The 72,089-nt window shown below is 37.0% G+C and overlaps 2 protein-coding genes and 1 non-coding gene across 3 annotated transcripts; all 3 read left to right on the top strand.

Moving 5' to 3' along the window:
• Nucleotides 1–25,407: 25,407 nt before the first annotated feature.
• On the top strand, nt 25,408–25,513 carry LOC140820786 (small nucleolar RNA R71). The gene has a single exon (XR_012115584.1). It is a non-coding gene; the product is annotated as a small nucleolar RNA R71 (small nucleolar RNA).
• A 28,884-nt stretch (nt 25,514–54,397) lies between these two features.
• On the top strand, nt 54,398–56,153 carry LOC140820785 (transcription factor MYB1-like). Its single transcript, XM_073181121.1, has 3 exons — nt 54,398–54,707; nt 54,796–54,925; nt 55,732–56,153. The coding sequence occupies exons 1-3, from the start codon at nt 54,557–54,559 to the stop codon at nt 56,093–56,095; spliced, it is 645 nt and encodes a 214-aa protein (XP_073037222.1). The 5' UTR covers nt 54,398–54,556; the 3' UTR covers nt 56,096–56,153.
• Nucleotides 56,154–66,665: 10,512 nt separating this feature from the next.
• LOC140820782 (aspartic proteinase oryzasin-1-like) lies at nt 66,666–68,470 on the top strand. The gene is made up of 8 exons (XM_073181119.1): nt 66,666–66,944; nt 67,033–67,093; nt 67,183–67,277; nt 67,372–67,484; nt 67,557–67,725; nt 68,035–68,074; nt 68,157–68,221; nt 68,313–68,470. Exons 1-8 carry the CDS (start codon nt 66,681–66,683, stop codon nt 68,436–68,438), a joined length of 933 nt encoding a protein of 310 aa, XP_073037220.1. The 5' UTR covers nt 66,666–66,680; the 3' UTR covers nt 68,439–68,470.
• The last annotated feature ends 3,619 nt before the right edge of the window (nt 68,471–72,089 follow it).

Consider the following 72,089-nt stretch of genomic DNA (forward strand, 5'->3'; position numbering starts at 1 on the left):
AATTAATTGAAAACAATGAATTAATTAGATCACCGAATTGAGAAATATCAATGAGAGAAAATATCTAGAGAAATGATTTCACAAATTTTCCACGATAATTATTCATAGTTGAGTTTATATTCCTGAATTCCAATTATTTAATGACCAAGAACACTTAGATTGTTTTATTCCCCCTTTCCCAAGTGAAGAATAAAGTGTATCTATCAACTTCGATTCAATTATTCCTAATTAGAATCTAAATTTCATAGATAAATGCAAATAATGTTCTTACTAAGCCTCGCTAAAGTTATACGCCTTCCGAACGCTATAAACATTTAACGATGTGTTCTAATGATCTATAATCCTAGTCCCTCTCCCGAGTTGTAGAATTAATCAAACAACAACAATTTATGGCCAGTAAATTGCAGTGCAATAAACACATAGAAACACAAGTAAACATGAAATGGAATTCAATCTTATAAAATAACCACGTCAAATCATCGTGTCCACAAAGCTACGTCATTCTCTAGACTGGAAAGTTAGTTCATCACGAAATCCAAGAGAAAACAAGACATATTTGTAGTTCTAGGCATCGACACGCAATAAAATAAAGAGACAAAAGAAAAGATAACAAATCCAAAACGTCGTCTCTGTCCCCAGATCCGTCGTTCTTCGTAGTTGTAATCGATCTTCGTGTGTCGTGCCTTCGTCTCGCCTTCGGTCCGAGTCTTCCTCTGTATTTTCGTCCGAAACGGCGTGTTTTCTCTCCACTGCTGCCGATCCTCTCGTGTTTGACCTAGTTCGCGCAATTTATAATATTCTGGACACGGCGCGTGCGCGGTGGCGCATGAAATGGCGTGGTGGCGCGCGAGTTGCTGTTCATCTGCCCGTGCATGTATGCGCGCGGTCGCGCATGAAGTCGAGCTGGCGCGCGTTGCTCTCGGGTCTGTACGCGCGGGTGCGCATGAACTGGCGCGATGGCGCGCATGCCACTGTCGATCATCTGCACATCATTGCGCGCGGCTGGGCGTGATCTCGCGCAGGCGCGCTAGGCTCTGTCCGAGGGTTTGAGTGAACGTGTGCGCGACTGCGCGTGAAGTGGCGCGATGGCGCGCGCACTTCTGTCCCATGGCATATCTTTGCGCGCGCGGTAGCGCGAGAACTCGCGCGGCAGCGCGCATACTTCTGGTCTTGGCAATAGCTGAGCTCTCGCTTCGGTTCTGTTTTCTCGATTCACTTGGTTGCATATCCACTATCTTCTCCATTCCTGAAATGACAACAAAAACAACCAAAAACGCATAATTCTGTTCGAAACAAGCATAATTCAAAATGGATTCTAATATAAATTAAATGCAAATCTTGCACTTATCATAGAGCGAAGAGAGCGGAGGCGAGTTTGATTAGACAATTAACAAGGTTGTGTGTGAAGCAACCCCAGACACCACAATCCCCTCTTCGAGTTGATCGTGGCAACACGAGTGCAAAGCAAGATCTGCTGAAAGCTCAAAAGAAGCCATTCAAGAAGTTAGGGACTGGTTCCTCTAGTTCTAGTGATTCTAGTTCGAGTTACACTGGAGTGTACTGCAGAACTTGCGTAGGAAGACATCCCACAGGACATTGCCAAGGAGTGCTTGGTCGTTGCAATATCTGTAAACAATTAGGACATTTTTCTAAGGTTTGTCCACAGAGAGGTCCCCGAAGATCTTAGAGGGCTGGACCATTTGGATATGTGATTGAGGAACAGACCCAGGGCACACTTGATGACACAGTGACAGGTACTGATCTTTTATGATTATGTTGCATATATATACTAATGCATTTCTTAAGATTATCCTGGAATGAGTTGCATGGAGATATGCATTATCTGTTGGGTCTGTATTGCTGTAGTATTAATCTTTGTACCTTCTGGGGAAAGAAAGATTGATCTCAGAGATTTCTGTGATATATTGTATACTACAGTAAGATGAGAATGAGAATCGAGACAGAGTATGGTGTACTTGTATTATCTGATTTGACTGCATTACTGATATTGGTGATATAATGATCAAGTACAGAAAGACAGAAATATTGTAGAATCTGTTCCAGACATGGTAAGATTCAGATTAGAGATAGCTAATGAGTAGAGATTTTGCAATAAGGATTCTAGATTTAGAATTCCTTTGAGATTGTCGTATATGACTCGATTGTTACAGAAAGGAACAGATGGTATCCTTATGTACTCAATAGATGTACTGAAATAGAGCTTAACATTGGCAGATTTTCCAGTGATATACGAGTTGGTAGATGTTTGCCTAGATAAGATTTTAGATTTGCTTTATATCAGAAAGATAGATTTCAGAATTGAATTCAGATCAGATATTGATTGTTGTTTTAGAATTCAGTACAGAATAATATTGTATGTACAGAATGATACAGAATAAATTGAAAGATCAGTAGAAGAGTACTGACCAGGAGTTACATCTGATTTAGTGTTTCTCTTTGGCATGTGTCAGTATCTTCAGAGATGTGCTGATAATTCTATGCTCGTTATATCTATGAGATTTTGATATAATTGCAGCATTTGATTGATCGAATCGACTATCGGAAGACTGTAGTGATTATTCTGAGAATAAGGATTATTGTATACAGAAATTATTCAGATATGAATCCTGCGTGAAACAGATTGTATTTAGAATATGCGATACCTGCAGTTAGTATACCGATTGATTCTGATACAGTTGAGATTGTGATCAGTGACTGATAAGATACTGATATCAGAAATTTCAGAATTGGCAGAAATGTATTTTGTCTGATTTGGCAGATTATTTTATTCGACTGTTGCTTTATATCTGCTGAATATTGTTATTGTTCTAAATCAGTATTTGAGACATCTTATATTGTTTTGGGAGCATATTTTATTTGTAGATGGGATATAACAGTTGATTAGAATGACATTAAGATGTTTACCAGAAATCATGGTATTATGAGTTCACTGAACTCACTAGATCTGTATAGGATATTGATATTTCATCTCTGATGTAATATTACTGTGTTTTGAATCCGTATATGCTGTAGATTATTGTGAACCAGTGAGAGTATATAAAGTTCCAACCGAATCAGAGTTAAATTCGAGAGTTACAGCAGTTCAAAATGTAACAGATATGTGATTGTGTATTTTGTATGAGACTGATTATCTTGTGATGTCAGATGTGTCAGAATTGTACATCAAAGCTTGATATAGATAGTCAGAGCCGAATACCAGGTAGGTATATTTTCTTTCATTTATGTTATTAACTGATTTGTTTGTATCAAATAGTTCGAATCTGAAATCACAGATAGGGTTAGAAATGTACCGTAGTGGATTCAGTTTTCAATTTGATGATTGAGAATGTATGGTATTCGAACAGATAGAGTTGATATAGACAGATTAGATCAGCTATGACAGAATTTGTATTGAAATGTTGACATAAATTGTATTGATATGTCTGAATCGCTAACAGAAAAGACAGAAAGATAGAAATCAGAAGATTTATTACAGAAATTGTATAGTTCTGACGAGAAATGGGGAGTATAATTCGATGAATTTCATAATGAGATTACTTCAATACTTTCCATATATGATATGATATGATTATGATTGACAGATTGTCAATCTATATCTATTAGTTTGTACCAGATAACCTACAAACATGACCAACTGACACAGATCGATGTCAGAAAAGTGGTCAGAAAGATCAAAATGCCACAGTAGATTATATCAGATTGTGACTTTTGATGGATTTGGTACTTGTAATAGAGTATATCATGAGATTTCTCTTAGATTGTTTTACAGATTGACAGACAGTCAAAATGTACTATCCAGATATTGGAAGATGATTTTGGTACAGCTTTGTGCTGGATATTAGCACTATACAGCTTTAGTGCTGGATGTTAGCACTAGTTGTTATGAATTATTGTCACTGTATGAATTCCTGTATGACAATAATTATTAAGACAGTTCAGAATGGACAGATTTAAGAAACCAACGTCGGATGATGACGATTGGTATTTGAAGCTGAAGACAGTATATGTCCTTGATTGAGATAAACAGATTTGATAATAGCTGATCGTCCTGATATGTGATGAGCTGTAGATTGGTTTATACGGACGTTGTATAGCCAGTAATACGAGATTGATTATGTCAGAAGGATTGGAGAAGTATTATGACATTGTACTTAGTGAATTCTTATTCCAGATTGGAATCAGAATCAGTAGAAGTAAGAGAATTCAGAATTAAGATTATCCTGTTGTTGAAAACAAAGTAAGATTGTCAGTAGGTCAATGAGAATATCTGAAAAACAGAATCTGATATGAGATTGAAATTTCAGAATTGATTCATTGAGATAAGTTTTCTGATTTACCTCTTGTATACGTTTCGTGTTGATATCTGACTTGATTACCTGTGATTTCGAGGACGAAATCGTATCTTAGAGGGGGAGAATTGTAAGGTCCGAGATTATAGAAATGATATTATTTTAAACCGAGATTATATCACTTTAATCCGAGATTTTTTAATTTACGAATTTTGGAATGATGAATTAGATTCCACAGTTTTTGTAATTAATTAGGATTGAAATTGAATTAAAAGATTGAGTGAGGACCAAATTGCAAATAAAGAAGACTTCAGGGGCTAAAGTGCAATTATGGGATTTTAGTTGGACACTTGTCTTTGCCATGTGTTTTGGACATATATAAATTGTAATTCCCTTCATTCCACCAGAAACAAGACCGATACTTCAAAGTAAATTCCTCAAGTTTCCAATTGGTTTAGAAATTTGATTGTGCGTGATCCATTTATCAGAATTTAAATCCGGACACAGTACCGTACTCCTCTCGACGAGAGCTACAACTGGACGTAAGTTTTATTGATTTCTGGTATCATTTGAAAATACGATGTTGTAGAAATTTGATATAATTCATATATGATGTTCTGGACATGTTAGACATCCTAGAATCGAAGTCAGATTGAGAAACAGACTGATTATGGAATTGTTATGAATTTTTAGGGTATATTGATTTATACCAGACAGATTTGAATTGTGAATGAATTACAGATTGTAATGGATATGTGTTATGATTTGTAATTAATATCTGATGATATGGTATTGACGGGAATACTGAGATTGTGCCGTTATGCCGATGATTTGAATTAAATTCAAAAAGTAATCAGATTGGTATTGATTTAGGCAGTATATTGATATGATATTATTAATATTGCCAGTGCCATATTGAGGGATTGGCAGAGTTTAAATTCCAGACCGACACTACGAAAGAAAGGTATAAGTCAATGTGGTATTGGGAGATCGACTTAAGTCAGTCTAGACTTGAGTTTCCCTAAATCACATACTTTACTTTATTGCATTGATATTGCATTGATTTGATTGATATACTTGTTCTCTTGATTTATAGATAGCAGGTATCAGACGGGAAATCTTGTGACAGAAGTGCCTGATAGTGGTGGGATCGCCACGGGCACATTGCACGATGTCACAGGATAGTGTAGACATCTTGGGACGGAAGTGCCTGACAGTGGCGGGATCGCCACGGGTACGTTGCACGATGTCTCAAGATGGGTTATTAGCGATAGAGCTACAGTCCGTGACGGATAGGTCAGGACACCGGATGTTTGGTTATATCGAGTAATAGGATTGGAATTCTTCTATTACGGAATTCGATATAGGAACACCATATTTGGTTATATCGAGTAATAGGAACAGAGTTCCTTCTATTACGGAATTCGATATAGGAATACCACATTTGGAAACCGGGATCCCTAGACTAGGATTGAGTCTAGTCTGAATGATAGAGTTATGATCATTGTCGACAGTCTATGATTGTTTATGTTCAGATTTTGATACATATATCTGTTACCTGATTACATGTTTTATATTTGTTTATATGATTGCATGTTTCGTTGATTTATACTGGGATTTATTCTCACCGGAGTTATCCGGCTGTTGTCTTGTCTGTATGTGTACATGACAACAGGTGGGACAGGATCAGGGTCCAGAAGATGAGGAGAGATCGTGATAGAGTGGAGACTTCGGACTTGGATGTATATAGGGTTTTGACACTTGATATTTAGATGTTGAACCTTAGTTTTACTGATTTGTAGACGATACAGGACTTGTACTTTATTTTATACTGAGTTGTATATTAATTGATTTCACTACGTTCCGCATTTTAAAAAAAAAAAATTTAGACCCTGTTTTATAATTGATTAATTAGTCCCAACGATGATTAAGAACTTGATTAGCGTCCGGGTCCCCACAGTCGCTGTCTTTCATCTACGGATTTTATATAGAATCTAATTTTAACCTTCCATAGGTAGTAGTTAGAACCATCTAACACTGGTGGTCGCAGTGCAGCGTTTACAAGCGATGTGTCCATTAGATATTTCTGTCAAACAAGAACAAACACAGAATCAGCACTTAGTATGTCAAGAGTAGGCTCTGATACCACTTGTAAGGATATTGCTTGACATATATGAGTTTATGTAATACCAATAGTGTAAGATTGTAAATTTATGTTTTATCAGAATTAATTGTTGTGTTAAATGTTACAATATTTAAAACAACATGCAGTGGAATAGCAAGGTTTGTAACACAAATTGAATTTAAATAAATAGATTGGTCAAGATTAAATTTGCACAAGTATGGTGCCTCAGGGCAAAAATTAATCACTAGAAAACCAAAACATTTACAAAAACTAATCACTAGTGATGATGACTAAAATCAATTTTCTCAACACGTTGAAAAAATAAACATCTTTCTAAAAATGATTAAGAATACTAAAACATAAATAAGAAAGCAAAAGCGTAATGCCAAAAGCTTGAAGCAACGAAACAAACTTCAACCAACACTTGCACGCGTGTTGTCTGAAATGTCTCCAACAATCACGACAGCACATGCTCCGACACTCTTCAAAACATCACGTCCCTTGAAGAAATATTTCTCTGAAATCCACAACGTACACAAGTGCATGTATTATTTATCGAGAGGGAGAGCCGTAACAATGTCCTTGTTTTCTTATTTATAGACTTTCTTTCTCCTAGAGTTTATCTCCACAAGGAAACCGATTGAACAAGGAAAGTAAGAGTTTTATTAGGAACAAAACTCTTTTTGAATATTAATATCATATCATGATACTATTTGCATAATTATCTCATTATCTAGAAAGACAATATCATCATATATTATACTCAATCAAATCAACAAGGAAAACATAATATTAGGGAAATCATTTAAATTAAGTAAATATATTAAGAGATTATATTTTCCTTCATAATCCATATTCGATTTGAACTCCTCTCATATAGAAACCATCTTCCACAAATTCGGACAATCCACGACAAAGCGGATATTTGTTTCAACAAAAAATCGCAAGGCCTCAATGTAGAACCCAAAATCAGTATATGTATAACCCACACACTTATTTAATTGTTAAATTATTTATTTAAAGTTTAAAATGAGTTTTTAGCCATGCATGATTTATTTAAATTCATTATTTTAAATTACTCATGTTTAGGTGATGCACGTTAAAATGTTTTTTTCGAGTTTCTTGTTCAGGCGATTATTCGAGGTGAGATCGAGGAAAAGACCGGTGACGATTCTTGGCAATTTAAAATACGGTATTTATTTTAAAAGCAAGGAAGGGGCATTTTAAATAATTTATTTAAGTTTTTAGTATTTTAAATGCCTTATTTATTTATTTAGTGATTTTAGAATTTTAAAGTTAGCATTATGTATTTTATTTTGGTAAAGAGGAAAGTTTTATAAAAATTAGTGTGTAATTATTTTAATTGAGGAGTTTGATTAAATTAGTGCGTGTTAACCTTTAATTAGTTAATTTAGCTATAATTTCTCGTAATTAAAAACACACACACGTTTTAATCACCCACACACACTATTTGACACACTAGAAACCGTATAAAACACACAGAAGTTTCAATTCAGAATTTTATTATTTTGAGAGAGTAATATTAGGGTTCTTAGTCTTGAGAGTAGCTGCCCCTTCCCTCTATAATTTCCAATGAGTTTTCGTCATTTTTGTGCAAGAAAAATCGAGCCACCATCGTCCCGGATCAGGCCTCACTCCGTCTCCGCTTTGGTATCGCCGTATCGTGAGTTTTTCACATCAAAGACACGTATATTATGTTATTTTTGCATCGATCTCGTTATAGTATGCGTTGGTTGTTATTTATGCGTAAAAATATATGTGTGATATGTAGAAGTTTGAGCAATTATGTTTAGATCACTTTTGAAACCATTTTGGATCTAAAATCACGTTTTCTGCTGTCTTTTTAAATACTGCGATTTTTCAGTCATGATTCTGAGAAAACTTTCAACATGAAAATTGTAGAACGTTTTGATACCTTCGACTTGGCAGTAAGTTCGAAATATTTGGATAAAAATTGAGTGAGTTGTGGCGTTTTTCGTGAGACTGCTCAAACTGCATTTTTCAGAAAATTATGTATTGAGGCGTTCTTGAAGTTTTATCGTTGTAGGCTTCGTTGGGGATCGACGGGAGATTTTTTCTGCGTATAGATATGCCTAGTATGATGTTGGGTTGGTATTTGGTATGCCGGTTAGTGTCGATAGGCACTTGAATTCATAGAAGGCGTAGGGAACAATTTTATGTCAAATTCCATGTTTTGAGTTGTATTGTGTCGTAGGTTGCATATCTTTGCTTTGGGGTATTTGTACGTGGTTGGTTCAATGTTAGGGGGTATACTAGGATAGGTCTCGGGGTGTCGGTTCATGGTCTGTATAATCGAGTCTAGAACGATAAGCATCGCATGTATTAAATTTTCGTGAGTTTCCAATTAACGCAGGTACACGGACCCTTACACGGGGTCCGTGCCTTTGTATTCTTCGAAATTTCATTTTTGCGAGCCAACACGGACCCCCACACGGATCAGGGCACTGGGTCCGTGCCTTTATTTTCTTTGAAGTGTAAAATTCCAAAGCCTACACGGACCCTTAGACGGACCCAGGCACGGGGTCCGTGCCCTTTCTCCTTTCCGAGTATTCCTTTGCGCACCTACACGGACCCAGGCACGGGGTTCGTGTACTTCATATTTTTGAGAAATTTTATTGTGTCTTTGGAGTTTCATGTCTTGGGTTAGTACGATGATTTAAATGAGGTCAAGTCCCGAGTGTTTTAGAATGTCTTAAGTTATTTATTAAATTCGGTGGTGAGCACGTATACCTACGTCTAAGCTATGCAATTTAAGTATTTAAAATTCATGTTAGTATGTGCAGCAGCGGCCCCAAATGAAATCCAATGAATCTCTCAACGCCAAGTAAGTATGTTCGACGTGCAAAGAAAATACTTTTAAGTTTTTGAGGTATGCTAAATGTCTTGTGACCAAATTTATGTTTAGGATTGGAAATCGTTAACTTATGAACGGGGCCAATCCGCCCGTTTAATTATGAATGGGTTTAGATCAAGATTGGAAAGCGTTAAATTATGAACGGGGACCAATCCGCCCGTTAAATTATGAACGGAGATATCATGTACGTGGCAGTGGATCTGCCCTATCAGCCCAGTACTGTTGTTTAGTCTGATCAGGCGATTTATGTTATGGGTCACTTGCTTTGAAACATACCTCTACGCAAAATGATGAAGTTTATGTATGTTCAAGTATGCAAGCATGTTTAAGAAAAGTATCACATTATGGCACGTCTATGTATGTATGTAAGTTCAAGCTTTTATGTGCAAGTTCAAGTTTCAGTATGTACGCCATATTTTAAAGTTGCATGTGATTTTATTACGTATTACTCGTTATCTCCAGTTTATACGTGTTGAGTCTGTAGACTCACTAGACTTGATCAATGCAGGTGAGGATGCATATGAGGAGACGAGGGGTGCGGACCAGTAAGTTGTCTTGGACTGAGCGGGAGGCTAAACCTGAGGACCGCCATGTTTTAAGTTTTCTTTTGAATGTTGTTTAAAAATACTCTGATTTGTGCTTTTGGTTATGGGAGTTTAAACCAGAAATTTTTCTCTTGCAAATACTTTTGGGACGTGCAGTTTGTTTTAGCGAATTTTTAAGGTTCACGTTTTATTTAAGAAAATTTTAATTTTTCCGCAAATTTGAATAGTAAAAGTTCGGTACGTTACACTCAACTTGCTTATAGATCGTCTCTGTTGGAGATCTGGAGGGAACATCGAGAAGCCCTTCGATCTTTTGCATCCTTGTTTCAAGTTTAAGAATACGAGCGTGCGCCGTTGTGTTATACGACAGTGAATCACCAGACATTTTTACAATACTTTTCATGTCTGCAATTTAACAAGCCAACAAAAAACATGGCTCTGATACTAGCTGTCAGAGGTGCTACTCAACGCGACAACTTTTTCAAAGTCCGTCGCCCTTGTGCGGCTTGAATTGATGCATCAATTCAATCAGCCAACTCGTATTGATGTTTCCCGTGGATTTAGATCTCACCGAGTCAAGAAAACCAATACAATGTGCATAAATGTAAAGTACACAATAATTTTCGGGCAATGCCCGACCTTGCATTAATCCACAGTCATAATACAACAAGGAAGTCCATATATGTTTGCACACAACAGACTCACAATCTTGAATACCATGTGCAGCTCAAGGACAACTAAATAAACAAAAATACAATGTAGAAACTAAGGCATTACTCAAGTAACTGCCATCCATAAATGTCATGTCTTGATAATAACAAGTGTAGCTGCCGCATGCATGCACATTGTCTGTTGTTTAATCGATCAATTTAATTTCAAAAATATAATTTTGAACAATTTAATATATTTACTTTAATATGTTTAATTACTTGTATTAAATTATATATGAATAAAAAATTAAATAACATAGATTGGTAAAATTTATTATGTAATGAGTAAATTAATTCCCCTTTCGTATATCCCGCGGAAATATAGGAGTCTAGAAGACTAGGACATTTAATACTGTCGATATTTTAATTCAGTGAAGCCAACAAGTTAAAGAATTCTTTAAAAAAGAAAAATCAAGTCTAAAATAGCACATCAATATTACAAGTAATAATTGTGAGGATCCACGAGTTAATCTATCTTGTCTATTTAATATTATTTGCACGAGTAACAATAATAAGAAGAAGAAAAAAAAAAGATAAACGTGAAGAGATGAATAACAAGTTGCGGAGAAAATTGACTGAAATTTCTTAAGAATTGAGCGGAAACGACCATAAATTTGTCATTTCATTGAGACAATAATTGATAAACAAGACCGAATGAGTTGTAAGTGGAGTAGGTATCTTATGAGATGTTCTCATAGATCTGTATTCGTTAAATTAATAGATCCAATTCATATTTGTAATAAAATAAGTAATATTTTTTCATGAATCAGGTCGGAGATAATTACTCTCACAAAATGACCTGCGAGATGATCCGTAAAAAATTTTGTGATTTCTAAATGAAGATGTCTACGTTTAAAAAGGGAAAATATTTGTTTATGCTATGTTTTCGAGATTTTAGTTAAAAATATATGATTTTTCATATAAAATAATTATACATCGAATCACGTGAAAATCATATTTGTATAATCACATTATTAGAATATAATCCTCTGTTGATTGCATTGTCGGCCGAGTGTTCGAAATTCAACAACGTTTATTCAATCATTAGACTTTTTTGATAGTTTAAAATTAGAATGAAATGACCCACTTTTTCCTAAATGGTCAAATACGCAATCAATTAACGAAAAGTCGGGCAAACATTTCAGTGTGTTTTTTAAAAGCAATTTTTTTACAAGTAAAATAAATATATTATCTTTTCGTCAGAAAGTCCCAAATATTTTAATTTTATTTAATATTCTTCAACAGAGGGATTAAGGAGTTAACAAATTATTTTATTTCGACAAAATAATAACAAATAAATTACAAGTACGTTGTGATTATATCATCTTTTAACGTATTGTATTTATTTTAAAATTCCGAAATACATTATAAATAAAAATTAGATAGGTAATTTGAAATCAAATATTTAAAATCATGAAATCTACAATAAAAATCATTTTGCATTATTCTATAGTTTCTCAAAAGCATGTATTTTTCTTTAATCAAGCAGTTTTATAAAACAATAAATAAATAAGTACTGTCAATGATATCGTATCTTATATATATGCTTGCAGCTTGAGAAAAATCTTGTGGGCAAGTGTGTGTATATTTCATAAACTCACATTTCACGTTATACCTATATTTTTCAAAAGAAAATTTCTTTAATATTTCCGTCAAACAAGGGAAAACTAATTCATATCGTATCGGTTTTTTGGTTTTGTCCCTTGCAAACCACAGATCGTTTTTTTTATTCAATATATATTTGATTAAAAAAACCGATATCATTGGTATTATATTTTTTCTTTTTGTCCCTTCCAAACCACAAAGTAGCATGACTGGAATCACGTGAAAGACGACCATAATTATAAAATTCGAGGAATAATCATATATGAGTTTTTATACAACCACTCTATTTGCTGAATTGTATATTCAATAGATGAACGTTACCTTAATGCTCGTATATATAGATGCCCATCTCATTGTTTAGAAGATCAAACAGATATATATATATATATATATATAATACAATAGGTCTCCAGCGAGACCGTCTCACGAATCTTTATTTTCGAGACGGTCAATCCTACCGATATTCACAATAAAAAGTAATACTCTTAGTATAAAAACAATACTTTTTCATGGATGACCCAAATAAGATATCCGTCTCATAAAATACGATCCGTGAGATCGTCTCACACAATTAGAAAGATGGTTATCTTGGCAAAGGAAATTTGGTTTGTTGTAGAGGTCGAAAATATTTGTACGACGGAATTTGAAGAGCTGGTGCAGGAGAGGTTGAAAAAGTTTGACTCAGGAGTCATCACAGCACCATGGATCATTTCCAGCAGATTAAAGATGAGAGAGAGTTGGATGAACGAGGTCTGCAAGCTGGAAAACAATATTGTGGACATGACAAAGACAAATCTATTTTTAAAATCAATAAAAATCGAACACGTGATATTAACGACCCTAAAATCTTGCTCTTATTTTTAAGTAAATTCTCTTATTTGTGTTATATTGCTGTCAGCTCACCAGAACCCTACAAGTATAATTATTGCCCGCTAATTTTTTTATTGTATAATTAGTTTACCAAGTCTTTACCTGCTTAATAAAATATAATAGTTGTCAATTTCATTGTGCAAAAGATTAAATATTTTAAAAAGGCTTGTTTCAATCAATAATTTATCGACGATCGAACTGATCTATTTAAAAAAAATGGTCCATTTGGTTTGATCAATTCAATCGAACGGTCGAATCATACATAACAATATCATCTCTATTTGAATCATTTTAAATAAAAAAATGCCTTACTATTTTTTCTCAACTATGTGGTGAAGAACATTTAAAGACATACTAAATCTATTACTTCATATTTTCATGTTAAACATCTTCAATAATATTAACATTATCGTCTTCATTCAGTTCGTTCGTAATGAGATCTCAAATCATTTTTTTTATCATCATTGTCATTAATAGATGAATAAAATTCATTAACATTATTGTTGTTTTGATTTTATCGTTTAATGGCATCCATCAAGTTACCATTTGTTTATTATATTCCTCTTTATTTTATTATTGTCACTAAAATATTTACCAATATTTTTGGTCTGGCTCTGAGTTAGTACTAATTCTCTTTGTTTTCGTGGTCATTTTTGCTACCCAATATTTTCATAGTTTCATTAAAAATTAGAGAATTGAGTATTTTTTAAAATGAAAATTATTAATTGTTGAAATTGAAGGAGATAAATTAAAGTCTACTGAAAAATATATAATGTATTGTTGGATATTTATATGATGTTTTGGCAATTATAGAAAAGCTTACACTTTATAAGAGGTAGCTGGTAAATAGCTAGGGTTTAATTTTAACAAATAGTATAAATCTCTAACAAAACAAATTAAATTATATTTATTATAGCTATAAATCATATAGCTTAGAAATTTAGAATGAATTTGTAAATTAAAATGCATGCAGATATGTACGTTTCACTTGTATTATTTAATATTCATTTAATGAACAAAACTATCTAAATTGATAACAAAAGTAATAAATTCATAAATTGTGTCTTAAAAATAAATGAGATTTCCCATTTGTTTAAGTTGCTATTGATTGCCTTATAAAATATAAATTTTTAAAAATTATCATTTATTTGACTTAATCTAAAAGAAAACATAAGCATAATGAAAGTTCTTAAATAAAAAAATTCTTTTAGGAATTCTTTGTTGTAGTAGATGTCCAACAAGTCAACTTGTGATTTTTGATTTATTGATTCTTATGTAACAAACGATATTTATTTTAATAATATTTTACATTTTATTCATTCAAGCATTTTCTATGTATACTCATTTAAAGTGCACTGATAAAAACCTTGAATCTACTATGGTACAATGAGGTCTTACATATGATGATGATCATGAAACACATTTAAAAGTTATTGTATATTCTAAAATTGTTTCTAGTCGATTCAGCCTTTTAAAATAAGGAGAAATGTCACTCGATCTTGAGACTAGAAACTATGATTTGTGTATCATGTTTAATTGGTAGTGGCATGGGGATGGCTGCTCATACATGATGAGTATGATGTGTTACTGAAAAGTCTTCCCTCGTATTTTCCAAGTAATTATAATTTATCGAGTAAATAAATATTTGATTATGATTATACACCATTCGTCCTTATGATATGATACAACATATAGGTTTTACGTACTAGTGTTGTCTTAAATTGTTTACAGGCTCTCCGAGGTCATCGGGTTGCAAGGTTGTGTGGACGTAAGAGTCAATGCATTGTATTCGAAAATTTATGGCTTTCCTACTGGTGTTGATATCCTATGTGATCTGAGGAGTTAATAGTAGAAGGAATCTCAAGCCAAAGTATGATATGTGCTTCAGGGTAAAGTGGTTTCCTAGTTGCGCATGTGATGCCACCATGAACACTCCAATATGCATCACATAGTTATCGAAATCATACGAAACTCTTGATAACCAAGGTTGCAGATTAGATCGAGATATATGAGATGAAGAGACCGTACTGTACATTAACTGAAACATCCACTACTCGTTTTTCTTAAAAATTACTAGAATTTTTTTTCCAATTCATTAGGCCGAAACACTAAGAATTTAAAATATGAATATTTTGCACCGTTTAAAAATAAACCAACCAACTATTATTTGAAAATCCAAAAGAAAGTAATTCAAAGTATAAAGTCGTATAACGTCAACCAATCCTAAATTAACATTTTTTCACAAATAAACTTAACTCTAACATCCTCTTAAAAACCTCTCAAAAGCATCATAAATCATAAAAATCTTTAAGTATTCATAAATCATAAACATAGTTTTATTTGCGGAAAACTAGCGACGGTCCTCAAGTTGTGTGCACCTTCAGTCCAGGAAGATCAACCATCAAGACCTCGATTAAAATCAATCTCATGCTCACCTACATAGATCACACCTAGTGAGTCTATTGACTCAACAAACCTTAATGATAACAAATAATATATATACATTCACAATCAATAGTGAAAAAACTTTTACTTAAAATAGTTTTTCATGAACATAAACTTTAACATTTTCCTTTCAACATATCCCTTCATATTTCCTTTCATCATATACGTATAAGTTTCTCTTTTTATTGAATTCAGATCCTCAATTGTGACTTTCGTATTGGCTGAAGGTCGATGGATCCATCTACGTATTACCACGGTACCGGGCGGCGGAGACATTAGTGACACTTTCAACCGTCAACTGAGCATCGTATCATTGTATCATCGTATTAGTCACAATCAATTCACTTCCTTCCACTTTTCATATTTCCATCACTTATAAAAATTCATGCATATATAAATTATTTTTCTTTTAAACCAAATATGCAACATGTCTTTTAGCATTAACGTTTCATCATAAAATTCCAAAAACATTTGAAATACAAATTTTAACATATATGAACATCATTCAGAGCATTGCAAGGACGTCTACTATTTTTTTATGTAAAATGATCGTTTTGCCCCTAAAATCCTAACTTTCTCAATCTATCCTTAGACCTTAAAACGATGATCCAAATCATTCCAAACTTAACAAATCACCTAAAACCCTAACTTTCCCAATCTATCCTTAGACCTTGCCTCGGTCCAGCCCTTAACCACTATGACCAGTGGTCGAGCAAAACTTGCACTGTGAATTCCCCACTAAAATATGATTTTGTATGCTCAAAAAGTGATCGCAAGTGCACGATGTCAAGTAATAATATAGTGTATGTGAATACGAGTATCGTTCCACTGAGGACTGTATTTAACAATTATTGTTTTAGTTATTAAAACTTTAGCGACGAAAGGTGATTGATTGTGTTATAACTACTAAAATGCAAGAAAATTAAATAACCAAGTTCAAAGATTAAATGATAAAATATGAATGCTAAATCAATTGGTTAAATTTCAAATGATAAAAGAATTTGTTGGGAATTCTGGTTCACCTACCCCTTATTAATTAATTTGTTCGATTGTGTTCTATGCTTCCGACAGGATTTCCTATTCAATTGAACACACTCTCTCGAGCTATGCCAAACTAATTCACTCAATGAAGTAATTAAATGTCTTTAATTATTTATCAAGAATGAATCGCATTTCGATTAATGAAACCCCTTAGTTTTCGACCCTAAGGACTATGACTATCGGCACGTATCCAATTTCATACATCTATGCAAATTGTAGATCCGCGAATTATACTACTCGATCCTATCACTAGTTATTCTCTCGAACTCACTCGTGATATAAAATAGTCGTTAAAGTCAACTACGCTCAACGACACAATGAAAATCGTAGAATAATCAAGGATAAATCACAAACCGAAATATAAATTAACCAACTAAAAGTTTGGGGTAGGATTCCCTTTAATCCCAACAAATATTGAGTTTAGCTACTAGAATTCATCGTAAAAATAAATGCAACAATGTTTAAAACGAAAGAAACTAGATTAGAAATACTAGGCGAGACGAAATCTGCGAAGAACGGTGCTCGGAATCTTCAAATCTTCAATCCAAGCGCAAAAGTCCTCTCTAAACTCGATGACGGCTCTCCAATTTTTGTCTGAATATCTCTGAATAATCCCCCCAATTCGTCCCCAAGACTTACCATATCGTTCCCTATCATCAAATCAGGCAAGAAATCGCGAATAAAAATTTCCAAAAATAGGTGGCGCTCGGGCGGTAGAAAAGTACCGCTCGAGCGCCACACTCTCTGTAATTCTCCTTGGCATATGCAGCATTCGCGCTCGGGCGGTAGAAAACTACCGCTCGAGCGCCGACCTTTCTGTCGAAGTTCCTTTGGGGCTTTCATCTCGCGCTCGGGCGGTAGAATTTCACCGCCCGAGCGCCAATCCTTCTGTACAAGAACTTTGGCATTTCTCTTTTCGCGCTCGGGCGGTACAATTTCACCGCCCGAGCGCCAACTCCTCTGCCCATTTTGTCTTGACTTGGCACTTGGCTCCGATTTTTGGTTGTTCCGGCCTTTTTTCCTGCAAATTAATCACGCCCGAGTGAGATAGGATAAAATGCAAATATTTACTCTAAAATGAACAGAAAGTAAACGAAATGCATACATGCACCATGCAAACACAACTAAACCAATGCAATAAAACACGTAAAAACGACATATATCAACCCCCTCATACTAACCTTTTGCTCGCCCTCGAGCAAAATAGGTTAAAGCACGAGATTTTAAACAAACATAACGAAAATAAAAGACTCAAACAGGACTAGCCAACACAATTAAATGTCAATGGTGAGTTGGCAACTTTTATGATCATGCCTCAGTGAACTTCCGTACATACAAATCATAATCCAGTCAAATCACAAACGAGTACTCATTCTCATCTACACATAAATCTTGACACTAATTTGAACGTGTGTGTGTGTCATGATGGGTCTAGTCATTCGCACTTCAAATATATCAATTATCAAATCATGCGAGTCACTCAATTAACACTTCAATACGAGTCTTACTAGCATGCATCCCCGTGTCCATTTATCACTAGCCATAAATTGAACTTTATTCAACTTTTAAGTGCAGATAAGGGTGTCGAAAAGAAGGAAAATAAGCTCAAGCGGCTACAAGTTGGGAGTACACCGATCATTTTCATTGTGCAATCGTCAAGACTTTTCGTCTGACTTTCCTCGTCTCCTTACATCTCCAACTTTTAGCCTAGGAATAGAATTTCATTCCCTTTATTTCGGCTCCCCCCTCACCTTACATCTTCCTTTTTACTCAAAGTTCTTTTTGCAAGAAACTTTGTCATTTCAACATGTTGATGCACAATTTTCACACATGTACTCCCTAGGCTAAGAATATATGACTTTGGATTATAGCTGGTTAGGAGTATGATATTTGAACTCAGTGCATTGGACCGGAGGTAAATGTAAAGTTCAAGGCAAATCCATTTTTCGCATTCAAGGTCCCAGTTAGCGACTCATTTTCACGGGTTGACATGCTAAATCAACTCATAAATGGTGTCTTTCAAGTTAACCACACAAAACTTTCAAATTTCACCATTATTCCTACAAAATTCCAGCCCCTACACATGTGTGCTCAAAAAGTTCAAATTTTGTATCAAAATTCATGCTTTAACAATCAAGAGTATCATTCACGAAGTGACCCAATCAATACCTTTGTAACTATCATTTCAAATCATCATTGGCTCATAACGATGTCTTCTCACCATAAACGACTCCAAGCGAAAGACATGCAACGAAACTAAACCAATTAACTAAACAACCAAAACAATCTACCCACCCCCTCATACTAGACGTGTGCAATGTCCCCATTGCACAGAAGACTAAAACATAGGCATGCAAACATAAATGCAGACGAATAAACATGAAAACGAATAAACATGCTAGACGGAAACAACGAAAAGAAAGAAAAAGAAAACAGGAAACAGCTAAAAGGAGAAAACAAAATAATAAAAAATAAATGTGCAAAAGAGGGGAAACAGTAAATCCGGCGGTGGCACTCCTGCGGCCTCCCCATGTTGAGAATAATCATACTGGAACTGGAATGGGGGAGGGGGTATCGGAGTCGGTGGAATGGTCGACGGGTCCACGCCCCCGTGCACAAGCATCGAGCGCATCATGTAGTCCAGGTGAGACAAATGGTCTGCGACGTACGAATTGAACTGGCCCTGATGAGCTTGAAAGGCTAGATTTTCATCCATTTTATCATTCGTCGTTCGCCTGCGGGGTTGTGGTGGTAGGCGGCGTGGGGCGGCAGTGCTGGGTCCACCCACGTTCTCGGCCGGAGTTGGGAAGTCAATGTTTCGTTTGGCGCGTTTCCGCTGGAGGTCATCCATACAAATAGCCTTCATAGGCTGCAACCATTCCTCATCCTCGCGAAACACGACTCCTGCCCCGGCGCACAATTCAGAGATGATGGTGGGGAAAAAGAGCCCGATATGCCGGTTGTGAGCACTCATGGTAATCTGAGAACTGATAAGCTTGCCCACATCGATTGGGTACTCGCTGGCCAAAGCGAACAGCAGTATCGCCCGCTCTTTCTGAACCTCGCTCTTGTGCGAGACGGGCATCATTCGTCGCGCCACAAACAGATACCAAATAGCCTTTTCAATTTTCAAATATCTCTCCTCAAAACAACTCGGCGGTCCGCCCATCGGTTTCCATGTTGCGCCCGAATGGCAAAGGGTTTCGAGAATTAAATCATAGTTCGGGTCGGCGGCCATTGCCTCGTAGAGAGAATCGTCAACCGCGGCAGTCCCCAAGAGTTCATTGATTGTAGTCGAGTCGTACGATACATGTTTTCCCCGAACAAACACCCTACCATCACGTGCCTCGGGGGCATTAGCATAGAATTCACGCACCACAGAGACTACCGCCGCATGAGGTTGATCACAGAATTGGTCCCATCCACGCTTTCTCATATCGACAAGAATACCTAATTGGCGGTCCTCATATTGTTTCCGAACCCCCCGCTCGGCTATAGGATTCCTATGAATTTTAGCATGCTCGTATCGAGCCCTAGCCTCCACACTAATAAAACGATGTCTATCAAAAGCGGGAGACGATGAAGAAGAGCCGGGGTTACCTTTTGGTCTTTTAGGAGCCATAGGAATGGAAGGATGAAAGAGAAAGACGATGGCCGGAGCAAAGACCCGATTGATGAACTAGGCGTGTGTTCCTACGAAGAAGAGTCGCCTTGCCGAGGTTTGGAGAAGAAATCGACCACCTGCACACAAAAATTGAGGGAGAGAGTGAAGAGGAATTAGGGATTTTGAGGGTAGGGGCGTGCAGAAAATGAAAGGGGGAAAGGGGTTCGCGACTTAAAAGGCAGTCGCGCTCGAGCGGTAAAACATTACCGCTCGAGCGCCGAGTCCTCGGGAAAAAAAATTTCAGAGGCAGATGTTCGCGCTCGAGCGGTAAAAAATTACCGCCCGAGCGCCAAGCTCTCTGGACATTTGTATGAACTTCGCGCCCGAGCGGTAATAAATTACCGCCCGAGCGCCGAGCTCTCGGGACAATTCACACTTTTTTTTTGGTTTGTTTTTTTTTTTTTAAAAAAAAACATAAAATTACACTAAAATCAAATTGAATGCAAGATTAAGGAAAAAAAGAATAGTTCTCAATTTATAGTCGAGAGCTTGACTGTCTGTCCGTCTCAGTTCAGATGATCTTGGAACCGTGTGATTCCAAGTTGTGGCTCAACAGTGCCACCCATGTAGTGCTTGAGGCGCTGGGCATTGACCGTGAATGTCCCGTCCTTCCCATCTTTCAATTCGACAGCTCCCGATGGATAAACTTGCGAGATCACGAATGGACCGGACCATCGCGACTTCAATTTACCGGGAAACAAGCGCAACCGGGAGTTGTAGAGCAGAACACTTTCACCCACTTTAAATTCTCTCTCGATGATTCTCTTGTCATGAGCCTTTTTGGTTTTCTCTTTGTAAGACAGTGCAAGATCATAGGCCAAATTTCGGAATTCCTCCAACTGGTCCAATTGAAGCAACCGCTGTTCACCTGCATCAGTAAAATTAAAGTTTAGCGCTTTTGTGGCCCAGTATGCTCGATGCTCTAACTCAACAGGTAGATGACATGCTTTACCAAACAAAAGCCCATACGGTGTAGTGCCTATAGGTGTTTTAAAAGCAGTCCTATACGCCCAAAGAGCATCATCTAACCTCACCGACCAATCTTTCCTACTGACACCTACTACTTTCTCCAAAATTCGCTTAATCTCACGATTCGACACTTCCACTTGACCACACATCTGTGGGTGATAAGGGGTAGAGATTTTATGTGTGACACCATATTTGCTCAAAAGTTTTTCAAAGAGTTTGTTGCAAAAATGAGTGCCACCATCACTAATGATTGCTCGTGGTGTTCCAAAACGGTTAAAAATATTTTTCTTCAAAAATTTTAGAACCACTTGAGCATCATTAGTGGCGTATGCTTCCGCCTCTACCCACTTAGACACATAATCCACCGCCACCAAAATGTATTTTTTCGTGAAAGAACTGGGGAACGGTCCCATGAAATCTATCCCCCATACATCAAAAACCTCGCACTCAATGATATTATTTAAAGGCATTTCGTGACGGTTAGAGATGTTACCTGACCGTTGACATTTATCACAATGTAGCACATAAGAACGAGCATCTTTAAAGAGGGTTGGCCAATAAAAGCCACATTCGAGTACCTTAGATGCCGTCCTTGTTGGTCCAAAGTGACCAACTACCTCACGGTCATGGCAATGGTTGAGGATCTTATAAAACTCTTCCTCAGCAACACACCGTCTTATCATGGAATCTGCACAAATCTTAAACAAGAACGGTTCCTCCCAAAAATAGTATTTCACGTCAGAAAAGAATTTCTTTCGTTGGTGAAAAGATAGGTTCGGTGGAGGTGTGCCTGTAACAAGAAAGTTGGCGAAATTTGCATACCATGGACAATTTCTCACCTCAAATAGTTGCTCATCCGGGAACCAATCATCGATAGCATGATCAACAGAATCATTACAAATACATTCTAATCTAGACAAATGATCTGCAACCACATTCTCAACACCCTTCTTATCTTTTATTTCTAAATCAAATTCTTGCAACAATAGAATCCACCGAAGTAGGCGTGGTTTTGCATCTTTCTTAGCAAGTAAATGTTTCTGTGCAGAGTGGTCAGTGTAGACAATGACTTTAGACAAAACAAGATATGCATGAAACTTGTCAAGTGCAAACACTACTGCAAGTAACTCTTTTTCGGTGGTAGCATAATTCAATTGTGCCTCATCTAGAGTCTTACTTGCATAGTATATAATGTGGAATACCTTGTTCTGTCTTTGGCCGAGGACAGCACCTACCGCAGTATCACTAGCATCGCACATGATCTCGAAGGGTATATCCCAATCCGGTGCTACCAAGACAGGAGCCGTCACCAAGCGCTCCTTCAACTTCTCGTATGCCTGCAAACAATCAGAATTAAAGTCAAAAGGTACATCTTTCATGAGTAAAGAAGATAGAGGTTTGGCAACTTTAGAAAAATCTTTGATAAAACGCCGGTAAAAACCGGTGTGGCATAGAAAACTTCTAACTCCCTTTATGGACGCCGGAGGTGGTAAGTTCTTAATCACTTCAACTTTCGCCTTGTCCACCTCGATTCCGTCCCCCGAAACCTTGTGCCCTAGGACAATTCCTTCTTGTACCATGAAGTGGCATTTCTCCCAATTAAGCACCAAGTTTGTCTCCTCACATCTCCTCAACACTACCGTCAGATTCTGCAAACAATCATCAAAAGAAGAGCCAAATATCGAGAAATCATCCATAAAAATTTCAAGAAAAGTTTCTATCATATCATGGAATATAGCGGTCATGCAACGTTGAAATGTGGCAGGGGCATTACATAGACCAAACGGCATGCGGCGAAAAGCAAAAGTGCCGTAAGGACAAGTGAAAGTGGTTTTCTCTTGGTCCTCCGGCGCAATCATAATTTGGTTGTACCCCGAATACCCATCCAAGAAGCAATAAAACTCATGACCCGCTAACCTCTCCAGCATCTGATCAATAAAGGGAAGGGGAAAGTGGTCTTTACGGGTGGCATCATTCAATTTTCTATAATCAATGCACACACGCCATCCCGTAACAGTCCTAGTGGGTATTAATTCATTATTTTCATTTGTGATAACAGTAATCCCACCTTTCTTTGGCACACATTAAACAGGACTTACCCATGCACTATCAGATATAGGATAGATAATACCTGCATCGAGAAGCTTAATCGTTTCAGCTTTCACTACCTCTTGCATCTTAGGATTCAATCTTCGCTGAGGTTGCACAAGAGGTGAGTACTTCTCTTCCATCAAGATCTTGTGCATGCAGACTGATGGATTGATCCCTTTGATATTCGCCACCTTCCACGCAAATGCACCCTTGTGTGCTTTCAATACTTCCAACAGTTTGTCCTCCATCACATCTATCAAAGCAGCAGAAATAATGACAGGTAAAGTGTTATTCTCACCTACGTACACGTACTTGAGGTGTGGAGGCAACGGCTTCAGCTCAAGTGTTGGGGGATCCTCGATGCTTGACCTTTGAGGGGTCAAATCTCTTCGTTCTCCCAGATCCTCTAGTCGCATCCTCATTGGCCTTCTCCATGGTTGGTTGGCATTAAAGTGTGCCACAATTTCGGCTCTTTCCTCATCCAATTCCTCTTCTCCCAGTTCAGTATCGATAGTGGCCTCCAAAGGGTCCCTAAGAGCATTCTGCACATAGTTAGACGCAAGAGAGTCAAACGCATCAATTCTAAAACAACTATCAGAATGCAGTGTGTGCTTAAGTGCATTAAACACATCAAAAGTAATCTCTTCGTCGCCCACTCTCAATCGCAACTTCCCTTCTTGCACATCAATCAGTGCCTTGCCAGTCGCAAGGAACGGTCTACCCAAAATCAGAGGCATCTCCTCATCCTCATCCATATCAAGCACCACGAAGTCCGCAGGAAAGATAAACTTGTCCACTTTCACTAGCACATCCTCAATCACTCCGCGGGGGTACTTGACAGACCTGTCAGCCAGTTGTAAAGACATCCTCGTCGGCTTAGGCTCTCCTAATCCGAGTTTCCTGAAAACAGATAAGGGCATCAGATTAATACTTGCACCAAGATCACACAACGCTTTACGAAAAACAACATCACCAATCATGCAAGGGATAGAAAAACTCCCTGGGTCTTTTAGTTTCGGTGGGATTTTGTTTTGCACCAAAGCAGAGCAACTCTCAGTCAAGTTCACTGTCATGTGATCCTCCAATTTTCGCTTGTTAGCTAAGATGTCCTTCAAGAATTTGGCATAACTAGGCATTTGCATTAAAGCATCGGCAAAGGGAATATTGATATGCAATTTTTTAAACACCTCAAGAAATTTACCGAATTGTGCATCTAGTTTTGCCTTTTTCAATGCTGCAGGGAAAGGCGGGGGGATAACAATCTTAGGATGTGCCGTGGGTGCTGGTGTAGAGTTAGATGACTTACCTTTTGACGCCTCAGCATGCTCATCCGATACTTGGCTTTTCTCTTTCTCTCTAGGCTCCAAAATCTTTCCACTCTTCAACTCAATGGCCTTCACTTGCTCTTTTGGATTAGTTTCGGTGTTGCTTGGCAAGGTGCCCGGCTCTCGATTTGCTATCATCTTGGCCAATTGCCCAATCTGAGTTTCGAGCCCCTTAATCGACGCATCTTGATTTTGAAGTCTAGTTTCAGTGGATGAAATAAACTTAGATATCATTTGCTCCAAGTTGGACTTTTCTTCTCTAGGAGGATCGGATCTGTACATTGGTTGTTTGCCATATTGTTGTCCTCCTTGCGGTCTAGTTTGACTGTTTTGACCGCCCCATGAGAAGTTAGGATGTTGCCTCCACCCAGGATTGTATGTGTTCGAATAAGGGTCATGCCTTGGGCGGTTTTGGACTCCCACTTGATGCACAGGTGCTCCTTCGGGCACATAGAATGGATTGTCATCTTGACAGTCTTCCACATAGTGCTCACCCCCACATTTCTCACAGAATACCTCTTGCAAACGCATAGCCGTGCCACCCATGTTCAAGCCATCCAGTTTCCTGTTTAAAACATCAAGTTGTGCAGTAATAGCAGATAAATCAGTTACCTGGTGAATCCCTGCATTTTTCAGCTGATTGTTCCTGTCAGATTGAGGGTGATAACTGCTAGCAGCCATCTCCTCCAGTAGCTCATACCCTTCCTCGGCAGTTTTTCTCAATAGATTTCCACAAGCAGCAGCATCTATCATCGTACGATTAGGAGTAAGCAAGCCATAATAGAAGGTTTGAACGACTAACCCAAGTGGCAACTCGTGATGTGGGCATCTTCGTAATAGATCTTTGAAACGCTCCCATGCCTCATATAGTGACTCTTGATCGAACTGAGCAAATGTTGTGATGTCTGCCCGCAGCTTCATGGTCTTCGATGGAGGAAAGTATTTGATAAGAAACGCTTTCGCCATGTCCTCCCATGTAGTGATCGAACCTACAGGTAAACAATTCAACCAAGCTTTAGCCTTATCACGCAAAGAGAAAGGAAATAAACGCAGTCTAACAGCATCATCAGAAACTCCATTAAATTTAAAAGTATCGCAAATCTCAAGAAAATCCGCGATGTGTGTGTTTGGATCGTCCACAGCAGTTCCTCCGAATTGGACTGTGTTCTGAATCATCTGGATTATAGCTGGCTTGATTTCAAAGTGATTTGCCCGCACAATAGGTCTCACAATGCTAGGGCGTGCACCATCCAAAGAAGGCTGGGCATACTCTAACATTGGTATGCGGCGTGGCATCTCAATATGTCTCTCTTCACGGCGCTCCTCCTCATGCTCTTGCTCGTGTCTCTCCATCAGTTCCTTCAGTCTTTGCTGTTGTCTTCTCCTGCGAAAAGTTCTTTCAATTTCAGGGTCGAACTCAAGCTCCACGTCAAGTGACTTTGGCATGCACTAGACAAGATACCTGGAATAAAATATTGAGTGTTAGCTCAATAAAAATAAAATACACTAAAGAAAATAACTAAAAATATAATTGTAGATTAACAGTCCCCGGCAACGGCGCCAAAAACTTGGTCGAGCAAAACTTGTACTGTGAATTCCCCACTAAAATATGATTTTGTATGCTCAAAAAGTGATCGCAAGTGCACGATATCAAGTAATAATATAGTGTATGTGAATACGAGTATCGTTCCACTGAGGACTGTATTTAACAATTATTGTTTTAGTTATTAAAACTTTAGCGACGAAAGGTGATTGATTGTGTTATAACTACTAAAATGCAAGAAAATTAAATAACCAAGTTCAAAGATTAAATGATAAAATATGAATGCTAAATCAATTGGTTAAATTTCAAATGATAAAAGAATTTGTTGGGAATTCTGGTTCACCTACCCCTTATTAATTAATTTGTTCGATTGTGTTCTACGCTTCCGACAGGATTTCCTATTCAATTGAACACACTCTCTCGAGCTATGCCAAACTAATTCACTCAATGAAGTAATTAAATGTCTTTAATTATTTATCAAGAATGAATCGCATTTCGATTAATGAAACCCCCTAGTTTTCGACCCTAAGGACTATGACTATCGGCACGTATCCAATTTCATACATCTATGCAAATTGTAGATCCGCGAATTATACTACTCGATCCTATCACTAGTTATTCTCTCGAACTCACTCGTGATATAAAATAGTCGTTAAAGTCAGCTACGCTCAACGACACAATGAAAATCGTAGAATAATCAAGGATAAATCACAAACCGAAATATAAATTAACCAACTAAAAGTTTGGGATAGGATCCCCTTTAATCCCAACAAATATTGAGTTTAGCTACTAGAATTCATCGTAAAAATAAATGCAACAATGTTTAAAACGAAATAAACTAGATTAGAAATACTAGGCGAGACGAAATCTGCGAAGAACGGTGCTCGGAATCTTCAAATCTTCAATCCAAGCGCAAAAGTCCTCTCTAAACTCGATGACGGCTCTCCAATTTTTGTCTGAATATCTCTGAATAATCCCCCCAATTCGTCCCCAAGACTTACCATATCGTTCCCTATCATCAAATCAGGCAAGAAATCGCGAATAACACTTTCCAAAAATAGGTGGCGCTCGGGCGGTAGAAAAGTACTGCTCGAGCGCCACACTCTCTGTAATTCTCCTTGGCATATACAGCATTCGCTCTCGGGCGGTAGAAAACTACCGCTCGAGCGCCGACCTTTCTGTCGAAGTTCCTTTGGGGCTTTCATCTCGCGCTCGGGCGGTAGAATTTCACCGCCCGAGCGCCAATCCTTCTGTACAAGAACTTCGGCATTTCTCTTTTCGCGCTCGGGCGGTACAATTTCACCGCCCGAGCGCCAACTCCTCTGCCCTTTTTGTCTTGACTTGGCACTTGGCTCCGATTTTTGGTTGTTCCGGCATTTTTTCCTGCAAATTAATCACGCCCGAGTGAGATAGGATAAAATGCAAATATTTACTCTAAAATGAACAAAAAGTAAACGAAATGCATACATGCACCATGCAAACACAACTAAACCAATGCAATAAAACACGTAAAAACGACACATATCAACCAGACCTTATTTGACACTCATACTACCATGACCGAACCCTAGACAAGCTACTGGAACCGCCTATAAAGCCCATGCACTTGCAAACCCCTCAATCATAGCCTACATGCCTTGCGCCCCCAAGCCTTTCTCTACAGCATATTCCTCTTAAAACCAGCCTTTGATCTCTCAGCCTACAACTCCAACTCAGCCCCCTTAGGACCCTTGGACATTCCCTAACAGCAGCTAGCAGCCCCACCCTTCGAGGAACCCGAAAACCGAAAACCTAGCTTTCCCTCAAACCCCAAAGCGTGCAGCCCTCTCCTAGCTTGTGTCCAGCCCGTGCACAGCCCATATAGAACCATCCTCCAGCCCCTTTAGGTCTCCTAGACATGCCCGAACAACATCTAGAAGCCTTGGCCATCAAAGACTCCCAGCCGAAGAGCCCTTGCCCACAAGGACTCTATTTTCGTTCAACCCTTAACTCCTCCATGTCCAGCCCTTGTGTAAGCTTGTCTAGGCCCTTAAACCTTTGAAATTCGTCCTTTCCCATATCCCTATGATGGCAGCCCCTTCATGCACCATTAACATGGGTTTTGATTCTTAATAACATGGGTTTTTTTGGCACAACATGGCATAAAAATGAAAATAATACAAGGGTTCATATTTTTTCATGCAAACATACATCAAACACATAATATGATGTGATAGATGAGAAAAGGAGATTAAGGCGTGCATTTGAATTTATTACGCACGAAAATACTTGGCGATACGAGGAACGTTGGCGGAGAGGCGACTTTTGATGAATTTTCCTTCAAGCCGTGAGTTTCCTCCTCCAATTTGTGTGGTGTGTGGGCGTGTGGTGTGTGAGGGGGAGTCCTAGTATGATTAGGGGGTGAGGGGCATGGGTTTATGGTGCGGTTAGGGAGGTTTTTGGCTTTCTATTTTAATTAAAACACATAGTATAATCCTAAGCCCATTAACCTATTATAATAGACCCAATAAGCCCATTAGTTAATATTTAAAATATTTTATTCAGAAAAGTTTGTGAAAATAATGGTCGAGTTCTCGAAAAGTCCATATTTTGTTTTTATCAAAAACCTATCGCTGGTTTAAAATACAACTCGGCGTATAAAAACACCTTAAAACACATCATTTTCGAAAATTATATTTAAAATACACCCCACATTAAAAAAATAAAAATAATTATTTTATAAAAATATTTTCCCTTATATGATCCTCGGTCTCCGTTCCTAGATCGCGTCTTGAATAATCTTTAAAACACAGTTTTATGCATTCTAAAAGTAAACCCTATTTTTAAACATGTAATCATGCATATCATTATTAATTCATTCCATTAAAACCATTGAATTAGTCATTTTTCATTTTTCCTAGATTTGCATGTAGTTGAGTTACGTTATCGTATTTTTGCACCTTACATTAACCATATCCTACTGGTTCTTGCAGATACTATTAGTGATATCAAAAATAATCATGTGGTGATGCTATTAGATGCTTTTACCATGATTTGAGGAATTCATTCAGAAATAAGTTCTACCATTCTTATGATAAATGGTTTGATGCATAGAATCAGACTGATTAGCGCAATCCCGTAAGGGACACATGTTGTCTCGAATCACATACGTTGTGAAATCACGACTAGTTGTAACCCTAAAATCATTTCAAGTCACATAAGTATTGATTTTTGTGTTCCCATGATTATAGTTAAATTCAAAAAGTTGAATTTGGTGATTGTAGTTTGATGAAGAACAAACATTAAGCTTATAAAAAAGTTTGTGAGCGGATCTCATATTTGGAAGCTGTGAGGGTTATCAGGACTGCTAAATTAGCGAGGAGAGTGTGATTGCCAAAATTTTGTTAATGTATTCCAAAACTTGCAGTTGTAAAAATTCGAGTCAGTGGATGATTGACTTCGACAAGTTGAATTTGACAAAGTTGTTTTCCAAAAGTTTGACTTTATGTCATTACAAAGAGTTGTTTATTCTCATCATATCGGTGAGTTTTGATATTTGATTGTGATTATGACAAAACCACAATCATGGACTAATTGATGGATTATGTTTGGAGTATCCAAGTGAAACTCTAACTAGTAGAAATCTTAGTTAGGCAAAATACCAAGTAGGAGTTCCGACTCATTGGACTAGAGTATCCAAATCAAACTATAACTAGGAGTTTTGACATGCTGATTTATATTGTCTTAATTAAACATTATCTAGATTAGATTGTATTATCTAGATAATAATCTAGATCTCGTAGTTTGTCAAAACTATTAGCAAGATTTCTAATAGGATTATATTGGATCCATGTTATCATTAAATATGATATAACATATCAAATGTTGATGTTAGACTATTTTCTCTCTCCTCCCAACTACACAGATCGATCATCACCTTGTATTCTTTAACCAAGTCTCGGTCGTACACCACATCTCACCGTTGTACGTCTGTAAAACCATCGTGCACTTTTATTCACAATGCACAAATTTTATTTAATTTTAAGTAGAGATATACAACAAGAACTATCTCTGCTGATCTCAAAATAATTGGAGCCAAGTGATTTATTCACTAAAAATATATACGATAAACACCTTATTGTTGGAATTCAAACCATACGATTGCCCAAGCAATTTTGAATGTCAAAATAAAATTTTAAAATTTCCGCTACGCTTTCGGTACAAGAAAACAATGCGAAAAAATGGTACACCAACAGTTGTATCTGAGCCTAGGTTTCTCTATTTTTTATGGTTTATATATTTATTATATAAATCATATTGAATTAATTATTTCTAATCACATAAGAAAAATATTTCGAAAATAACAACACCCAAGAAAATAGATTATTTTTTAGATTAAAAATTTGTTTGCTGCCCGAAACTGTTCAAGCAGTGCATGCAGGCAGCTACTGTCTTTCTCTCATATTGTAGCCGGATATTGCATAAAACTTGATAAAAAAAAATTCTGGTTCGGACAAGGCTTTTCTTTTTGCTCTGCCTTAAACAAGCTTTTCGATGAGTTCAGGCATCTTATGACATGGAGCTGCTTGAAAAGTTCGGGTAGCATAAGGTGCATGCTAGGGGGTTGCTCGAGATGCTCGAAAAATCAAACATGCTATCTCTTACTAGCTTGTTCATTCTTATTTTTTGGGAAATATGTCGACTCTAGCATGTCATAAGTGTGATTGGTTAAAACTATCTTGTTTTTTTCTGTTTGTTGTTGAAAATTTGTTAACTTGGACATTTGCTTACCATTTCCAGTAGATGAGCCCACTAGAAAAACAAGCTTTTCTTTCTTTACGGTGGTTTCATAAGTCGTATGCAATTTTACTAGCTCTTCAAAGCTAGCTTCTAGCTTATTCATATTGAAGTTCAGCACAAAATCATCAAATGAGGAATGAGTGACAAAAAGGAGATGTCATCATGGAACTCGTCAAGAATTATTAATTCCAAACCACCACCTTCTCAATAAGCCAAATCATATGTATATAAAGATCATGGACCAAGGCTCCATATTGCATGCATGTAGCATGAGTTCATTGATAGTAGATAGCCTGACTGTACGAGTCTGAGTACCATACAAATCTTGCATGTGCATGTAAATGTTAGCAGTGTGTACAAATTATTCGAATTACCTCTACAGTTCATTTGAGTTAAAAGAAAACATAAAACACTTGGCTTGTAGATCATATTCCTATCATCTCTCAAACTTCATCAGTTGAGCAGGACTGATATTTCAAGTGTCCCATCTGGCGAATACTTGGTAATTATTTACACATCTCTTACCGATGTGAAAAAAAGTTAATTTTCTTAGCCACTCTTGATAGTTAGGTCCGATTAACTTATTACTGTTGCCATCTTTTTGGGGATATACGCTTGAAACTATGGAAATGTTGTTGAACAACATCAAACAAATAAAATGAATAAAACCCTATATGAGATATAGATGTGAAAGCCTCCCAAATATTTTTACCTAAACAAATAGGGATGTCCTACTTAAGTGAAGAAAGTAGTGGGACACAAATTGAATATTATATTCATTTTGTGCTACTTTGTTTTCTATTATTTCTATTATCCTAGGAAACAAAGGTTTTGTTTCAAAAAAGGTCACCTTCTTAGATAAAGAGATTCTATTGGATAGAAAATGCAAGATAATCGAACTCGAGGAGATTAGAGAAATATCCATTCCTGATATAGTATAAGCCACACCGATCAACCTATTAAAAAAGTACATGATCCTAATATATCTGAGAGGATCTCGAGAGCACGTGTGAGGTATGGTCCGCTTATTAATTAAGGAAGGCCGAGATAAGCCTAACCTTAGATGTGATCCAAGAAACTTCAAAAAAACAATATCTAATGTTGATTCATCCAAGTTACTTGAAGTCATGCAATCTGAGATTAACTTTATGTATTCAAACAGTGTTTGGTCCATAGTGTATCCACCTGAGGGAATTTTTCGCATATGACGCAAACTGATTTACAAAAATAATCTAGGGCGGATGAGAATGTATTGACCTTCAAGGCTAGCCTTGTAGCTTAATGATATACTCAAAGGAAAATAATCAACTATGAGGAAAAAAGTTTCTCCTGTTGCAATGTTCAAGTTCATTAGGATTCCACTAGCTATAACAATATGGTATGACTATGAAATATGAAAAATGGATGTAAGGACAACATTCTTTAATGGTAATATTAAGGAAGATTTACATGTTTCAACCTGAAAGATTCATATGAGTAGGAAGTGAGCATAAGGCATGCAAACTTCATAGATTGATACACGGTTTGAAACAGGCATCGAGAAGTGGGAAACCAAGATCCGATAACTCTATCAAAGAGCTTAACTTTGTTAAGAATCACGATGAACCACGTGTGTACAAGAAAGCTAGTAGGATTGATGTGACATTCCTAATACTTTATATTGACGACATTCTACTTACTGGGAATGATGTAAGATTGCTTCAATCAACTAATGTATGGCTAGCATGTAAATTCTCCATGAAAGATGTAAGTAAAAAATCCTATATATTATGCATACAGATCTATACAGATATATTGAATATGGTACTAGGGCTCACCCAAGCCATTTATATTGTTATAATACTAAAATATTCTCTATAGAGGATTCCAATAGAGGATATCTACTAATATGTCATGATGTGACTTTATCCAAGTCTATGTGCTCTGAGACTGATGAGAAGATAGAAACCATGAAAAGCATTCCCCACTTGTCAACCATTAATAATATCATGTATATTATGATATCTACACAACCTTATATAGGTTTTGCACTGAATGTAGAAAGTAGATATGAATGCAAGCTGCATAGATAAAAACCTTGAAATACTATGGTAGAATGAGGTCGTACATATGATGACGATCATGAAACGCATTTAAAAGTTATTATATTTTTTAAACTTATTCCTAGCTGAATCAGCCGTCTAAAATAAATATAAAGAACGCTTGAGTTTCAGACTGATACTATGTTCACTTAAAATATAGGGTTCGGGTCCAGCAAGTTATACTAGCACGAATGCAGACCTTGAATTTACTCTGACCTGAAATCACAAATAAGACCATTATAAAGGAGTGAAGGGTGTCCCGGCGTAGCCCTTCTGACGCTCAAGTCAGGTATTGAGAATAAAATAAGAGAGGAGGTAGGGACATTGTTAGGAATCAATATAGTGAATGAATGAATTGGACGCTCAAACTTGATATTTATAAGAGCGTACATGGGATCCATCATGGGCCACTCACCTAGGTTAGGAATGGGCCGGGGGTCCAAAGTCTTGTCTGGGCCTGATCTTCATGGGCATATCCATAATGTATCACCAGTCTTTCCTTCTCAAGTTGAACTGAATCCCTGGTTCAAAGTTTGATTAATTGCGTTGTCCTTGGTTTACAACATATGAGTTGTGCATTCTTTCCGTACTGCTCACTAGTCATAAAAAATTTGGAAACAAATTGAAACACCTTCCCATTTAGAAGGGCTAGATCTTGATTAGGCTCCCCTATAAATAATCATCCACTACCCACTTTATTCTCCTCTCTACACTCAATATTCTCTCCTCCCTTCATTCACTAGCTCTCCCTCGCCTATGCAACACCCATGCCTAGCGCCCTTGCATAACCCATGCCCCTGTCTCACCTTCTTCCCTCCCGTGCACCTCACCCTCCTTCCTCTTGCCCGCTCGCAAGCCTCGCCCACCCGCTTGCTTCTCCCGTCCATCACAGCCATCGCCCTCGTTAGCTTCACCGCAGTCTCGCCCCATCCTCGAAGCATGCACCTTTGCCCCTGCACCAGCTCTCGCCTTGCCCCTACACCAGCCTCCATATCCCCTATAATCAGCACCCTCGCCTAGTGCATCCCACGCCCGCTGTCGCTTCCTCTCCGCCTCTCTTGCCCTCGCCCTCGCCCTCGCCCTCGCCCTCGCTTCGCCTCTCGTCCCCAATAACTAGCCCCACCCATGTCTCTCCATCGCCTCACCTGCCCACGCCTGTTGTGTCCTCGCTTCTCGCCCATGATAGCCAACCCTTACCCTTCTCCTCCCTGGCCTCACGTGCCCACGCCCGCTGCTCCTTCTCCTTCCTCTCCCCTCACTAGCCCCTTTGCCCCACGTCTCGCCCATCTTTTCCCTTGCGTGGTCTAGCCCACGCCCACGCCCGCCCCTCTTTCTCCCATCACCTCGCAGCTTCACCTCCTCTTTCCTCTCAAAGTGCCTCGCCTCCTCGTCATTTTTTCTCCTCTCCCTACACAATATTTTCTCCTTCCTTCACCAACTAGCTCTCACATTCTGCTTCCTATTTTCCCTCATCTTCAAAATCCTCTATTAGGCTTCAGCCATAGTAGGAAAAATGTGAACTTATCGGTCTCCACTCTTCAAGTTCTTCAGCTTCATCTTCAAGATCTTATTTTGAGTAAAATGTGAACCATCACTCTCCACACTTCATACTCTTCACTCTCATCACGTCAAGGTCATCTACTAGGCTACATCCTTCACCCTCACCACCTCAAGCTCCTCTACTAGGCTTTGAACCCTCACACTCCATACTTCAAACTCCTCACCCTCCCCACTTTAGGCTTCTCTAACTGGGGTCCAAACTTCACCCTCGCCACCTCAAAGTCATCTACTAGGCTCTAATCTTCACCCTCACCACCTCAAGCTTTTTATTAGGCTCCAACCTTAATAGTAAAATTACGAACCCTCACCCTCCATATTTCAAGTTTTTCACTCTCACCGCCTTAAGCTCATTTACTAGGCTCCACCCTTCACCATCGCTACCTCAAGCTTCTCTACTAGGCTTCGGCCTGTTAGAGTAGGTGCCCGGCAAGCCAACTCGTGGCTCTGGTTTTATTGACTCTAATGCAAAACAATCTTTATTTTAATAATATTTTAAGATTTTATTCGATCATGACATTATACTTTATCTGTATACACATGCAAACTGCATAGATAAAGTCCTTGAATATACAATAGGTACCATGAGGTCTGCGTCACAACGTAAGATCATGAAACTCATTAGGAAGTGTACCGTATATTCTAAACAGGTTCCTAGTCGAATAAGCCGCCTAAAACAAGGATAAAGGTCGCTCGAGCTTGAGACTAGCATTTGTGGTGTAAATGCCATGTTTCATTGGCAAGGGCATGGAGATGTCCATTCACACAGATGAGTGATCATATGATGATGCACTGAACAACCCTCCTTGGACTATCCAAGTGGTTCCCACTTATCGAGTGGAATAGTCCGCAGTTATGGTTGTACATCATTAGTCCTTTGACCCGGGACAATGTAGGGGCTATATGTACTAGCATGCACTTTGATCCGTATACCGACTCCATTGAGGGTCATCAGGTGGCGAGGTTGGGTGTAATTTCGAAATGCGTAGGAGCAAATGCATTGTAGTCGGGGATTCACCGTTCGCCTATGGGTGAAGATATCCTATGTGATCTGATGAGTTAATAGTGCAAGGAGTCTCTGGCCAGAGCAAGAAATGTGCTTTAGGAAAAGGTGTTTTCCTAGTTGCACATGCCATGCCACTATTAGTACTCAAAGATAAATCACATCGTTATCGAATTCATATGCAACTCTCGATATACCAATGGTTGCAGATTCGATCGGGATATATATGTGTTGAAGGGACTGTACTGTACGCTAACCATGACTAAAGGTTCTTGCAGGCACTATCAGTGATACCTAGGGGATCATGGAGCGATGCTACTAGACGCTCTTACCATGATCCGATGGGTGCAATAAAATATAAGTTCTGACATTCTTGATCAAGGAGTTGATGAAAAGAATGGGGTTAACTAGGGTAAACCCGAATAAGAATAAATGTTATTCTGAATCACATGGAGATGTGAACTCACCGCTAGCTGTATCCCTAAACTATTGAGGGTCACACAAGTATCGGATTTCGTGTTCCCATTGAGATAGTCAAATTTCAAAGAGTTGGAATTTGGCGACTATAGTTTGATGGAGATCAAACAAGAAGCTTATAAAGGAGTTTATGAACTGATTCCATAGGATGGAAGAAATGGAAGTTGGCATGATTGATAAATAAGGAAGGAGAGTGGAACTGCCTGTTTTGTGAATGAGTTAACTAAAACTGGTAGCTGCCAAATATGGTAACTGCCAAATATGGTAACTGCCATATATGGTAAGTTCTAAATTTGGTAAATGAAAATTTTGATCTTCGAAATTTTCAATTTTCATTATATGAACAAGATTTGTATCCTTGGTAAATCGGTGCTCTCGGATTGTCGATTGGGGTTATGATGAGTTCGAAATCATTTTTTTATTAAATTTGAAATTTACTAATTAAATGATTGTGTTAGTAGTGGTGACTACTAACATACACAAATTCTCTTAAATATTTTAGAGGAGTCTAGAATTAAATTAACTAATGAGTTAGTTTATAAATTAAATAATAGTTATTTAATTTATAAACTTGTGCATTTATATATTTTATATGGTGATATAAAATATGTGTATATGATATTATTATATCATGTATTATTAAAGGTTAATAAATACATTATATATTAATAATATGAGAGTTTAAATATAATAAAATTATAAGAGTCCTTGTGGGAAAGGGACTCCTAATTAGATTAGGAGTCTCATTCTATAAATACAACATTAGGGCTCATTGTTGGATGATGAAGTTTTGCACACAAAAGAAAACAAAAAAAATTCTCTCCAAAATTCCTTCAAAACCCACGGCCACTTTTTGGAAAAAGGCAAGTTGTTTTTGCTTAATTATTTATTAAGAATCATTAATATTTGTTAATGATAGATTAAGAACCAATTAATGTTTGTAAATGTTTCGGCCACTTCCCTTGTTCCATCGTCGCGCACTTCATCTCCAGATTTTGTACATTCGGAGGATACAGTCTCAACGCACAAATCGTTTGGATTTTCTAGTGCAAACCAAACGAGGAAATTAGTTTTCGATCGTGGACCTAATTAGGCGATCAAAGAAAAAGAGCCGTTCGTAGTGATTTACAAGAAGGGCTATATCCGTTTAAACATCGGAATAGTTTGGTGTCCACCGTTAAGAACGCATAGGTATAATTCTAAATACCCTATGGATGTTTTTAAACACACGACGCCCAAGAACAAAATAATTTAAACTTCCGCTGCGTCTTTGTTGCGAGAATACGATGTCCCAACAGTGGTATCAAAGCCAGGTTATTCCCAATCGTGTGTTTTAATTAAATTGTGTTGAGTTTATTATTTCTAACCGCGTAAGATTTTTTATGAAAAACGCCCATATATAAAAAAATTATTTTTGAAAAATCTGTTTTTGAAAAAAAAATAATAATTTTGCCGCGCGGCGTGCCCCTAACGCGCGCGCGCGCACGGCGCCGCACGGGCCTGTGCGCGCGGCCAGCGCACATCCGCGCCTGCCAGCGCCCGATTGGATCGGGCAGCGGGCTGCTCGAGAACGTCTCGGGCCCCGTGCTGGGTCGTGGGCTTGAATTGTTCGAGCCCGGGGGCGATTTTTTGATTTTTTAAAATTTTGGGTTAAACTGATATTTTATGAAAATGAGGACGATTTTACCCCTAATTTATGGTAAAAGGTGTTTTACAAGAAATTTAATTATTTGAAATTAAATAAAAGTGTTTATTTAATTTGATAATTATGGAGGTTAGTGATAATTCACGAGATACACTTATTGATAGTATGTGATATTATCGGATTTATATAATATATGATATTATATATTAAAAGGATGATCAAGAGCCATAACCAATTTGCTAGGTGTATGTTAGGTTTTTACATGTTGTAATTTTTGATTATTTGATAATTAAAAGTGGACCTGGTTTATGGTCCGTTCTCACCCCCTAAATTTGTATCTCAATGTGCCATGGATATTTAATGTCAATATTAGAATTAGTGGGAGATCAAGTTTTGAAGACGGTGGGCCCGAGATCCTCGAAAGAGTTTTGAAGATCGAAGACATGTAAATTTTGAAAGCTTATGTAATAGCTGCATTTGCATCCCTGCATTTCCTTAGGCTATGGACATGGATCCGTATGTGGCTCGTACGGATCAATTAGCTCTCGGTTATCGATCATCCTTTATTATTATTTATGATGTATGTGATATATTATAAATAATCAGTATGTGCGTTATCATTAATACAATAACAAGAGTTGCAAGAATCCGGCAATCATACAAACAATCATGGCACGAGTTTTAAAATTAATGATGAGTCAAATTTTTAAAATTAAAATCCCTCATTTTGGATGAGATCCAAAATTTAAATCAAGTCAATTAAAATGATAATTATAAGAAAGTTTAATAATTCCTGCCTTCCATCAACGGTGGTTGCATGATGAAAGCTACCCACGGTCAGTGTCTGGCTCATATTATTGGGGAGACCTGGACGCCGGAAAGCTGTGACTTCCACTGACATATTTGTTGTGAACTACGTGGAACTCCCATGAATTCGGCTCATATTATTGGGGGATCTCATGACGACCGTCCACTAAGGTTCAACATTGATGGGCCGGACTCGACACGTGAAGAGAAAAGGGATCATATTATTGGACCCTCCTCAAACATGAGGCAAAATTGCGTAAGGGTCGCAAGGAGTTGCAATTGAGATATACCTTTTGGAAGTTATGATTGGTTGATATTATTAGGGATCATAATTCAGAGGGTGGTGAAAATGTCAAAATAGTAGGGGACAATTCGTAAAAACAAAAGTCCATATTTTACGTCTTACAAATTATTTTAAAATAGTCGGTAACGTTTATTCTATTTCTATATCAGTATATTTATGATTTCGTCGCGTAATTCATATCTGTTATTAAAACAAGATAACCAAACACTAATTTTCAAGATTGGCTGGGAAAATTGTTCTAAATTTGGAGAAAATTGCATACACACTAATGTCAGTCTTGCTGAACTGACAAAGCGTGCGAGATGGTTGGACCATAGTATCAAGCTAAAGTGTAATATGCTCACTTCTATATCAAATGAACTGTAGAGATAGTTTGAGAAAATTTTTAATGATGTTGACATTCAAATACACATGCAAGAGTTGCATAGTGCATGAAACTCGCATAATAATGCACGCCACTTTCAAGGAACACATGACTACACGCATGCAAGATGGGGCTCTTGCCAATGAGCATGGTGTTAGTATGATTGGGTCTATTGAGAAGGTGGTGGGCCTGGAATTTGACAAAGTCCGATAAGTCAGAACATATTTACTACACTGCAAGAAGTCTGGACATAAGATATTATCTGGGCCGGAAATGTTTTGGCAATGATAAGTGAATGTCCAGGTAAACACAATTTCAACAACAACCAAAAGAAAACAAGATGTCTAAACTAAGCACATTTGTGACACGTTAGGCTAGGACATATTTCCCAAAGAAGGATCCACAAGATAGTGGGAGAGGGCATGTTTGACTCGTCAGACATAAACTCTCTAGAGACGTGTGAGTCTTGTCTGAAAGGAAAAATGACTAAGGCCCCTTTCCTAGGGAAAATGGAACGTGCACATGATCTGTTGGATTTGATCCATACAGATGTGTATGGCTCGCTAAGTGTTAGCATGAGATTTGGCCATTTCTACTTCATTACTTTACCGATGACCATTCGAGGTTTGGGTATGTGTATTTAATGAAATACAAGTCAGAAGTCTTTGAAAAGTTCAAAGAATTCAAAGCAGAAGTAGAGAAACAATAAGAAAAAAGTATTAAAACACTACGATTAGATCGAGGTGGAGAATACTTGAGTACTGAATTTCAAGACTACCTTAACGAGAATAGGATTCTCTCATAGTGGACTCCGTCTGCCACACCCCAGTTGTATGATGTGTCATAACATCGTAATCGGACATTGATGGACATGGTCCGATCTATGATGGGATTCACTGAGTTGCCGCCTTCCCCTTGTGGATATGCACTTGAAACAGAGGCAAGGTTGTTGAATCAAGTCCATACAAAGGCAGTGAATAAAACTCCATATGAGATATGGATGGAAAAGCCGCCCAAATATTCTTATCTAAGAATATGGGGATGCCTTGATTATGTGAAGCAGGCAGTGAGAGAGAAATTGGATAGTAAAGACAATTTGTGCTAATTTGTCGGATATCCAAATAACTTTATTGGATATTACTTATATTATCCCAGTGAAACAAAGGTGTTTGTTTCAAGGTATGCCACCTTCTTAGAGAAGGAGTTTCTATTGAATAGAAAAGGCAGGATGATAGAACTCGATGAGATTCGAGAACCACATACTACACAAGAAGCATAACCCACATCCCAACAGCCAATCAAAGAAACACAAGCTCTTAGAAGATCCGAAAGGATCTCGAGGTCGCCTAATAGGTTGAGTCTGCTTCTTGAAGAGGGCCAAGATGAGCTCATTCCTGGATGTGATCCATGAAATTTCAAGGAAGCATTGTCTGATGCCGATTCATCTAAATGGCTTGAATCCATGCAGTCCGAAATAGACTCCATGTATTCGAACCAAGTATGGTCCTTAGTAGATCCACCTAAGGGAATTGTTCCTTAGGATGCAAATGGATTTACAAAAGGAAACTTGGAGCGGATGAGAAGGTGGTGACCTTCAAAGCTAGATTGGTAGCAAAAGGATTACTCAAAGGCAAGGTGTTGACTATGAGAAAACCCTTTCTCCGGTCGCAATGTTCAAGTCCATTAGGATACGGCTAACCATAGCAGCATGGTATGACTATGAAATATGAAAAATGGATGCGAAGACAGCGTTCCTTAATGGGGAGATTAAGGAAGAGATTTACATGTCTCCACCTGAAGGATTCACATCAGTAGGAAGTGAGCATAAAGTATGAAAACTTCAGAGATCCATTTATGGACTCAAACAGGCATCAAGGAGATAGAACCTCAGATTTGACAACACTATCAAAGAGTTTGATTTTGCCAAAAATCCTGAGGAACCTTGTGTATACAAGAAAGTTAGTGGGAGTTCAGTGACATTCGTAGTACTTTATGTGGATAACATACTACTCATTGAGAATGATGTAGGGATGTTGAAGTCAACTAAAGTAGGGTTAGCTGGTAAGTTCTCCATGAATGATATGAGTGAAGCATCATATGTATTAGGAATACAGAAATATAGGGATAGATCAAAAGGATGCTAGGGCTCATTCAAACCACATATATTGATGCCATACTGAAGAGATTCTCTATGGAGGAGTCCATGAGAGGATATCTCCCAATGTCTCATGGTGTGAATCTATCCAAGTCTATGTGCCCTAAGACTGATGAAGAGATAGAAACCATGAGCCGCATTCCATATGCATCGGCCATAGGCAGTATAATGTATGGTATGATATCTATTCGACCTGATATTGCATATGCACTGAGTGTTGCAAGCCGATATAAGTCGAATCCCGATCTACTACATTGGAAAGTAGTAAAGGACATTCTTAAGTACTTGAGAAGAACTGAGAATTTGTTCTTTGAACACGGGAGTGGAGAACTAAAATTGGAAGGCTACACTGATTCTAGCTTCCAATTAGATGTGGATGATTCGAAATTGACCTCTGGATTTGTATTCAAGCTCAATGGTGGTGTTGTCTCTTGGAAGAGTTCCAAGCAAGACACCACAGCGGATTCAACCACTGAGGCCGAATACATAGCTGCATCGGATGTAGCAAAGGAGGGTGTTTGGATGAGGAATTTCATCCAAGAGTTGGGTGTCATTCCTCAAATAGTTGATCCAGTCCCGGTATACTGTGACAACACCGGTGCCGTAGCGCAAGCGAAGGAACCGAGGTTTCATCAGCGATCCAAACATATACTGAGGAAATTCCACATAATCCGGGAGATTGTGGGAAGTGGAGACATTTCGGTAGAGAGAGTCGCCTCCGCAGATAACGTTGAAGATCCACTGACGAAGCCCCTGCCAGGACCATTGTTTGAGAAGCATCGCGAAGCAATGGGTCTAAGATCTATGGGTAGTTGGCTATAGGGCAGGTGGGAGATTGTTAGAGTAGGTGCCCGGCAAGCCAACTCGTGGCTCCGGTTTTATTGACTCTAATGCAAAAAAAAATTTATTTTAAAAATATTTTACGATTTTATTCGATTATGGCATTATACTTTGTCTGTATACCCATGCAAGCTGCATAGATAAAGTCATTGAATATACAATAGGTACCATGAGGTCTGCGCCACAACTTAAGATCATGAAACTCATTAGGAAGTGTACCGTATATTCTAAACAGGTTCCTAGTCGAATCAGCCGCCTAAAACAAGGATAAAGGTCGCTCGAGCTTGAGACTAGCATTTGGGGTGTAAACGCCACGTTTCATTGGCAAAGGCATGGAGATGTCCATTCACACAGATGAGTGATCATATGATGATGCACTGAACAACCATCCCTCGGACTATCCAAGTGGTTCCCACTTATCGAGTGGAATAGTCCGCAGTTATGGTTGTACACCATTAGTCCATTGACCCGAGACAATGTAGGGGATATACGTACTAGCATGCACTTTGATCCGTCTGCCGACTCCATTGAGGGTCATCAGGTGGCGAGGTTGGGTGTAGTTTCGAAATACGTAGGAGCAAATGCATTGTAGTCGGGGATTCACTGTTCGCCTATGGGTGAAGATATCCTATGTGATCTGATGAGTTAATAGTGCAAGGAGTCTCTGGCCAGAGCAAGAAATGTGCTTTAGGAAAAGGTGTTTTCCTAGTTGCACATGCCATGCCACTATTAGTACTCAAAGATAAATCACATCGTTATCGAATTCATATGCAACTCTCGATATACCAATGGTTGCAGATTCGATCGGGATATATATGTGTTTAAGGGACCGTACTGTACGCTAACCATGACTAAAGGTTCTTGCAGGCACTATCAGTGATACCTAGGGGATCATGGGGCGATGCTACTAGACGCTCTTACCATGATCCGATGGGTGCAATAAAAAATAAGTTCTGACATTCTTGATTAAGGAGTTGATGAAAAGAATGGGGTTAACTAGGGTAAACCCGAATAAGAATAAATGTTATTCTGAATCACATGGAGATGTGAACTCACGGCTAGCTGTATCCCTAAACCATTTAGGGTCACACAAGTATCGGAATCTGTGTTCCCGTGGAGATAGTCAAATTTCAAAGGGTTGGAATTTGGCGACTATAGTTTGATGGAGATCAAACAAGAAGCGTACATAAGATCCATCATGGGTCACTCACCTAGGTTAGGAATGGGCCGGGGGTCCAAAGTCTTGTTTGGGCCTGATCTTGATAGGCCTATCCATAGGGTATCAGAGACTATCATTTGTGATGTTGAGTACCTTATTTCAATGTTAGGGACATGAGGATATCCAATCATACATGATGAGTGCTCATATGATGTGTTACTGAATAACTCTCCCTCGAATTTTCCAAGTGATTACCATTTATCTAGTGGATAAATATGTGATTATGGTTGTAAATCATTAGTACTTATTAACAGAGACAAAATAAAGTCTCTACATACTATTCCTGCACTTTGACACATTTACGGGCTCCGCGAGGCACATCAGATGATGAGGTTAGGTGGAGTATCGACATACATAGTAGCTAATGAATTGTATTCGAGGATTCACCGCTCACCTATAGGTGTAGATATTCTATGTAATCTGATGAATTAATAGTATAATGAATCTCTGACCAGAGCATGAGATTTAATTTTTAGGTAAAGTGGTTCTCTAGTTGCACATCAGATGCTACTATGAATACTCAAAGATACATCGCCTCGTTATCGAATTCATATGAAACCCTCGATGCAATAAGGATATATGAAATAAAAGGATCATATTGTACGTTAACCATAACCGTCAGTTCTTCCAGGTATTGTCAATGATACCTAGGGAATCATAGAGAGATGCTACTAGACGTCTTATCATGATTTGATGGGTGCAATTAAAAATGAGTTCCGACATTCTTATGGTCAATGGGTTGATGCATAGAATGATGTTAATTACGGTAAGCTCGTATAAGGACACGTGTAATCTCGAATCACATGAGTTGTGAATCCACAACTAGCTGTATTCATGAACCATTGAGGTAAGACAAGTACTGATTTCTGTGTTTCCGTTTATCAAATTCAATTAGTTGAATATTTTAATTGTAGTTTGATCGATATCAAACATTTAGCTTATAAATTTTTTTTAAACGGATTCTATATTTGTAAGTTGTGAGAGTTAGCATGACAGCTAAATTCGTGAGAAGTGTACGACTATATAATTTTATGAATGTGTTCCAAAGTTGACAGTTGCAAAAAATTTGAGTCATTGGATGATTGATTTTAACAAGTTGGCTTTGACTTAGTGATTTTCAAAAAGTTTGAATATATATAATTATAATGAGTTGTTTACTCTCGTTACATTAGTGATATCTGATCGTCGATCGTGATTATGATATACGATGGTAATGGGTTGTATGATAGATCAAGCTTAGAGTATCCTACTTATAGTCTAACCATTAGGAGCCATAGTTAGGCAAAAAATCCAATAGAAGTTTTGACTCATTGGACTGGAGTATCATATTCAAATATAACTAGGAGTTTTGACATTTTGATTCGGAGTGTCCTATTCAAATATTATCTAGATAATATTGAATTATCTTGATAAGATTACTTTGTCTAGATAAGATTATATTATCTATATAAGACTCTAGAAATCATAGTTGGACAAAACTACTAACTAGATTCCTGATAGGATTTTGCTAGATCTATTGTAGTGCCCAAATTCAGTACACGTATAACCCATACATTTATTTAATTATTAAAACATTTATTTAATTTTAAAACGAGCCTTAGTAGTGCACGATTTATTTAAATATATTATTTTAAATTAATTATGTTTATGTGATGCACGTTAAATTTTTTTCGAGTTTCATGTTTCAGGCGATTATTCGAGGCGGGAACGAGGAAAAGACCGGTGACGATTTTCGGCAATTTAAAATGCAGTATTTTATTTTATTTTATTTACTTAAGGATGAGGCGATTTAATGATTTATTGAGTTTTAGCGTTTTTAAGCCTAAATCATTTAGTTAGTAATTTTAAGAGTTTAAAACTTTTAAAATTTGTATTTTTGTGTGTTATTTGAATTAAGAAGTTTATTTAAAATTAGTGTGTATTTTACTTTAATTAGGGGAGACTTGTTAAGTTAGTGTTTTAATTGGTGACTAATTATTTAATTAAGCATTATTTTAATCCCCTAATCTAGCCACACACACACTACACGGTTTTCATACTTTTACACACACCGAAACCGTAAAACACATAAACACTACCACAATTCAGATTTTTATTATTTTTGAAGAGTGCGAAACCTAGGGTTTCTCCATCTAAGAAGCGGCCACCCCTCTCCTTCAAACCTCCCAGCAAATTTTCTTTAATTTCGTTGCAAGATTTTAGCGCCACGTTCATCCCGGATCAATCCTCGCACCATCTCCGCTTCGGTATCGTCGTCACGGTATTTTTAAATATCAAAAGGCACGTATAATCTTTCATTTGCTGCATCGATCATGTCATATTATGTGTTGCGTTGTTTTATGCGTAAACATATATGTGTGACATTCGTCGTTTGAGCGGAAAATGGTTTAGATCAGTTTTGAAATAATTTTAGATCTGAAAACTCCTTTTTGCTGTCATTTTTAAAACTGCGATTTTTCGATCGTGATTTTGAGAAAACTTTCAACATGAAAATTGTATAACTTTTTGATACCTTCAATTTGACAGTAAATTCGAAATATTTGGATAAAAATTGAGTGAGTTATGACGTTTTTCGTGGGACTGCTCAAACTGCATTTTTCAGGATATTATGTATTGATGCGTTCTTGAGGTTTAATTGTTGCAGGCTTCATTGGGGATCGAAGGGTGAACGTTTCTGTGTCTAGTTATGTTTAGCATGTTGTTGGGATGTATACTGAGGTGTCGTTTCACGTCGTTAGGCTCTTGAGAGAACGAGTAGCCGTGCGAACCATTTTCTGTCGAAAGTTTGTTTAAGGATTATTGAGTTATTTGGGATATGTGGTTGTTTTGGGGGCAATCGTATAGGCTCGAGTCATTGATGTAGTATCCTAAGATGGTCTCGTGATGTCGACTAATTATCCGTACAATCGAGTCTAGGCTGTTAAACAAAACCTGTTCAGAATTTTCGGATGTTGGCTTGTTCCGCAGGTACTCGTACCCACGGACGGACCCTGGCACGAGGTCCGTGCCTTTGTTTCCTCCTTAGTGCCATTTTTGCGCACGGACACGGACCCCCTCACGGACCAGAGCACGGGGTCCGTGCCTTTGAATTCTTTTAGGTGTCAAATTTGTCCAAACACACGGACCCCCACTCGGACCTAGACACAGTTTCCGTGCCCTCCTTTTTCTGCACGACACATTTTAGCCCACGGACGACCCGGACTTCTACCTGGAACTAAGCACGGGGTTCGTGTCCTTCATATTTTGGGGAAAATTTATTAGCATGTTTGGGGTTTGATATCATGGTCTAGTGCAATGATTTACAAGGTCGAGTCATGGGAATTTAAGAACGTCCTAAGGAAAGAAATGAACTCGTAAGCAAACATGATTACCTACGTCTAAGTTATGCAAGTTAAGCATTTGAATTCAAGTTAGTATGTGCAGCAACGGCCCCAATCGAAGTCCAACGAATCCCTCAACGCCAAGTAAGTATGTTGACGTGCAAGAAAATTATTTTCAAGTTTTTGAAGTATGCTAAATGTCTTGTGATCAATGTATATATGAGGTTGGAAAGCGTTAAATCATGAACGGGGACCAACCCACCCCGTTAAAGCAGGAACGAGTTTAGATAAGGATTGGAAAGCGTTAAAGCATGAACAGGGACCAATCCACCCGTTAAAGCATGAATGGGGATCTCATGTATGCGGCAGTGGGTTTGCCCCTGTCATCCTAGTACTGTGGTTTAGTCTGATCAGGAAATTATGTTATGGGCCACTTGCTTTGAAACATATCTCTACGCAAAATAATGAAGTTCATGTATGTTTATGTATGCACAAGTATGCAAGCATGTTTATGAAAGTTTTCACGTTATGACACGTCTATGATATGTATGAATGTTCAAGTTCAAGTTCAAGTTTCAAGTATATATGTTCTATTTTAAAGTTGCATGTAGTTTTATTACGTAGTACTCGTTATCTTCCAGTTTATACGTGTTGAGTCTTTAGACCCACTAGACTTGATCGATGCAGGTGAGGATGTTAATTAGGAGACTGACGGTGGGGACCGAGGAGCAGGCTTAACTGAGCGGGAGGCTAACCCGAGGACCGTCATGTTTTACGTTTTATGCAAATATTTAATAATTTTGTCAAACTTCAGCTTTCAATTATTTTGTTGCTACAACTCGTGAGACGTACAGATTACTTCTTTTAAAGAATTTTGAATGTTCACGTTTATTTAAGAAAATTTTTAATTTTTCCGCAAATTTTAAGTAGTAAAAAGTAAGGTACGTTACATCTAGGATATCATTGAATATGAGATAACACATTAAAGGTTGATGCTAAACTATTCACTCTACTCCCAACTACACCATTTGGCAATCACCTTGTATTCTCGGACCAAGTGTTGCTCGTACACCAACTATCACCACCGGACGTCCGCCGCAACGCTTTCATGCTCCCGCTGCATCCCCATTGTCGTCGTACGTGCACTGTAATTCTCGACACACAAATCTTTTAGATTTTCTTGTGCAAACTAGAAGAGGATCATAGATATTAATCATGGACTTGATTATTGGTGATTGAATAAAGAAGATTCTAGTTTATTATTCGTATGGACATACAACAAGAGGTATCTCCACCAATTTAAGAATAATTGGAGCCAAGTCATATATTGACTAAATATATATTCGATAAACATCCTATTAAAATTATACGATTGCCAAAACATGATTTTGAATATCAAACAAAAATTTAAACCTTTTATTGTATATTGATTATGAGAAAAAAGTACACCAACATTTCAACATGAAATTTTAATAATTAAAAAAAACCATAATGTTGAAATTCGATTATCTAAATCACTAGCTATTGTGAGATCACATTGAATAAAATTATGAACAATGAATTCTACTTTCATATATAAATGTCAATATATGATTAAGAAAAGTGAAGTTTCTTTATCAAAAAATTGTTATACTCATATAGTAAATAAAGATCGTCTTGTGTATGTATTTGAAGCACTACTCTATATATATATATATATATATATATATATTTGAGACCCTCTTAAAATATGAACCCTGAGTCGACCGATTTATGAGACTAACCTCAAGTACGGATAAGTTAGGCAATAGGCAAGAAGAAGCAAGGAACCGTGAAGAAGTAAGTCTTCATAATATAATATGTAGATGGTAAGCAAACGAATAAAAATATTTTATAAAGCCTACAATGTAATTGTTTTTTTAAAAAAGAAATAATGCTTTTGTGTGGTGACAGACTTGAATTATTGTTCTTGGTAGAGCAAATATTTACGGATATTTGGTAAGTGTATTTTGAGTATGAGTATGTAATACCCGAGAATTTTCATCCCGGTAATCTGTAATTATTGATTTATGATTTGATATGATTACGAGGGGATTAATCGGGATACGATTTGACTCAGCATGAGAAGATGTATGTGCGAGGACAGTGCCTTTCGCGCACATGCCCGACGTGGTGCGCACATGCGCAAAAGGGGCAGAAGACCTCGCGCATGAGGGCACGCATATGCGCGAGTTGTGCGATGAACCAAGTGCAATTCCAGAGAACCTCGCGCATATGCGCCGAGCAGGGGCGCGCATATGCGCGAGGTGCTGTGTAGATGACGCGCCGAGACATATGGTCTCGCGCATATGCGCCGAGTGATGTCGTGCATATGCGCGAGACGTGTTTTGTGAAAGGACGAGCCACGTAGCTTTACCATGCAACTGATGTATATAATTTGCAATTCCCTTCATTTCCTTCTCAAGAAAACCGAGAAAGGTTCAGGGGAAAGTTGTGAAAAATCCCTACGCCTTTTGTGAAAGATCCGTCCGTCAGAATTTGAATCCGACTTCAGTATTGAGTTCCTATCGACGCAGGCTACAATGGGACGTAAGTTTTATTGAGTTTTGGTATCATTTGAAAATATGATGTTGTAGGATTTTGATATGATTCATATATGATGTTCTTGACATGTTAGAAATCATAGAATCGAAGTCAGATTGGAAAACAGACTGATTATGGAATTGTTATGATTTTCTGATTATAATGATTTGAAATCGGACAGATTTGAATTATGAATGAATTACAAATTGTATCGGATATGAGTTTTGAATTGTAATTGATGTATGTTGATATGGTATTGACGGGGATACTGAGATTGTGCCGTTATACCGTGATTTGAATTAAATCCAGATTAATCAGATTCAGTATTAAATTGAGAATGGAATATTGATATTATGGTTCTCGATATGTCGTTTCAAATTTACAGAGACAGTCTTGAGTTCAGAATGGTTATTGCTTCAGACCGAGACTGGAACGAAAGGTATAAGTCAATGTGATATCGAGAGATCGACTCAAGTAAGATATACTTGAGTTTCCCTAAATCACATACTTATTGTTGTTATATGCACTGATTTGATTTTATATGTTGTTCTATTGATTTATAGGAAGCATGTATTAGACGAGTATTAGACAAGTGATCTTGTGACAGAAGTGCCTGATAGTGGTGGGATCACTACGGGCACATTGAACGATGTCACAAGATAGTGTATTGGCGATAGTGCCACAGTCTGTGACGGATAGGTCAAGACACTGGATGTTTGGTTATATCGACGTGGATAGAATCGGATTTTCTTCTATTACTGTTGATCGATATAGGAATGTCAACGTCAGGAAACCGGGATCCCTAGACTAGGATTGAGTCTAGTCTGAGTCGTGGAGTCACGAGTATGATTGATAGTTTTATATTGATTATGTTTCAGACTTTGATATATATAGGATATCTGCTTCATGCTTTATATTGATTATATGATTGCATGTTCGTTGATTTATACTGGGATTATATTCTCACCGGAATTATCCGGCTGTTGTCGTGTTTGTATGTATGCATGACAACAGGTGGGACAGGATCAGGGTCGAGGAGATGACGAGAGATCATGATTAGAGTGGAGACCACGAACTTTGATGTTGTTGTAGATAGGGTTTGAACACTTGATAGCTCACTACAAGAAAAGTGGGTTTCCGGAGCGTGCAATATGCGCCGCGGAAAGGTATCCGCAGCGTGCATTGCACGCTGCGACGCACGCTGTAAAGTCGAAAGCCGTCTTAAGTTTGACACTATTGGCGACGTGCGATTTACGCTGTGGTTTAGTCTAATAACGGCGTGCAGAGTATGCTGTTGATAGTTAAACTATTGGCATCGTGCATATGTACGCTGTTAATACAACTTTCTGCAGTGTGAACATATACGCCGTTAATAGTCATAAAACAAAAAAAAATATAAGCGACAGTTTTCGACAAAACCGTCGCAACATGGCGACGGTGTAAAACCGTTGCTAATTTAGCGACGGTCTTAAAATGTAGCGACGGTGTTATAATTTCGCGATAATTCCAAAACCGTCGATAAATTTTGTGTAATTTTTTTTAAAAAAATTTACTTTTATAATTTAATACATTTTTATAAAAATACAATACAACTATAATAATAATACTCATGATCTTAATTAACAATTAAAAAATTAACCAAAAATTGAAACAAAAACAGGTATTTAAATCGAAACTTAAATCATGTAAGTAGAGAAAAATTTTAAGTGTTGTGAAGAAAAATGGAACGGAGATCGGGAATAAATAGAGAATTTACGATTTTTTAGCGACGGTTTGTTACTAAACGGTCGCCGATGTAAGTCTATTAGCGACGGTTAATCGTCAACCGTCGCCGGTTTGAATCGGCGGCGGTTTGTTCTAAACCGTCGCTAAATGTGGCCTTAAATCGGCTACGGTTTCTTGTAAACCGTCGCTAAATGTGGCCTTATAATCGTCGCAATTTTAAAATTAGCGACGGTTTTACTAAAGCGTCGCTAATTTAAAATTCGAACTCATTTTCTACAGCGTGCTTATAATATGCATGCCGTGAATAATACTATTGACGGCGTACGATTGATGTACGCCGTTAATTTCAGAACACAATTTTTTTTTAAAAAAATGATTTACTTTTTGCAGAACACATAAACTTACATGCCGTTAATAATACTATTAACGGCGCGCCTTTATTGTGCGCTGTCGTTTATATAATTTATTAACAACACATATAAATGCAAGATGCGGATATTACTATCCGCAGCGTGCTTTTGATGCACGCCGTTCGTAATAATATCTGCAGCGTACTTTTAATGTACGCCGTGAATAGTATCAAGTTACTATCTGCAGCGTTCTTTTAATGCACGCCGTCCATAGTAATATCCGCGGCGTGCTTTTAAGGCACGCTGTTAATAGTAACGACGCACATATGGGTGCACGCCGTGAAAAGCAGTATTCGCAGCGTGCGTTTAATGCACGCTGTTGATGACGTGCTGCAGAAAATCATTTTTTTTGTAGTGGCTAGTTGTTGAACCTTAGTCTGTATTGAATGTATGTTGTACAGGACTTGTACCTTATTTTATACTGATATGTATATGAGTATGATTTACTTTACGTTCCGCATTTAAAAAAAAATTAGACCTTGTTTATTATAATTGATTAAATTTTCCCAATGACGATTATGAACTTGATTAGCGTCCGGGTCCCCACAAAGTAGGTCTTTTGTGAGACGGTCTCACGAATCTTTATATGTGAGACGAGTCAATCATACTGATATTCACAATAAAAAGTAAAACTATTAACATAAAAAATAATTTTTTCATGGATGACCCAAATAAAATATCCGTCTCACAAAATATGACCTGTGAGACAGTCTCACACAAGTTTTTGCCTTTGAATATTTGTTATATTGAATGTGTAGGATCGTGTGCTCGGCACCTGCTTTAAGCACAATATTCTCCAGGAGCTGCAATAGCTCGTGTTCTAAGAATGTTCATCGATGAATTAAATCGGGTTTGATATTAAATCAAGCGAAAAATACTCGAAGTAATCTTTCGTTATTTTATATCCTATGTAACTGAATAATTGAAAATAAAAGGAATCAGTTGTGACATATATCAGTTCAGTTATGGTGAAAACTGAACTGTCGGATGCTCTAGCTGATCAAATCAGTTTGAAATGAGAGTTAAAAATTTAAATACACAAGATGTTAATGGATGTTTGGAGACTTTAACTGCTCCTATGTCACCCCTTCTACCACTTCGGGTAGGATCCACTAGAAGACTTTGATTTATACAAATGATTTGTACAAATCTACTCAGTTTAGGAATTACCCAACTACCTAATTGAACTCGTAGACTAGACTGAAGGCAGCATCTTCCAGCCAACACTTGTTTAACGTCTATGTGTCAAAGACTACATAAATAAGTTTATTGTCTTTGTGCAAGACTATATTTGAGTGGTGGTGTGTGTGTGTGAACTGATCTCTGATTACAACATGAAAGTGTTCTCAAACACTGAAGGAATTGTGCTTCTAATCTAAGCTGATAACACGATGAAGTGTTCCTTCTGGGCTGATTGCTTCTTGTAATCTGATATGCAATATGCGTGCCATTTTTATCTGTATCTGCACACACTTTTTTTTTTATATTGGTCTTCACTGATCTTCTATTTATAGGTGGAAAACTGATCGTACAGTGAGACTCAATAATTGTATTTTTTGCAGCTTGAATGCGTTCTTTGATATTCGTGTCTCGATTTTTCCGACATCTATGCTGGAACATTTTGTCTTTAATTGTTTCTGCAACGTTCATTATTGTACCTTGATCGTATAACAGCTTTTGTATCGTTGTGCGTAGCTGGAATCCACTTAGGTAAGCTTGTCTTGATCTACGACTGATTGATACCTACCTGATGCGCCTAACTGGTCATCTGAACTAATATTCAGTTGGGCTGGTAAAATCAGTTGACTCGTCAGTAGAACTGATTTCACTCTTTCAGTTGAACTGGTCAGCTGAGCTCTTAATCAGTTGAGCACTTCATCAGGTGGCCGGGCTTTTGAAGGTATTATGTTGAACTGTCCATCAGCTGGACAATCAATGGAGCTGTTCTTTGATATATCAGTTGAGCTGATTCAGTTTGGGCAATCAGCTGGCACTTTCAGTTCGCATATGTTAGCTTCAATTTTGGCTCGTTTAACTGATCAGTTCGAAGCCTGATCAGTTCCAGCTTCCTGCGTACTTAGGTAAATCATTAGAAACAAAATAACAAGTTTTTTTATAATCAAAATCAAGATAGCGAACATGAAATGTTCCAACAGAAATTGTTTAAAACTATAAATATATGAAACAAATATGCAATAGGAATGTTTTGGGCCTATAATGGCGTTATCCCTTTATGATACACAAAATATAATTTATTAATTCTGTCATTACGATAAAAGATTTGAAGTAATTTGAAATCAACCCGTCTATATTACTTACAAGCATGACGTGAAAAAAGCATAAATGTGATTTATGGAGGAGTTAAAAGAAACTCGTTATTGGGCTAATTAAAGATTTTTTCTATCTTATTTTAATATTTTATTTCAATCATTGATTGCGATTACTGTAAATTGTATCATTAATCACGTGAAACAGAAAATTTGGAGACTTCTGTCAAAAGTACAGTCTAGAAATAAAAATAATGGGCTAGGTGCAATCGAAAAAAATATGTAACATGCACAATTATGTTACTTTATGATATTTTATTTATAATAAAAAGAAAATTATATTTTAATGATCTATATTTGTCTTTTTATTATTTGATCTTTTATGTTGCCAAACATTAATTTTAATTATTTTTATTTTTTTACAATTTTATTCTTTTTATCCGAATGTATACTGATATGTATATTGTGACATCAACTCTTTTCGAAACTAATAACAACATATAATAATAAAGATGATCAAAATAAAAAAAAAATACAATTTTCTCTCGTTTTAAAATATAATCAACTAAAATATATGCTTCTATCTATTACAATAAAATATCTCATGCACCAAACAAAAATATTGATGTGATTCATGGAGGAGTCTACAAGAAACTCGCTGTTGGGCAAAGGCTTTTTATATATATATTTTATTTCAATCATTGATTACAATTACTCTAATTGTATCAATCACGTGAAAGTTTGAAACAGAAAAATCAGAAATTTATGTCAAATCTATAGTTCGTACAGACTATAAAATAAAAAACAAGAGCTGCGTAGATTTTCTCATTATCATCCTTAGATATTTCCTGCCTTCATCACACATACGTACTGAACTTCATAAAGAAAGATTAATCCAAGAAATGCATTGCAGTAGGAAAGCAAACGCAGGGAAGAACACTAATCCTAGTGGAGTGAGGAGAGGTGCGTGGAGCAAAGAAGAAGATGGACTTTTGAAGAAATGTGTAGAAACTTTTGGGGAAGGCAGGTGGCATTTAGTTCCTCTCAGAGCAGGTAAAAATAATCACATGCATGTAAATTTGTTACACAAATGTTTCAGACCATCGAAGAATTTCGATTTGTCGGGTTCTGTGATTTGCAGGTTTGAATAGGTGCAGGAAGAGTTGCAGGTTGAGATGGGTGAATTATTTGAGTCCAGATATTAAACGGGGTTATTTTACGACGGATGAAATCGATCTCTTGTTGAGGCTTCATAAGCTTTTAGGAAACAGGCAAGTGTTTATCCATGGAAATTAATGGAAATTAACATCACACACGCACGATTAATGTATCATTCATCTATTGGATGTTATAAAATATGTTCGAAAATGATATTTTATTGATGAATAGAAATATATACAAAGAGTGAATAATATATCAAAATTATATATATACAAAATTTTGTCCTCTTGGTATATTCAGATTACTCATTTACCACGCAAGTGGCAGCCCCCAAAAAAAAAAAAGATATCAGAAACAAGAGCATATGACAGGCATGCATGAAGCAACGAATGTTATGATTAATTGGCCTTCTTAATGTATATGTTTTCCAATTTTTAATTTACCTTCTTGTTGAAAGTTTCTAGTTCTGACATTGGTTTTGGTTTTTGTCACTCAGTTTACTGTTTCACTTAAAACCTTTTAATTTTAACATTTTTTATCGGAGTGTTGACGTGACAACAAAAATAATGATTTATGAAGAAAATGTTGATGAAACGATAAATATTGGCAACTTGTATGATGTCAGGTCAATATTCCAATGAAAAAAGATAAAAATAGGAAAAAAAATACAAGATAAATGACTAAATATGTGGTGTCGGCATTACTTAATTTACGGGATATTGGCATTACAAATTGCACTCCACCTTTATATTTGTGAAGTATTTAAATCATAAAAGTGGAGTGTGAGAAGCAATTCCTCTTATTTAATTAAGTTGATCAATATATACACGTAATTATAGGAAAAAAAAAAAAAAGAAGAGAACTAGCAAGTTGTTTAGTCTTATCTTTTTTTGTTAAATATAGAATTTGAACGCAGATGGTCGTTGATTGCTGGTAGGATTCCAGGGCGAACTGCAAACGATGTGAAGAATTATTGGAACACACACATCATGAATAAATCAGTGGAGATCAAAACCAAGATTATAAAACCAAAACCGCACAATCTGGCGAAATTGGCCCTATCAAATAAGAAGAAGCAGCAGCAGCAACCATTAATCAGTGAAGAAACGCCGCAGCAAATTAATTTACAGTGCTGTGGCATTGGAACGACCCCGCTTTTGATTGAAACTGGAAGATCAGATGCTGGAGACAATTGCTCTAATCAAATCAATGGTGGCGATGAGCTAAATGAAGAACTCTCCATGGATATTTGGAAACTCTTAGGATTTGATGATGTTTGAGTGTATAAAATTCATTTAAAGTGTCACTTTCGGCGAAAATGAATATAATAAACCAGTTTTTTCCTAAAGTCAGGGGATCAAAACACATGACTATCACCAGCTGTAATGAACATGTGAGAGAAATCACAGCATGCATATGACATTAAACATGACGTATATACGCCTCTATGTCGGCTTTGGTCGAGATTTGAAACAAAGTTACAAGAAATGACTTGATTATTGTGGCACAACAGATGGAATTTGATTTCTTGGACATATATATAAATTAATCTTAATAAAAAAAATAGAGGAGGTGTAATGCCCAAATTTTGATATAATATGGCAGTAGTTGTGATGGTTCTTGGCTTTACGTTATGATATGAATGGTAATGATGTTATAGAATTGTGATGTCCCGAAAATTTGTAGTCCGCATGAACCACGTGCGTGCAAGTTATTAAATTCCTCATGTATTTTATTAAATGGTTTTTATGCATGTTTATTTCATTAATTAGTGTTTTAATTCACGATCTATGAAAAATGCATTATTTTAAATTATTCATGGGTATGTGATGCACGTTAAAATATTTTCCGAGTTTCATGTTTCAGGCTTTCATTCGAGGCGAGATTGAGGAAAAGACCGGTGACGAATTGGCAATTTAAAATGCGGTATTTTATTTTAAGTTAGGAATGGGGCAATTTAAATGATTTGTTTAGTTTTAGCATTTTTAAGCCTAAATCATTTAGTTAGTAATTTTAAGAGTTTAAAACTTTTAAAATTAGCATTTTGTGTGTTATTTTAATTGAGGAGTTTATTTTTAAGTTTAGTAGTGGGGAATCTTAAGTTTCTAAAATGATTATTGAAACTTTGTTTGGGGATTAAGTGAGTAGATTAGTATTATTTTTATACTTAATTATTTAATTAAACCATTCTTTAATCCCAAATTAATTATTAAGCAAAAACCTTTCCCCCAAATTTATTCAACTCACGCTACACACACACACACTACACGTTTCTACACACTTTTACACACACCTAGAGCCGTAAAACACACACACTTCATTCTATCCTTTTTATCTTAAAAATTTTGAGAGAAAATATTAGGGTTCTTGAGCGCATAGCAGCCGCCCCCTCCCTCTGAAATTCCAGCAAGGTTTTGTTGTGTTTTCTTCAAAGATTTTAGCGCCACAATCGTTCCGGATCAACCTCGCTTCCATCTCCGCTTCGGTGACGCCGTTTCGGTAACGTTTATCGTTAAAAAGGCACGTATATTCTGTTCTTGCTGTGTCGATCAAGTCATATATCGAATTGCGTTGTTTTTATGCGTAAAAGTTATGTATGATGATAGTAGTTTGAGCGGATCATGGATCGGATCAATCTCGAAGGAAAATTTTAGATCTAAAACTCGTTTTTACTGTTCATGTCAAAACTGCGATTTTTCTGTTCATATTTTGGGAAAACTTTCAACGGCAAAAACGTAGAACTTTTCGATACCTTCGATTTGACATAAAATTCAAGATTTTTGGACGAAAAATGAGAGAGTTATGATATTTTTCGTGTGACTGCTCAAACTGAAATTTTAAGAAAAGTTTGGTACCATTGTATTTTTGAAGTTTTATGTTGCAGGCTTCGTTGGAGATCGACGGGCGATCGTCGCTGCATATGAGTATGTTAGTATTGAGGTTTTTTGTAGGTCTCAAGGTTTTGTTGGACGTCGTTAGGTGTTTGAATTAGTTTAAAGTCGTAGGAACTCGGTTGATGTCAATTGCCAATTAGCGCTGTATTGGGTAGCATGGTGGACATCGTATCTTGAAGTGTTTATATAAGTTTTATGCAATGTTATGGTGTCCTTAAGGTGTTGAATCATCGTGTTCAAGTGTCAATTTGGGGGTGTAGGCATGTGCATAAGTTTTCTCGCAGGTTTCTTCGTACAGTGTGCAGACGGACCCCCACACGGACCCGAGCACGGGGTCCGTGTCTTTGTTTTCCCTTGGTGCGTCTTTACAGTAGGTACACGGACCTGGTTCCGGACCCATACACGGGGTCCGTGCCCCTTCCCTTCCCGAGTAGTCCTTTTACAGTACCTACACGGACCCTCACCCGGACCCTGACACGGGGTCCGTGCCTTTGTTTTCCTTCGGTGTCAATGTCCAGAGCCTACACGGACCCCTACACGGATGTAGGTACGGGGTCCGTGTCCTTCATTTTTGGGGAAGGAAAATTTATTATGCTTTGAGGTTAGACGTCATGGGTTAGTACAATGATTTACAAAGTCGAGTCATGGGGAATTGTAGAACGTCCTAAGAATTTAATGAACTCGTAAGTGAGCATGATTTACCTACGTCTAGGTATGCAAGTTAAGCATGTCAATCCATGATCAGTATGTGCAGCAACAGCCCCGATCGAAGCCCAACGAATCCCTCAACGCCAAGTAAATATGTTTGACGTGCAAAGAAAATATGTTTAAGTTTTTGAGGTATGCTAATTGACTTGTGACCAAATTATGAATGGGTTTGGAAGTCGGTGAACGTGGCCGAGGACCTCTCCGCCCCGTTAAATTATGAACGGGTTAGATCGTGGTTGGAAAGCGTTAAATTATGAACGGGGACCAACCAGCCCGTTAAATTATGAACGGGGATCTCATGTATGCGACAGTGGATACGTCCCTGTCAGCCCAGTACTGTGGTGTGTCTGATCAGGCGGTTATTATGTATGGGTCACTTGCTTTGAAACATCCTCTACACAAAATGATGAAGTTATGTATGTTCAAGTATGCAGTATGTTTATGAAAGTTTATGATGATGGCACGTCTATTTATGTACGTACGTATGTTCAAGTTTATTATGCAAGTTCAAGTTTCAAGCTATGTATGTCCTATTTTAAAGTTGCATGTGATTTTATTATGTACTACTCGTTACTACCAGTTTATACGTGTTGAGTCTTTAGACTCACTAGACTTGATCGATGCAGGTGAGTATGTTGATGAGGAGACAGGAGGTGGCGACCAAGGGGCAGGCTTGGACTGAGCGGGAGGCTAACCCGAGGACCGCAAAGTTTATGTTTTTACGCAAATGTTAATTAACTCTGATTTCTTGGTTCGAGGGAAATACTTTGAGCAAAACTTTTGTGAGCAAATTTTATTGTAGTACTTTGAACCGCCATGTCTTATGGGGGACTTGGTTGGGATATTTTTATGGCAAACTTTGAATGTTATTTTATGTCTAAGAAAATTTTTAATTTTTCCGCAAATTTTTAAGTATGAAAATACGGTACGTTTCAGTTGGTATCAGAGCGGTGTTCTTGTAAAGGATTATGCCTACTGCCAGTCGCAAGAAGCTCACGAAGTCACACCTCAAGTCTGTAAGTTTTAAAGTTTTGCATTATGTTATGTTGTAAGCATTAAGTCATGATTTTCGCATGTGCATGTTTTAATGCTATACATCACCTGTGTGTCTACATGACATACGTTTTAGAGTACAGGCTTACCTGTCGTTATGACTTGAGATTGGATCTTTAAAATTTTATGCATGTTACGACATGAAATGAGAAATTGTTTAATCTTCTTGCATGCTGGGTGGTGGAATTGGAAATGAGTAAGAATTTTGCTTTTGGGTGTTAGGAAAAGTTGGAAATGATTTGTCTATTTTAATTTTTGGATAGTAGTACTGATGTTAGACTAGTGAGTCATAAGTTAAATTTGACAATTACGAATGCTTTTGGGACTTGTAGATTTTCTATGAAATTACTGATGGTTCGTGGTTGCTAGCTGAGTTGATTTTTGGAGGACTCCAAGGATTAATGATTCGGGAAAACGACGATCTTTGGAAGTATACAAAGCGTAGAATTTATTTAGTATGCATGCTCCCCCTAGTTGGATTTAAGGATTTAATTGCACGAATGGAGAATTTTAAGGACCTAGTGGTAATGACCAATAGTTTCAGGACCTAAGTGCAAAGATAAAAATCCTAAGGGACTAGTTTCGAAGTTATCGTTTGGGATTAAATTCCGAGTTTCGAGGATTTTAAGGTTTAATGAGACTAAAATCGAAGATTTTATTGGGGACCGGAAATGCAAATTTTGAAGAGTTGTAGTGCCAAAAATGTAAGTTCGAGAACTTTAAGGGTCAAATTGCAAATTCAGAAAATTTTGGGGATTTAATTTTGAGTGCAAAGAATTTTAAGGTTAATGAGGTTAAGTCGAAAAAATTTATGGGTACGAAGATGCAAATTTCAAAGAGTTGTAGGGCCAAAAATATAAATTGTGGGAACTTTAAGGACCAAATTGCAAATTTCGAAATTTTTGAGGATTTAGTTCGAACTTTTAAGGAACACTTGAGTAAGATCAGTAGTTTTTCGAGGTTATGGAATTGATTTTGGGTTTAATAAGCTTAAAATTATTGAACTTTGTGTTACGAGAAATCTATAAGATGGAATTAGGAACACCAACAACTTATGGGTAATTGTAAATTTTTTGTACTTTAGGACAATTGGATAAAATTTTCGAGGAAATTAAGAATTTATGCTACAATTTTAAGAAATTGAGAGAACTAGTTTAGCGGTAAGTGATAACTGAATGGTTTAAATGAAAGGAATTCTCGAGGATTTAAGCTCAAAGGAATTATTAGAACCTTGAAGTATCTGGGTTATAATATTATAAGAAATGGTAATCAAAGGGATTGTAAGATGAATCGACATTGGGCTCGAAAAGTTAAGCGCTAGTGAATTAATGTTGCGGCAATTTAAAATTCAGGGTGATAATAATTTGAGGTAAAGTCGATCGGTTAGCTAAGTTATAAGAATAGACATTGAGTTAGCGAATTTTTTTTTGGGAACTTAAGTTGATGTGTCATAAGTTTTAGTCATGATTGTAACAGTTAAGCTTGTACCTTTGTTGGAATTTGATTTTTTCTAGAAGGTTGGGTATGGTTGATGATTAGGTTATTTAATAGACGACGCATGTAAGAATTGAGGTAGACATCTTGTCTTGGGAATTTTTGTAGGTTATTAAGAAACTTGAGAATAAGTGAATATGTGTGTTGGAATTATGTTATCCAAAACTATTTGGACTGCGTAAGGTTGAATTTCAAATTTATGGGATATTTGCTCATACGGAATTTTTGGGTGAAATAAACAAAGGGAATTAGTGGTGTTCAACATAAGTTATCAATAAATGAATATTAAGATTTTTATTGAGTAAGAAATCTACAAGCTTGATATGGGGATTCTAGAATTCTATGGGTTATAAGTGGAGTTGATTCATTAGAGTTAGTCCATTATTAATAAAGGAAGCTTATTAAGTTTTATACGCTAGAATTAATTGGGTATTGATGATACGTCTAAGTTGGACATTCGTTCCAATGAGGAAGGCTCAAGTGTCTTGGGCTTTAATTATATTATGATCGTGAAGAAAATAGTTTAAGCTTGTGATTAATGCTAGAAAATTTTTCCTATTTAAGGAGAGGATCGATATTATATATTTTGGGGTTTTACGGATTTATGTTACTCGAAATTAAAGGTTGGCAACAATTTTATATTTGGGATGTACTCGTCAATAGCTAAGTTATGTAAGTTCGTATCGTAAGGTAAATATTCGATTCAAGGATTGTAGGCCAATATTATTATGGGGATTAAGATAAGATTTAACTTTTAAGTGTATTGCTGAGGATGAAAGTTGATCAGTAACCGTTGGGGCTAAGATCTCTAAAGTTGAACTGCATAAATGCTAATATAATAGGTCGTTGACATTACAGGCATAGTATAAAGAAGGTGAGATACGATAAGTTTGAACCTCCATTTCTAATATTAGGAACGACGAGAAAAGTCAGAATTCGAGGTCGTAGTAAAGTAAAGTTAAGTTACCATAAGTCGTTTTAAGTTGTGATTCCCAAACGAGGTTTTTGGTAGGCAATTTAATTAGGATTGAAGAGACTTAAGGACAACATAATACTTAATTTTATTCAGAGTAGCGCAGCGGTAGCGTGGATCGTTGGGATACTAGAATTAAGAATCTAACTTTTGGATTATCGAGGATAAGCGAATTTCGGGGACGAAATTCAAATTAAGGGGGATAGATTGTGATGTCCCGAAAATTTGTAGTCTGCATGAACCACGTGCGTGCAAGTTATTAAATTCCTCATGTATTTTATTAAATGGTTTTTATGCATGTTTATTTCATTAATTAGTGTTTTAATTCACGATCTATGAAAAATGCATTATTTTAAATTATTCATGGGTATGTGATACACGTTAAAATATTTTCCGAGTTTCATGTTTCAGGCGTTCATTCGAGGCGAGATTGAGGAAAAGACCGGTGACGAATTGGCAATTTAAAATGCGGTATTTTATTTTAAGTTAGGAATGGGGCAATTTAAATGATTTGTTTAGTTTTAGCATTTTTAAGCCTAAATCATTTAGTTAGTAATTTTAAGAGTTTAAAACTTTTAAAATTAGCATTTTGTGTGTTATTTTAATTGAGGAGTTTATTTTTAAGTTTAGTAGTGGGGAATCTTAAGTTTCTAAAATGATTATTGAAACTTTGTTTGGGGATTGAGTAGATTAGTATTATTTTTATACTTAATTATTTAATTAAACCATTCTTTAATCCCAAATTAATTATTAAGCAAAAACCTTTCCCCCAAATTTATTCAACTCACGCTACACACACACACTACACGTTTCTACACACTTTTACACACACCTAGAGCCGTAAAACACACACACTTCATTCTATCCTTTTTATCTTAAAAATTTTGAGAGAAAATATTAGGGTTCTTGAGCGCATAGCAGCCGCCCCCTCCCTCTGAAATTCCAGCAAGGTTTTGTTGTGTTTTCTTCAAAGATTTTAGCGCCACAATCGTTCCGGATCAACCTCGCTTCCATCTCCGCTTCGGTGACGCCGTTTCGGTAACGTTTATCGTTAAAAAGGCACGTATATTCTGTTCTTGCTGTGTCGATCAAGTCATATATCGAATTGCGTTGTTTTTATGCGTAAAAGTTATGTATGATGATAGTAGTTTGAGCGGATCATGGATCGGATCAATCTCGAAGGAAAATTTTAGATCTAAAACTCGTTTTTACTGTTCATGTCAAAACTGCGATTTTTCTGTTCATATTTTGGGAAAACTTTCAACGGAAAAAACGTAGAACTTTTCGATACCTTCGATTTGACATAAAATTCAAGATTTTTGGACGAAAAATGAGAGAGTTATGATATTTTTCGTGTGACTGCTCAAACTGAAATTTTAAGAAAAGTTTGGTACCATTGTATTTTTGAAGTTTTATGTTGCAGGCTTCGTTGGAGATCGACGGGCGATCGTCGCTGCATATGAGTATGTTAGTATTGAGGTTTTTTGTAGGTCTCAAGGTTTTGTTGGACGTCGTTAGGTGTTTGAATTAGTTTAAAGTCGTAGGAACTCGGTTGATGTCAATTGCCAATTAGCGCTGTATTGGGTAGCATGGTGGACGTCGTATCTTGAAGTGTTTATATAAGTTTTATGCAATGTTATGGTGTCCTTAAGGTGTTGATCATCGTGTTCAAGTGTCAATTTGGGGGTGTAGGCATGTGCATAAGTTTTCTCGCAGGTTTCTTCGTACAGTGTGCAGACGGACCCCCACACGGACCCGAGCACGGGGTCCGTGTCTTTGTTTTCCCTTGGTGCGTCTTTACAGTAGGTACACGGACCTGGTTCCGGACCCATACACGGGGTCCGTGCCCCTTCCCTTCCCGAGTAGTCCTTTTACAGTACCTACACGGACCCTCACCCGGACCCTGACACGGGGTCCGTGCCTTTGTTTTCCTTCGGTGTCAATGTCCAGAGCCTACACGGACCCCTACACGGATGTAGGTACGGGGTCCGTGTCCTTCATTTTTGGGGAAGGAAAATTTATTATGCTTTGAGGTTAGACGTCATGGGTTAGTACAATGATTTACAAAGTCGAGTCATGGGGAATTGTAGAACGTCCTAAGAATTTAATGAACTCGTAAGTGAGCATGATTTACCTACGTCTAGGTATGCAAGTTAAGCATGTCAATCCATGATCAGTATGTGCAGCAACGGCCCCGATCGAAGCCCAACGAATCCCTCAACGCCAAGTAAATATGTTTGACGTGCAAAGAAAATATGTTTAAGTTTTTGAGGTATGCTAATTGACTTGTGACAAAATTATGAATGGGTTTGGAAGTCGGTGAACGTGGCCGAGGACCTCTCCGCCCCGTTAAATTATGAACGGGTTAGATCGTGGTTGGAAAGCGTTAAATTATGAACGGGGACCAACCAGCCCGTTAAATTATGAACGGGGATCTCATGTATGCGACAGTGGATACGTCCCTGTCAGCCCAGTACTGTGGTGTGTCTGATCAGGCGGTTATTATGTATGGGTCACTTGCTTTGAAACATCCTCTACGCAAAATGATGAAGTTATGTATGTTCAAGTATGCAGTATGTTTATGAAAGTTTATGATGATGGCACGTCTATTTATGTACGTACGTATGTTCAAGTTTATTATGCAAGTTCAAGTTTCAAGCTATGTATGTCCTATTTTAAAGTTGCATGTGATTTTATTATGTACTACTCGTTACTATCAGTTTATACGTGTTGAGTCTTTAGACTCACTAGACTTGATCGATGCAGGTGAGTATGTTGATGAGGAGACAGGAGGTGGCGACCAAGGGGCAGGCTTGGACTGAGCGGGAGGCTAACCCGAGGACCACAAAGTTTATGTTTTTACGCAAATGTTAATTAACTCTGATTTCTTGGTTCGAGGGAAATACTTTGAGCAAAACTTTTGTGAGCAAATTTTATTGTAGTACTTTGAACCGCCATGTCTTATGGGGGACTTGGTTGGGATATTTTTATGGCAAACTTTGAATGTTATTTTATGTCTAAGAAAATTTTTAATTTTTCCGCAAATTTTTAAGTATGAAAATACGGTACGTTTCAAGAATGGAATAAATAATGGATGGTAGAATCAAATGTGGAATTTGAGCTAAATAGTTAATGGATCGCAAGTGCAGAAACGGTATGAAAAATGTGACAGTAGTTGTGGTTTTTAGCATAATGTTTTGTATATTGATCCAATTGATGCGAGACCACTTCCATTAGAAAGTTATAGCCATGAAAAATGTGGCAGTAGTTGTGGTTTTTAGCATAATGTTTTGTATATTGATCCAATTGATGTGAGGCCACTTCCATTACATATTTAGCTCAAATTCCACCTTTGTTCTACCCATCCATTATCTATTCCATTCTATAACATCATTACCATTCATACCATAACGTAAAGCCAAGAACCATCACAACTACTGCCATATTATATCAAAATTTGGGCATTACAGGAGGCACACGTGTTTTCGAAATATTAAGTTCATATCAGATCACTCCAATAGTCAGAGCCTATTTTACTGTGGATATTATTTATTTTATTTGATTTATGAAATATTAAAATTATATTACGTTTATATCTAAAAGGCTTTTCATATCATTCTTTTCTTGTTACATAAATCAGCATTTGTAACCAAAATTAGAAAATACATTGTCGCAATTTTATTTATTTATAATTTGTCTGTTGTTTAGAGTCCTGATAATGTAGTACGTACGTAGCTTTTATCAAGTCGATGTTATTTTTCGCATGTTGTTTTATTTAGGACTTAATGGATTATTTCTTTGTTTTCTCACGTTGGTAATTAGCCCTACGAATGAGCCTCAGGTTGTAAATCTTTTCAGGTTCGATCTATACTACATCAGGTGTGCTTATGACATCCGTGTCAGGTTTGGTGAGTGAGTGATTTATACCAACATTGAGAGTTTGAAGGTCGAGTTTGGAAAGGGAAAAAAAGAGTGATATAAAGTTGATAGTTAGAGATGACAATGAGACGGGTATGGGGTTTAAGGTCGAGTTTGGAAAGGAAAAAAAAGAATGATATAAAGTTGATAGCTAGAGATGATAATGAGACGGGTCTGGTCAAACCTCAGACATTCCTTGTGATGACCCAATTTTACTCCTAAAATCTCAACGAGTTCAAGCCAAGATATTTCAATATTGTCAACTCATAATACATCAAATTTTAGTTCAACACTAGCTCAAATCTTTCAACTCAAAAATTTCGGCTCATCACTACAAGAAAGTTGATCTATAATGACCAAAATTTAATGAGGGTATAAAAAAATGGTCATTAAAAACATAATTTTTGATGTTTTTATGAGGGTAAAAAAAGGTATAGTTAAAAAGTTAAATTATTAGTGACGAATTCTTAATTTCATAGCTATAGCTGACAAATCCCGTCATTATTTTCGTACAAAAGAATTCCCCTCATAATTGAGTACTAATTTTAGGCGCCAGATTTCCCACCAAATAGATTAATCATATTTTTTATTATTATTGAAGAATAACAAAAATCCCTAACCACACGTTCCCACCAAATGGATTAATCCTATTTTCATTATTATTGAAAAATAATAAATTTCCCTAACCACACTCCACGTACAGCTAGCGTCCTGATCTCTCATTCTTGGTGCGATAGAAAATCCCTGCGGCGGCTTTTCTACAACAAAGGTTTGTGTTCAATTGAAATGTTAAATTTACCTAATTTTTCGTTTATATTTGTTTTAATGGTCAAGAGGCCTTTGGACCTTCCGAAAATCATCGCTGCGAAGCGAGCTAGATCCGAGGGGGAAAATAGATCGAGGACAGGCTTAGAGGGTAGGCAGCAAAATCTTGGTGATTCAGAAGGAGATATAGTGTCTTTAAAGAATTACTTGGATGCTCAATACTATGGGGAGATTCATATTGGGTCACCACCTCAGAAATTTACTGTTATTTTTGATACTGGGAGTTCCAATCTTTGGGTTCCTTCGGCAAAATGCTACTTCTCTGTGAGTTAACATAGAATTTAGTTTCTTTATTCGGGTTCTGGGATTTTGTCTTCTCTATAGGTACTAAATATTGCAATTTTATTTTCAGATTGCCTGCTATTTGCATCCAAGATACAAGTCTGGCTTGTCCAAGACATATAAAAAGAATGGTAATATGTAGTTTGTTTACTGTGGATCAGTATTATAGTTAAATTTAGAGCTTTTAACTTGGTATTGATGTTTTCCTCATGTGATTCAGGAAAGTCTTGTTCGATTAGCTACGGTTCTGGGTCAGTTTCTGGATTTTTAAGCCAAGATAATGTTGAAGTTGGTGATGTGGTGGTGAAAGATCAAGTTAGTTCTTTTTGGCTTGAATTTAAGTCCGACTGCTGATCTTCTTGTTCCTTCTAAATTGTGCTTATACCTAGTTGCTTCGCTATACATTCAGGTTTTTATCGAGACCACGCGAGAAGCAGGCCTTACCTTTTTGGTGGGTAAATTTGATGGGATACTTGGGCTTGGTTTCCAAGAAATTTCGGTTGGCAATATCGTACCAGTCTGGTATGCATCCCGAATCTTCAGAATCAAGGTATTTTTAAGATGTTCTCCAATATTTTGATTGCGAAATGGCAGGTATAATATGGTGGATCAAGATCTTGTGGATGAGAAGGTATTTTCTTTTTGGCTTAATCGTGACACAGATGCAGACTCTGGAGGTGAGATAGTCTTTGGAGGAGTCGACCCTGAACACTACAAGGGTAACCACACTTATGTACCGGTGACAGAGAAAGGCTACTGGCAGGTATATAAACATAAAGGCGGATGAACCATCACTTTTTTCCATTTGTTTGCATTTATTTTGTAGGCAGTGGTGGAGTTAAAAGGGGTTTGTGAGGGCGGTCGCTCCTCTCCCTTTTAAATTTTCCTGCTAGCTTGTATGATGTTTGTTATATATACTTTAAAATACCCCGCTAATTCTTTAAAGTTTGAGTTTCCCTCCCCCCCTCCATTGTTCTCCATGCTCCACTACTGTTTTTGGGTGTCATGAAACAAAAATTGGTTTTACATGTTTCTTGTTAACTCCTGAGTGCATGTATCTATCTATTATCAGTTTGACTCGGGAGATGTTCTCGTTGGAAACTTGTCGACTGGTAAGTTGAGCGCCATTCGTAGCACTGAATAATGTTACAAATATTTAAAGTATAGCTCTGTCCTTGTCACTTATCCCACCAGCTTTCTGTGAGGGCGGTTGTGCTGCTATTGTGGATTCTGGGACATCTCTTCTTACCGGTCCAACTGTACGTGTGTTTACTGCGTTTATTCTTGTTTAGTTTTCTCAAGTCAGAAAGAAGGTTCATATTTCTAATTGTAGTGTGCCTAAAATTTCAGACGGTTATAACGCAAATCAACCACGCCATTGGGGCTGAAGGGATTGTGAGCACGGAATGTAAGCAGCTTGTTTCTGAGTACGGGGAAATGATATGGAATCTTCTTGTAGATGGGGTATATTCTTGATTTTACGATCTTTATCTTTATTTTATTACTAGCTAGAGCCCCTCTTGGGAGTTCTTTTTATCACAGATTTTCTATAATAGTTTTTCTTTTATTATCCAAATTAACTAACGTAATGCAATTTTATTATCGGGCATTTAATCATTTTGAGTACATCTATATTTATAATTGATTTTTTCTATTTATATTTTATAGATGACATGTTGATGGGAGATAATTAAGAGGTGGCCTTAATCGGATGGTGTTTCAAAGAAGAATTCAAGCATTTGATCGATTAGGAAATTAGAACTTGATTTTTGAAACAACTATCAATTGATCCCTATTTTTTGGTCCTCAAATATTTTTGTACTCCATGGAGTATTTCCAAGTATCCATTAAAATGGAACTCATATTTTGGACAATTCTATATATTTTGAATAGATTTGGATGTAGTTGCTTTTGTAAAATATTTTGTTCAACAAAATTGCTTGTTCCGGAATTCATATTCTATTAGTAATGCCATATTTAATATAATTACAAATTCATAAAAAAAATTATTATAAATTTCATCACAATTAAAATTGTTTTTAATGAGGGTAATTAATAATTTAATGAGGGGTAATTTTATTATGAGATTGATTTTTAGTGAGGGGTAAATGATTATATAATGAGGAGATTTGTTGTCATTAAAATATTATTTAATGAGGGGAAAATGGTAATAAAATGACGGGATTTTTCATCATTTAAATTAGATTTAATGACGGTATAATCTCGTCACTAAATAGGATACAACAATAATGACGGGAAGTCTTTACCGTCATTAATTACCTTTACCTAGGAGGGCAGTAATGAAGGTCCATGACGGATAATTTCCCATCATTAAAAGTATTTAATAACGGGTTTTGGACATGTAATGACGAAATTGCCCGTCATTATAGGCCTGTTTTCTTGTAGCGCATGAATCCGAATTTCAGCTTCATAAGCTCGAACCAAGCTCAATTGATGTAAGCCAAGAAAATTCCAATAATTCAAGCTTATGAAGCAAAAAAAACCCTCAACTCAAGTACCGTAACTTTAGCTCCATTAAGCTCAAAATTCATCTTTCATCTGAGCTAAAATTGGACACATTTATGATGTAAAAAATGACTCTGCATCTAACCTCGGTGTCCCTTGGATTCAAGAAAACTTTGACCATAATTATTATTTGAATTTGGCTTCAAGAAATGTATTAAATATACTCTTTCAGATGGAAATTTCGGCCTATACAATATGCAAGTTTTTTTTGTCATCCAGATATTTTTTATGACCACAAAATCTGATCTCCACTGTTCTAAATGTACGACATGATGTTCTCGATAAGCTCTCCAAATTAAACTCAAACCCATGGTTAGATTTATGTAAAAAACCTTGGCAAGAAGACTGCGTATACGGTTAGATTTATGTAAAAAAACCTTAGCAAGAAGACTGCATATATCTTATATTTGTGAGAAAACAACTTCTATTCGTCGTCTATTTACTGCTTCAAATGACTTCAAAACTCATCTCCACCATTCAACATTCTTTGCCTTTTCACATATACGTGTAACCAAATTTCATCATGATCTGATAGTTAGATATGTCGCAGGCTTATGCGAGTTGACTAATTTATATACATATGGAAATCTGAAAATTTCTTTCACTCTCATTCTTTTGAGTATTCTTTTAGTGATTTGTGGTGTATCCAATAGAACTACACATTGTAGAAAATTTTCTAGATTCTCAACCAAGATTAGCCGACAGTAGTAGGTGACATCGCATGCACCACGCTGCCGAAGAGTTCAAAGAACTTCTCTCCAAATTCTAATATCACTCAAGTTCATTTGTAAATGTAAGTGGACTTATATATGTTTTAAAAAAAGATATATATGTATAAAATTTGATCGAATTACTATATATTTTGTTATGCTTCTTTTTCTTACTAGTTTCATTCTGAGATGAAATCTTTATGTATTGATTTGATTTGCTCATTTGTCATGATTTGAGTAATAGTGCATTGAGAAAACTTGTGAGAGAAAAGGCTTTAGATGGAACTCGTTTACGAGAAAAGGCCCCAGATAGATCGAGATAGCCCATGGTCATTATGATAATCAATATATCTTTTGTTATGCTTCTTTCCCTTTACTCTTATTCATTATATTCCGATGTGATACCCACTGCGTACTTGAGTAATTGGGCATGGGAAAGTTTGTGAGAGAAAAGTCCCCATAGAGAACCTATATACGGGAAAAAAATCCCAAAGGAAACCCAAGATTGGGATAGTTCATGGTCATTATGATTAAAAAAAATGCCTTCAGGGTTATATGTGATTATCTTTTGAAATTATATGAGTATATGATATGATCTTCTATTCCAAATTTGTCCTCCGTTCTGCAGTTCGACCTTTTAAGATTATATGTATAATTTGTTATTCTATTATTCGATTGGCCCATTTGCTGATTGTTTCACGAAACATTTGCTCCCTTACTTTCCTCCTAAGATAAGAATAAAGATCAGGTGGAGGAGAATGAACAAAACATGTTTTGGGACTGGTGAAGAAATCCAAGATATGAAGATCAAGTTTATTTTTTTAAATTCACAAGTTTCTCTTTTTAAGTTCATTTGTAATTCGCTTCCGCTTTTCGTACTTTTTTTATTGCAAAGAGAGCTTCCGCACTCTTTGGTTTATGCATTACGAAGACAATAATCTTTTATGAAATAGACTGGTTTCGGCTATTTGATTTGCTATGAGGATTATTATTTTCAATTTAAATTGTTAAACAATGTTGGTTTCATACACTCCAGTCTTCGAACGTGACAATTACGTAGTTTCAGAGTCGCCAGATTCATATCTAGCTGGATTTTTATAGACAAAATTTGACAATGTCAGATAGTGCAATCTAATCTGAATTGGTCCAACGAGTAAAACTCTCCATGAAAGTTCTCTTCGTTAATTGTGATGTCACCCTCTAAATCACGAAATTCAATTGTATAGGCCTTCAAAATCGTTTCTTTGTCGTTTATAGTAAATTATGATTTGCTTAAAAATTCGAATGGAAAATTCAAATTTCAACTCCGTAAACTGTTATGTAACCCTTATGACTCGTATATTTTGATCCATATGAAAATTCCAAACTTACTATTTTTGAAAAATTTCTCAAAAAATCTCGTTTAAACCGAATTTGTACCAAATTTTTACCGTAATCCTCATTTTCATTCGATTTATTCAAAGAGATGGTTTCCCCCTGTATTCATGCTCAAGTCACTCATTTGATGCGACATCTTGCTATCAACAACCAAGACTGGGAGATTGCAACCGTTAAGCTCAAAATGGTTAAAGAAAGACAAGAGAAACAAGAACACATTGAGGCCAATAATCTACTCCAGATCGATGTGCAATGTATCATTCATCACCTTGACCAAGCCGAGAGCCATCTCGCTCTAGCCCCAAGCATTCATCTCATGTTGTACATCTAGTCGCTATTAACCGAGATTTCTGTAGTGAGATCAAGTAGGACTTGTTTCCCGCTCTCGTCACAAGCTTGAAAGACCTCGAAAGCAAGTAAGAATGCTACATCACCAAGATTCATTGTGCTATGGATAGAGTTCAGGAGAAAAATATTATTTGCACCTTGTTGTGGATAACATGGAATAAAGAGT

This window comes from Primulina eburnea, unplaced genomic scaffold, assembly GCF_022965805.1.
Source record: "Primulina eburnea isolate SZY01 unplaced genomic scaffold, ASM2296580v1 ctg1459_ERROPOS10500000+, whole genome shotgun sequence".
In the NCBI taxonomy this organism is placed as follows: Eukaryota; Viridiplantae; Streptophyta; class Magnoliopsida; order Lamiales; family Gesneriaceae; genus Primulina; species Primulina eburnea.

Coding starts and splice junctions, on each gene's coding strand:
- LOC140820785 (XM_073181121.1), top strand. CDS start 54,557: ATGCATTGCAGTAGGAAAGCAAACGCAGGGAAGAACACTAATCCTAGT. Junction 54,708..54,795: donor TTTAGTTCCTCTCAGAGCAG/GTAAAAATAATC, acceptor TGTGATTTGCAG/GTTTGAATAGGTGCAGGAAG. Junction 54,926..55,731: donor CATAAGCTTTTAGGAAACAG/GCAAGTGTTTAT, acceptor ATTTGAACGCAG/ATGGTCGTTGATTGCTGGTA.
- LOC140820782 (XM_073181119.1), top strand. CDS start 66,681: ATGGTCAAGAGGCCTTTGGACCTTCCGAAAATCATCGCTGCGAAGCGA. Junction 66,945..67,032: donor CGGCAAAATGCTACTTCTCT/GTGAGTTAACAT, acceptor TTTTATTTTCAG/ATTGCCTGCTATTTGCATCC. Junction 67,094..67,182: donor CAAGACATATAAAAAGAATG/GTAATATGTAGT, acceptor CATGTGATTCAG/GAAAGTCTTGTTCGATTAGC.